Here is a 72089-nt window from a genome sequence, read left to right on the forward strand (position 1 = left end):
AGCGGAAGCAATGACAAGGCAATGGAGCCAAATAGTAACAATGACTGAAATGTCTAAAGGAGTGTGGGTGTGCGGGGTACCGTTCTTGTACTTTATTTTATAATTTCAAAAATCTTCTCCTGGTAAGAATGAGTTCTTTTTTTGTTCATTGACTTATAAAATCACCAGGCTGATTTGCATCGTAATATTTACAACGAGTGTTAATTACATATTTGATGTTGTATCTAAGTTTAGAAAGCTTATGCAGTTGTCTCTGGGGAGTGGGACATGGGCATTATTTACTATTTCTGCCCTCTGTGCAGGGGGTACCTTTCGAGACTCCCAGAGGGCACCCGAGCCGTGGGTAGCGCCAACCTCAGAGAGTCTCCTTGACTTGTAGCAGGAAGCCTCCACTTTGTTACACCTAGTCCTGGCTTAGCCTCGCTGACCACTCAGAGTGCTTCCAACACTTACAGCAAGGCCAATTCGTCCTACCCAAGACCTAGTCCATAAGCAAGTGTTGGACCGTCCGTGCAACGTACTGAATGCCGTATCAGACATGAAAACCAGCAAGGTCATACGGGAACATTCTTGCAAAGCTGAAAGCTTGGCACCAAAGGACCAACTGTGCTGCTGCTGCTGCTGCAGTCTGCTCTGTGCCCTGTGGCACCTGCACACAGGGCATCCGTCCACGCAGTCCTGCAGTGCGAGTCCCTGCGGGAAGGAAGGGTTCCTTCCACAACAGCAGTACGAGCCCTTGCCAGTCCCTCTGCTCACACACAGAGCTTGGCCACCACAGGCAGGTAGTGGCCACAGCACAGGCACAACCAACAAAGCGAAGATTCATTTCCCAGGTGGGCGGGTGATGGCAGAGGGCAAGATTTCATCATGCTACTCAGTACAATCCAAGAGTTAAAGTTTACACTGTTTCTAGAATTTTCTGTGGAATGTTTTCAGACCTCAGTTAACCATGGGCAACTGAGACTTCAAAAAGTAAAACCAGGGCCTGGCGTGGTAGCCTAGTGACTACCCTTATGGGTCCTTATGGGCACTGGCTCATGTCCTGGCAGCCGTACTTCTCTTCCATTTCTCTGCCTGTGTCCTGGGAAAGCAGTCGAGGACCACCCAAAGCCTTGGGAATCCTGCACCTGTGTGGGAGGCCCGGAAGAAGCTCCTGGCTTCCGGCTTCGCATCAGTTCAGCTCCAACCATTGTAGCAGCTTGGGAAGTGAACCAGCAGACGGAAGATATCTTTCAGCTTCTCCCTCTCTCTGTTTCTGACTTTCCAACAAAAATAAATGTATCTTTTAAAACAACAACAAAAAAGTAAGACCATGGGTCAGGAGGAATCTCCTGTGACCAGCTATTGTTACCCTCTTATTCAGGAAATAAACTCAACAACAAACTCAATACTGCATATTAACGTTCACAGGTGGTTTATCTAAAATTCACTTCCTGCTAATGCATACCCTGGGAGCCAGCTCCCGCACTTCCTCCCTGACGCCCACGTGGGAGCCCCAGGTGGAGCGCCAGTTTGGTCAGACTGACCTAGCCCTGGCTGCTACAACAAATTAAACTGTCAAGATTTTTAAATGTTTCTAAAAGATTTATTTTAACTGAATGACAGATCTTCCCCATTGACTAGTTCACTCCCCAAATGGCTGTAATGGCCAGAGCTGAGCCAGTTCAAAGCTGGGAGCCAGGAGCAGCTGCAGGGTCTCCCACATCGCCTTGGCAGGCCAGCTGCAGGGAGCTGGATCAGAAGTGAGATAGATGGGTCTAGAACCAGCCTCTGTCAGGAATGCCAGCGTCACGAATGGAAGATTGTAGTCAACTATGTCACGGCGCCAGTCCCAAAACTTGGTTGAAAGTTTTTGTGCTATTTTGTTCCTTGATGAAAGGCCAGAGTAATGCTGATTTTTAAATCTCTTGCTGTCTTAGAACATTACAAGGCTGTGAAAGAGTATAAATCAGAAGCATAGCTGGGAAGAGGCTCCATCATTTGTTCAGGGGCAGAGTTGAGATCCCACCCATCAACCCTCCCGAATCCACGCTGTTGACCCGCCGCCTCTGCGGGCGCTGCATGCCAAGCCTTCGCCAAGAGTCAGACAGTGTCTTCAGCCGCAGAGCTGGTTAGACTCCGAAAGCAAATTTTAAGCCAAATATCCATTGTCTGGATATCATATTAACTTTCAACTCGAACAATCAGACAACTACTCAATTTTCCACACTGTTTGTTCACACTACTTATGAAATTTCTCCAGCTCTGCCCCATGGGCCTGCCCCTCTAATCTCCTCCCACATCCAATGAATAGCTAGTTATTATCCTAGTTACAGAAGAAGCCGGGCTGCACAGAAACAAGCCACTGGAGCTACATCCCGCAAAATGAGAGCTGGAATTACATCCTTCAGTTCCATCCCAGCCTGAAGGTTTGCTTCCCACAGGGCTCACGCACGCCCAACACTCGAAACGATATGCTATATGTTGCATATCGTTGTTGCTATGGCTGACAATCTAAGCTGACTGATAGTCCAAAAGTTGACTGGTAGTCCAACTACTAAGAGCCACAAGTTCAAAACACCTTTCGAGACCGTACTACTACAGTCACACCTCAACCCCCGACCGCGAGGTGTGGTGTGTCTTGGTAAGCTTTAGGTGTGTTACTCCTTGCTCTTCAAGGCTTTCAGAACTGGAGATTTTCACTGCACACTCTTGGTCCTTAACAGAAAAAAAGAGGCCAAAGTAATTTCATTCCTACAGCATACATTATGTGACTTTCATGTGTCATTACACCCCCAGTCACAATTTCCTGAGACAGCAGGGGTGTGATCAAGGGTTGAAATAGGACCAAGACTTGGATCCTAGTTGGAGAACAGATTTATCTGTGTTGGATTCAAAAGCTATTTTGAGAATGAGGCAGTGTGTGTGCACCTGCTATACATATGTAATCCATAAGAGCAGCTCTTACTGCGCTTCAAGCTTCAAGTCTATATCAGGGTCTTTCCCCTCCTGTCAATACAATACCCTAGACCTCTACATTCAAACTCCCTGTCATCTAATCTTACCCCACAAAACTCCACCTCTCCCCAACACAGAGGAAGCACTTGGTAGCTAATACATGCATATCTCAACCACAGTTCCCAACTTGGTAATACAGATCACACAAGTAGCATACTAGCATATAAACCAAGCAGAGAGAATTGTAGGTGAAGCTTCTCCACTCCAGAAAATCATTGACAGGTGTAATTGCAGTATTGCATTGCACATCTTGAATTTTCTTAAATAGAAATCCCAGATTTTCAAAACATGGGAAAGCCGTGTCACACCAACACAGACAGACATGGACCCGCAGTCCACAGCACATGCAGAGATACAGGGAGCAACAATGGGCAGGGCCTGAAGGTGACTTCACCTCTCCTTGGACGCGCTTCACTGTGAGAACACACAGATGAGCTATTAACATAGTGACACATGGCAAGTCTACACTTCAGGCAGCTGAGGCCCATGTCTTCTGGTCAGGACTCACACACAAGACTCCTAGGGTGATCAGCATCAGAACCAGGAAAGAGAACAGCTCCAGCGTCCCAGCATGCAAGCACTGGCAGACGGCGTTAACACGCGGTGGCCGACAGCACTGCTGGGGTGAGCAGCAGCTGCAGCCGCAGCGGCAGGGGCTCTGCTGGACCTGATGTCAGAATCTCAACTCCAGCATCGGCAGCAATAAAAAACATCATTGCAATGGCCCCAGACAGAAGCACAGAAGAAAATGGTGCTAGTTTAAGGGACACACGACACCTCGGAGGAATTACTTTGTCTAAGTCAGTAAAGGAAAAAAAAAATTACACCTAGACAAATAATATAGAATAACGTACAAGTTTGGGGTGGCATTCTAGAGATAAATACAAATATACTATAGATTGTAATAAACACACAACACATGGACAAGAATGGCTAATATCAACTTGTCGCGTTTGACCAAAAGTGGCTTGTTTTGATGGCTTGTTCCTTAGAAGAGCTAAAGTAAACGTGGCAAAGTTTGGGAGGATTGTCTTAAGCAGAAAAAGCAAGTCCAGGAAAGGTGAGGGCTCTCCCTGCTGTGTGGCCGCCGTCACGCAGCTCACTCCCACGCTCCTGGGGGCTGGAGATGCTGGGCACATTTGCGAGCACCTGCAACGCACATCTTGGAACTAGAAGCGCAGGCAGGCGTGTGGGTCCAGCAGGTAAGGTCAGGGCTAGCACACCCTCCTGTCTCCCACAGTGCCTAGGGTCAAGAGTTTGCTCTGCTCCGAGTTCAAACTTCCTGCTAATGCAGATCTTCAGTTGGGTTTCTTTCACCCCGCAGTGGAGATTTGGACTGAACCCCTGACTTCAACTCTCCCGTCCCCCAGGGAGCCGCTGGAAGAGGAGCCAGCACATGGGAAGCCCGCTTACCTATCTCACTCTCTCCAAGGAAACACATACAGTAACAGGTGGAAAGTATTAACCTTAAATACTTTTAAAATGACTTGTGGAAATGTTCACTTCTGCACAGATGTTACAAGGCGTGTTCAATACTGAAGTCTGACCTGACATCATTGTAATGAACACATCACATTGTTGGCATTTCACAGGTGACTTTCAGTACACTCCAATGTGTTCCTCCTCCTAAACTGCCATTCACTTACCACCTACAACAGGAGCACTTTACCCAACTACAAATGTTCTTCTGGTCATTCCTCTTTGCAGAATTATCTTAGTAGAAAATCATACCTTAAAATAATATCCCCAGTTGAAGAATTCCAGGATGATCCCACAGTACAAGGGCACCTCCCTTCCAGACATGACTCACTAACTCAATGCATTGAACAGAATCATTAAACTGCTAAAAGAAAGTTAATTTTATTCCAATTTTATCATACAACTCCAATGGCAAGGTACACAGAAGTATTCAAATAACATTGCAAACAATTTTATTCTCAAGCATTTTTAAAGGTATGGTTTCTCAAGTGAAGTTATCTCCCTAAATTTAATTCCAAGTTGCTTCATACACTTTTAGATATTTAACTACATATTACATAGATACACACACTGGATGACAACAGCACACAAGGCAAAATCTGTCCTCCCGATACTAGACTGATGCCTCCCCCATGGCCTTCTAACCCTCACCTCCACTGCCTTCCTAATCCTCACCTCCACTGCCCTCTAACCCTCACCTCCACTGCCTTCTAACCCTCACCCCCACTGCCTTCCAACCCTCACCTCACTGCCTTCTAACCCTCACCTCCACTGCCTTCTAACCCTCACCTCCACTGCCTCCCTAACCCTCACCTCCATTGCCTTCCAACCCTCACCTCCACCGCCTTCTAACCCTCACCTCCACTGCCTTCTAACCCTCACCTCCACTGCCTTCTAACCCTCACCTCCACTGCCTCCCTAACCCTCACCTCCATTGCCTTCCAACCCTCACCTCCACCGCCTTCTAACCCTCACCTCACTGCCTTCTAACCCTCACCTCACTGCCTTCTAACCCTCACCTCCACTGCCTTCCAACCCTCACCTCCACTGCCTTCTAACCTTCACCTCCACTGCCTTCCTAACCCTCACCTCCACTGCCTTCCAACCCTCACCTCCACTGCCTTACTAACCCTCACCTCACTGCCTTCCAACCCTCACCTCCACTGCCTCCCTAACCCTCACCTCCATTGCCTTCCAACCCTCACCTCCATTGCCTTCCAACCCTCACCGCCACTGCCTCCCTAACCCTCACCTCTACCGCCTTCTAACCCTCACCTCCACTGCCTTCTAACCCTCACCTCCACTGCCTTCTAACCCTCACCTCCACTGCCTCCCTAACCCTCACCTCCATTGCCTTCCAACCCTCACCTCCACTGCCTTACTAACCCTCACCTCACTGCCTTCTAACCCTCACCTCACTGCCTTCTAACCCTCACCTCCACTGCCTTCCAACCCTCACCTCCACTGCCTTCTAACCCTCACCTCCACTGCCTTCCTAACCCTCACCTCCACTGCCTTCCAACCCTCACCTCCACTGCCTTACTAACCTTCACCTCCACTGCCTTCCAACCCTCACCTGCACTGCCTTCCAACCCTCACCTCCACTGCCTTCTAACCCTCACCTCCACTGCCTTCCTAACCCTTACCTCACTGCCTTCCAGCCCTCACCTGCACTGCCTTCCTAACCCTCACCTCCACTGCCTTCTAACCCTCACCTCCACTGCCTTCCAACCCTCACCTCCACTGCCTTCCAACCCTCACCTCCACTGCCTTCCAACCCTCACCTCCATTGCCCTCTAACCCTCACCTCCACTGCCTTACTAACCTTCACCTCCACTGCCTTCTATTCCTCACCTCCACTGCCTTCCAACCCTCACCTCCAGGTCACAGGAATGTACTAACAGCAGCAACTTCGGTGCTCAGGCTGTACAACACACTGCCATTACTTTCCCTCTTAATCCATATATATTTTTTAAACTTACGTCACTAAAGAATATCTCCTTCCTCTAACCCCACATCACCCCAAAAACATTTTCTGCATAACCCCTTATTCTCTGTAGAACTATAAACAGAATTCAGACTACAATTTTAAAAAGCAAGTATCTGCTTTCAAGAACCATTTAAGCCCAGGGGAGCATGCTGAGAATACAAAAGGCCACACTCTCTGTCAATCCTACAGCACTTCTTACAACACAAGTATGTTTGTTCACAAATGTCCACTTGACTTACAGCGTGAGGTCAGTTACGGGTTTCCCTTCACTTCTTTGTAAAAATAAAAATTTGAAAATCTAATCCCCCCAATTCAGTACTTGACCTGAGAGATAGTCAGCAGCACCACTCAACTGCCTTCCATGCCATTGGAGTAAGCTTAGCCTCCAACCTGCCCCGTCCCACACTGCAGGCAAGCACACATCTAGGTCACATGTGCCCTCTGGGGACCACGTGTGTTAACACAAAACTAAGACCTGGCATTGATCAGCACATTGGAAATTTGTACTTGGAAGTGACCTACATTGACAGTCTAAGAAACGTATGACAGACCAGTTTCCTTGCTGGGTCATCACTCTGCATATCTGGAAAATGCTAACTGAAAGCAAAGTCCACAAACTTTCTCAATTCCTTATTTCTGTACTTACAGCTCCTGTTTATTTACAAGTAAAAAATCTGCCCTTGTTATTTTTGCAGCATCAACCTTACAGCTTCTGCATGAAGCACTAGCGACAGGCAACTCCTGCGATTTACAAGTAAACGAAGACTCTGAAGTTTCTCTGTACTGCCAAAGTCTTCATTCTGTCCTGTATGCGTCCTGGGCATTTACAAGGGTAACAAGCAGCTTGTGGCTGTTGGATGAGAATGACCGGAACCTTGTGTCTTAAAAATGCCATGTCGTTGCTCCACCCCAGTGCAACTAGGTTAGTAGTTCTGGGAGACCTGCTTAGGTGCCAGTTACCGCGTGCAAGCCCGGGGTGAGTTAATGAACGTACTGCAGCAGTTGATAACCACTGCAAAAAACTCGATTATGCAGTAGCATGCCCTGGACCTCCTTTCCACATGGAAAAACATGGGAATAACTAGAAAACAAAAACCTTTCCAAAGAAACGCACGAATGAGGACATGCCTAACAGAAAGAGGAAATATCTGGAAGCTAGGCCATTCAAGTGATAGAAAATGTCCGCAACCTTAATGCTGTAAAAATGAAGCACTCTGTGGTCACTTAAACACTTGGTTTTTAAGTCAAAAACATAGAATACAAAGTTGTAGTTTCCAATTACACTTAAGCATTAATATTATAGGAAAATAAACCAAATGTATGTGTGTAGTGGAGAACTTTGTATTTTGTAAGCTGCCTAAAATACACTATTTCTACCACCAGAAATCAAAGACAAAAACTTTTTTTCCCTTACCCTACTAAGTCCCACATTTCCAGTGCTACAAATATTTCAATGACAATGTCAAAGCCACTACAACTAGTAAGACTGGGAGACGTAGGGGGCTGAGGATGCACATCGCAGCTGGCTCCTGTACAGGAATCGCCCGTCAGCTGTCCTCAGCCCTGCACCAGCGAGAGCGCGGTCAGAACTGCGGCTGACCATCAACAACCAACGGTGAGCACCGTGGAAGCCGTCACACACCGCGGGACCAAGGGGCCTCATCGCTGCAAGGAAAACGACACTTCACCACGTTTCCAAACAGTTTATTTATTCACATAACCCCTCCTTGCAACCTACAAAATAAAGATCATTTATTTACCTTCCAACTTTTGTTTAATTCATAAACTAAGCACTGGTCTTTCCCTAACTCTGGTAAAGGTCTATTTGTTCAAATCTACACAGACACACCAAAATTGTTGAATGGGGATGTGCAAAAACACTCCAGGAAAATTATTCCCTAGATCGAGCCTACAGTGGCAGATCACCTGTGGGGAAACATAACCTTTGTCAAATGTTTAACCTGTTGAGATTTGTTTTCAAAGTGGTACCTACCCAAAGATTATAGTTGCAGAACATTGCTAGACCAGATAAGCTCAATTTTAAAGAAATTCTGACCTACGATACCTAGAGGAATTTCTACATGTGATACAAATTTTCCAAAGTCCTTTTCATAAATGGTCACACAGCACACAATCGGGGCACATTTTTCAAACATACGATTCAGTGCTATTTAAAAAGCTAGCGTCCCCTGTGGAAGTAAGGTCAGTCACTTAAAAGGGCATTTCAGTACTAGCAAGTGTATTCCCTGCTTACATATAGCAGCAAGCAGGCAGAAAAAAGCAACAATCTCTACACACAGAAGGAATGAAGACAATTTAATCCATGTATTACTATTACAGCTGGACTCCTTCCAAGTGTTAATTACTAGCAGTAAGATAATGATTGCATTTCATACAATTAAATGACTCTTACAGAATCTGAACATGCTGACATGTAAAAGCCCATATGTACTTTCAAGAAGTACCCAGACTACAACCTACCTCAAAACCAGTGCTGCATAATGCATTTTATAAAGTGCCTACCTAAAAACAAGTGTTCTGTAAGGCTTATTCCTTACCAACACGGGTAGCACTGCTAGCCTAAACAATAAAGTCAGACGCACACGACACCTGTTACACTACCTAGTGACGGGGAATTTCATGAACTTACTAGCACCTTGTATTCGTTACACTTCAGTCATCTGTCAGAGAAAGATGAGAAGGACAAAGTCATTGGTCACAAATTCCCAACTTGCTTATTAATTACCAAAATGACTTACATCAAATCGGGGACAAAAAATGCAGCTGCTTTTAACTATTTTTATGAGCTATCAAGTCATACAAATTGTCAGGCTGGTTAAAAGGTAGTTGAGCAACAAGGAGAGTCAGCCTTAGGAAATGCTGGCAGAGCAGTCCCCGCTGCAGAGAACCCAGCACCCCAACACTCCTGGCATCACTTGGCTGTATTTCTTACAAACAGAGCAGGATTTCCCAAAATACCAAAAGTAGTTTAAAACATGATCAATTCCTTTCCTTAATACAACGAGAACTTCTAACTACAAATACTAGAATATCGAAAAGGGTTTTAATGAAAAATAAGAATGATAAATTTCAAATTTCCATACACAGTGGACACCCTGATTCCCCCCTCCCAATGACACAACAGACACAAACAAGCTATCGAGCAAGAATCTGTTAACAGTTTTATTTTTTTTTTATGTTAAATACCATGGGACAGGATTGTAAGGATGAAAAACTCAGTCAACAATTGCCTCACAAGGGATAAGAAAAATTCTGCCATGATATTAGCAAAGGTAAAGGAGAAAATTTACACTGTAAGAGGCACCATTTCCCCACAGAACACCTTGGCATTTCCTGGATGAGTGGGATTACAATCTGAATAAATCATATTTCAAGAGGTGACAGCAACAGATAAATTTTAAAGGGATTATTAAAATAACATTTACAAGACTCTGAACAATTCGTGAACTCTTATTAAAACCACAAAGAAAGAACAATTCTTTATTTATGAATTTCATAAAGGACTGAGTGTGCAACTGACATCTGCTAGTGATGATCTGATAATATACAATTTGTCCAGTAGCCGAACAGTTTGTTTTTATTGTGTTTTCTAACCGTAAGAGATCATTGAAGGCAAAGCCTATATGACGCTGTACACACAAAAAAAATGGTCACTGCGGGCCGTACTACCAGTGAAATGGTAGGTAAACAAATCTTTTCTGGTCAAGAGGAAAAAAAAAAAAAAAGAAATAGCTCTCTGCATGCTTCACTCTACAAGATGAACTTCCCCAGAAAGAATCCGATGAAGATGGCCGCGATGACGACGAGCAGCGAAGGGAGAGGACTGGTGACGTTCTCTCTGAAGGACGCGGCTGAGGGCGAGCCTGGCTTCTCCGAATGTGCTACCTTTCTGAGCCTTAGGCCTTCATCCTGGGGAGGAGAAAACACAAGCAATATGAAAACCAAACATGCCCAATAACTGAGACTACCGGGGCTAAAAAGCTCAAGACGCAAAGCTGGCTGCCCAAGGCTGGGCACAGAACAAGGATTAATTGCCAACTACCTGCAAATTTTTATTTTCTCTGACCATTCCCACAACGCGCTTAACACCAGAGGTCCCTAACTTCTCAAAAGCAGATGGGCAGCAGGAAAGTGGCAGCTCCCAGTTGGCCTTCCCAGCAGAGGGAAACCGCTGAACCTCTAGGGTGTGCTGTCACCAATGCAGCAGCTTAGATAGGTTAAACACATTCTCCATGTAAACATTTATCAGGACATAACCCCTGCTAAGTTTAAAAGCAACTGTAAACATGAACTGAAACAGTAAACCAGGGAAGGTATTTGGCCTACCAACAGGACACCTGCATACTACAAAGGAGTGTCAGGGTTCAAGACTCAGCCCCTCATCTGTTTCCGGCTGCTTCTGCTGAGCGGAAGCAGGGTGGTGGGCCTGCCTGCTACGTGGGAGCCCCAACTACAGCTCCCAGCTCCAGTCTTGGCCGGCTCAGTCCCGGACAGTTCACACACTCTGGGAATGACCCAGCATGTTGACTTTATCCCTCTGCCTCTTCAACGGCAACAGAAATGTCTAATACTCAGTGCTTATGAGTTGTATCGCTGGACTTTGTGGAGCTGGGCTTTCCGTGGTCTTTCGTTAATCAGTTCCACTTGGGGAGCAGTGATTCCCAGCTTACAGCCCAACACCACCTCAGGCCTGGTCAGCCCTGCTTTCTTCAACCTCACTGCTTGATTCAGGTGGATCTTCTAGATTAAGAACCATGAGGCTCAGAGAAATTAAAAGTAGGAAGTGATCAGCTGGGTCCGTAAAGGAAATGCTAACAGGACCTAATTCCAGACGACAACCTCACGTGAGTGCTGGCTACAGTGGGGGCTGTGAGTCCTGGGCAGGTCAGCAGGACGAGGACACAAGGAGGAGGGGATGCCCACACTGCTGCGGGGCAGCCAGACGTGCCAGCATGCCAAGGGACAGATGGCCTCGAGAGGCCAGGGCCAGCCAGTCCCAGGAGGGTGAAGGAGGAAGAAGCAAGCATACACCTCAAAGGGCCTCGCACTCACGTGTCCTTCCCCTTGGTCTCCGCCAGCCCGACCCACAGCACTTACTCTCAGGTGTCGGTTTTCCTCTGAGAGCTTCATCATTTCTCCCTGAAGTCTTTTACACTCTTCCATGAGCTTCCTTGTTTCGGTGTCATTGAGGGAAACACTGTGAGGTTTTGGCATGGGTCCATCCTGTTTCGATGCATTCAGTGGAGCAGCTTTGCTAGGTTCCATGTCATTCTGCATCAAAAGACATCGGCAATCTTGAACTAATCAAATCCCCGTTAAACAGTCACACTTTCAACAAACAAAAATGTCCACTTTTTTTTTTTTTGCAAAGTTTTGACAATTTTCAATTTCATTAGTAAGAGTTTTTAAGTGCCAAATGTATGACTCAATCATTAAATATTAGCATTTCAATAGTCAAAATAAGCAGCCCACGCCCTCCTCTACTCCCACATCCCTTAGCACCCTCCACCATAGCACTTCTATCATAATAACGTATTTTTGAAGTTCTTTCCTACAACACTTGAAAGGCTGGGAGGGTAACAGCCATTTCTCTGCATGTACCATTAAGCCTAGCACTTTGGCCAATGGCAGTTACTCAATCAAAGCATGCTGAATGACTGATGCCCACCAAAATCCAAGCAATGAAGGTAATTTTCAGTGCTCTGATTCTGCAATTCAAATAAGGTTCCGGGATGTGGGGAGTCTTACCGTAACCATTCCAATGACATTAGCAACTATCCAAGAAAAAACATTTCAAAGAAAACCTCACTGCTACTAACAAGAAAAAAATAAATGAATGGCATACACACTGAATGAACACAAATATATATATATAGGGGGAAAAAAGTGTGATATATCTGTGATCTGAAACTTGCAATTATTAGTAACAGTTTGCTTCAATGCATTGATTAAATATGGAATACACTTAAGTAGCACTTCAGGCTATTTTTAAAACTATGAGGCCCCCCAACTGAATTCTTAAAGGACTTCAAGCTAGAGGCAGAAGCCTGGAAATGAGTCACAAAGGGCAGCTCTTACACAGTCCTAACGCGCATGGCGCAGGGTGCCCCAATAACCTTCATGCTACCATCACGCAGACACCACCATGCACCCTCCAAGAGGGAGGGCCTGACACATCTTTTTCATTTCAGTTAAATTTCCAACTGTGAAACATTTCTTGAAGGCATAAAGCTTATTTGTCATTTAAAGACAGACACTGATAAAATGTTTACTCATTTGTAAAATTACAGGCTGCACAGCTACCATACCATCTCCGCTGCAAAACTTGTAACATATGTAAGGAAACTGTCCAAGAGGCCGATCTGTATTTTGTAGGAACACAGGATTTGCTCAGCACAAGAGAATGATTCAGGTCCAAATGAGGTTCCTGAATACAGCACCAGCTACGTGGCCTGCGAGCAGCCTCTCCCCCGTCGGGCTTCTCAGCTAAGTGTTCCCACAGGAAGCCTATTTCCCATTGCTTCTTTTCGCTCTGGCCAGCATCTGTTCTTCATGTTCATCTCTCTCAGGCCTGTCTAATCCAACCTACACCATCAAAACTCTTTTCCAAACACATTTTACTTTCTGCCAAGACTCTTTCTCCTATTCTTTCCCCCAAATAAGTAACATTCACTTCAAAATTAGCTTTCACCTATGCTTCTGTCCCATGCAAGTACCAGCACAGACGGTAACACAGCTGGCTCCTGCAGGGGCCAGAGCGACAGCCCATCATTTGCTAACAGAACAATCTGTGGGTTCTGGCTAAGATTCTCTCACCACAAAAGCTAAGAAATTGAATGTATATATGTGCATTCAATGGCGAAAAGAAAAAAATTAAAAGAATCATCAAGCTTTTCATAAGTGGATTCTCATTTTAAAATAAACTTTAAACTCTACAAAGATTTTAGCACTATGAAGAAAAGAAAATCATCCCTCATCACATCACATATTGTCCTTCAATATTTTTTTCAAATGAATTCTTATCAAATCAACATTTTTACTTTTCTTTTAAACACACACAAGCTTCATCTTCAGTGACACTGCGTAAGTCATCTACATTACACAGCTTGCCAAAACAGTTAAAGCCTTTTACTTTTGTTAAAAGTGTGTCAGAGGGGCTGGCGCTGTGGTATAGCGGATTAAGCTGTTATCTGAAAAAGAAAAGCACATGAACAAAGCCCTGGCTGCTTCCCAGTGCAGCCCCCACGAAGGTGCCTGGGAAAGCAGGGAAGTCCTTGGGTCCTTGCCATTGGGGGGGGAACGCTGCCTGGAGTCCCTGGCTCCTGAATTCAGCCTGACCCCTTCCCCGCTGCTGCCATCATCTGGGGAATAAACCAGCAGACCAAAGGTCTCTCTCTGCCTTTCAAGTAATTTTTAGCTCTTTGTTAAAATGGTTGCTTTCCATTCTATGCTGTTTTAAATAATACAATGAACAACTCCCTATAATGATAGAATTCTTTTTTTTTTTTTTGGCTAAAATCTATTTTAGTGACATTATACAGCTTTTATAATAAGAAGGTGATGTCATAAACAATTTGTGCAGTATAAACATTAACACTGGAATGCAAAGGATATAGTGAAGCTTAAACATCCTTCAAGTGACTCATTAAGCGGCTTACACAGAGTCACATGCTATATGAAACAGTCAACACACATAGTAGATGCAAAGAAATCTAACTTATTTGTGCATATTTCAAGTATAAGCATTAACAACATAACTGAGCTGCAGGCTAATCCCGCCGTGATCACCAGAAGAGCCCAATGAAACACTAGGCGGGCGGACCCTAAGCACATGTTCAGGAGCTCCATGAGTGAGTTTCGGCTCCAGGACAACAGCTTGCTCCTTGCAAGCTGCTTCACACTGGTCCAGAAAGAGGAGACGGGCTGTTCTGAGAACCATGAAATAAGCGAACTACAGGAATTCAGCATGCTGTGACACTTGGTAAAGTGATGAATAGTGACAGTAATATCATATTTAACACTACAACTCAGACTAAGCCCAAAGGTCAAAGCTGGACATAATTTAAGATGAGGGAACACATCAATCTGGGGTACATTTCCACTGTTTTACATGAGTTTGTGACCTGGAATAGTTCCTCTCCATCTATGAGCTGTACTTTCGTGTTTCTCTTCAATAAGCATCAGAACTTCAATCTAATCCTACAAGTAATTCCACTGGAGGTAATTAAAAAAACAGGGAGCCAGGAACTGAAAATAGCAGGGGAAAGCTGAGACTCCACACGGAGAGGGGGCGTGCCCACAAAGGGGGTAGCAACGATAACAGATGGATGAATTGTCAAAGGCAGAAATAAGGTCTTCACCTGTGACTCATTTTATGAAACCTTTTTCTACTGTAAAAAATTTACCGTTTCTCTGGGACAACTTTCGGAACAATTCCCAAAAGTAAGTAACTCCAAATGATAAAATTTTAAAGCAAAAATGAGCAACCGGCATCAGGCCTAGTTACTGTTGAGACGCTCCCGTCTCCTGAGCACTAGACTCTGGGTCCAAGGCCGCCGCTGCCCTCCCCTCCAGCTCCTTCCAGCGCATCCTGACAGGCAGCAGCCGATGGCTCCGGCACACGAGCCCTGCCATGACCGAGCTCCCCGGGGCTGGCTTCATCCTGACCCAGGCCCAGCAGCACCAGTGTCAGTCAGGAGTGAACCAGAGGATGAGAGCTTCAGATTGTCATTTTGCTCACTGATCTTCGTGTTACACACCACAACAATGCAGCCCCACCAGACAGGGGTGACGACTGAGGCAGCTGTGGCTCTAACACCCTGTAAGGATTCCAGACTGACTCTGGATCCCAGCTCCAGCCACTACCAAGTCCTCATCACCATGGACATTTGAACAGGAAATGAGTTCACTCACTCTTCATCTTAAATAAGCCTTTGTATTCATAGACTCTCAAAACCAAAGCACAAACTCAACAGATTCAACAGGTTCAATCTGTTGGGGTTCCTAAAGCTTCCAGTAATAAAGAAATGGTGAAGGGATTATAACACACACATTATACCACCAAGACTCATTGTCATTAAGCAACACAAAAAGCAAATCAAAAATAAATCATGGAGGGCCCAGCGGCGTGGTCTAGTGGTTAAAGTCCTCGCCTTGAACACATCAGGATCCCTTCCATATGGGCGCTGGTTCTAATCCCGGCAGCCCTGCTTCCCTTCCAGCTCCCTGCTTGTGGCCTGGGAAAGCAGTCGAGGACGGCCCAAGGCTTTGGGACCCTGCACCCGTGTGGGAAATCCGGAGGAGTCTCCTGGCTTCGGATCAGCATAGCATCGGCCGTTGCGCTCACTTGGGGAGTGAATCATCAGACAGAAGATCTTCCTTTCTGTCTCTCCTCCTCTCTATATATCCGCCTTTCCAATAAAAAAATAATAAAAATAAAAACCTTTAAAAAAAATAAATAAATCTTAAAAATAAATAAATCATGGACCAAATAAGGTTTTTAGGACTTTACTATAAATCCCCCCAAACGTGAGCTTTGTGAATAACCAATTAGGACAGTTAAGGAGGAGGTTACCTTATTTGTGTCTGATGGCAAAATACAAAGGAATAATTTCGTGTCCCCTTTTTTATATAACCTGCTCCTACTTACTGCTACAACAGTGCTATCTTCCTCACAGAAGCCCACTTTTCAGAGTCCGCTCCCATACCTCAGTCACAGGACCAACTATATATACCAACTTCAGAATGTTCATGGCCACATTTGTCCTGTTCATCACTGTGATTTTATCAAAAAACATTTTTGTTTGGAGTAAATTTGCTTGTGTGCATTTTTAGTGCTTTGCGCTTCTACTGCAATTTTAAACATAGTTAAAAATTTCAATTCTCCCTCCTTCATATACACAACACCATCATCTGCTAGTTATCTACATTAACTAAAACCAGTACTAGTTATCTACATTAACTTAAACCAGGAACACTGGCAGACTCCCTAAAACAAACCTTCTGCTTCTCCTGTTTGAACACATGTCCCCTGGGCTCACTCCTCGCGTGATAACTGGCAGGTGCTGCCCCTGTGTCGCTGCTGCTCCTTGGCGTGGCAGGCGGAGCAGTCCCTGGCGGAGGCACACCCTGAGAGGCCATGGGAAACACATGCTCAGAGTCGCACCAGACTTTGACTTTTCCTGTATGCTATTGGGAATGACTGACACACAAAGCATTAGCCTCTACAACATTCAAAGTGTACTCTATATACACGTGTTAGCATAAAAACAAAGTTAGCAACTACGTTACAGCAAGAACTAAGGAAGAACTGTGAACTAGCTTTTATATTACTTCTCAATCAAAATTAAATTTGATCTATTTGCATTAGGCCCACTTAATTAATGTATATACGTATTACATTTATGCTAGCTTAACAGTCTTCAAATGAAATGAACACATTCTAGATCTAACTCTGTGACTTTTTTTTTCATTATTTAATATTTGGTTTTTTACTAATTAATAATTGGAAAACAAGCACTTTCAACTCCAGTAATAATTTTTTTCCTTTGAGACTCAAATACATAATGATTCATGAACTTTCTTTTGTATTCAAAAACTCAACCAACACTCACACACAGGCATCCTATGTCAATCGATGCAGAACTCCGAGTTCCCTCGCCAACTCCTCCAAGGCCTCTGGAGCACAGGACAGCCTTCTAAACGACCAACACCTGCAGCTAGTCCACCTGTTCTTCGTCTCAACAGGAGATAACATATCTAACCATAAAATGTAATGTCTTTTTTCACAAGTCAGGAAATGCCTGTGTTTACAATCTTTCAATCTTCAATGAAACAAGGAAGTCCCTCCACCCCTCCCCCTTTTTCTCCTTTAGAAGAGACCTGGTAATTCAGGAACCCATTTTGATCGAGGCAGTGCTGCTGCATCTACCCCGCCAGCAATGCCGGAGATCACCAGCCAGCTCAGGAGCAGCACCAGAAACAACCGGAGCCCAGCTGAAGTCACTGAAACACGTGCAGCCACACACCTGCTGCTCCACGACGTCACACAGTCAACGCATCTCAGTGTACTTAAGGATGTACTCGCGTATTCCTGACTCCCAGGGATAATTATTAACAGTGCTGCTTTTATCCTAAAATCAAAGAGTTCATAAGACCTAAACCTGGGAGCAAATTCCCAAAAAGATGCCCACACTCTAATAATGATTCAAATGAATTAGAACTGTTTTCTCTACAAAAATAAAAACATTCTCTATTTCCTGGGTTGGTTCTTTTTATTATCCTGGAAGAGACTCGCAAAAATTCAACATTTTCCTAACTAAATATTCAGTATCAAGATCTGACATGCCTGGAGAAAAAAAAAAAAAACCCAACAAATAACGTCTTTTCTCATTTCAGAATGTATAAAATATCCAAGCATATCTAAGGACAATCAAATCAGTACACACCAACACACTGTTTAAATTAAGCTTCAATATGCTTCTCCTGTGGGGCGGCAGGAAGGCAGGGATGGAGAGCTGTAAACTAAGCAACATCAAGATCATAAAGATTTGCTATCCATATATAGGAAAACATCTCTGTGACAGCTACTATGGAATCCATCCGCTAGAGAACATCCCTACATTCTGACAGACTCTTTAAAGTAAATGTAACCAAAACTTGACAATCCTGAAACACAGTGGCTATGTTAATTAGTTCTATTGTGGAAATCATCTCACAAGATCTACATACATGGAAACAAAAACACAGTAAGCTAAATGTGTAATGTCTACTGTTCTGTCTAAACACTTTAAAAAGGCTGGACTCAAATATATACACCAACCAGAATTATATTAAAAAGTAAGATGTTTAATAACAATTTAAAAGCTAAAATGAATGGTTGCTAAAGCTAACATGTATAAGACTAAACATGAAGGAATACAGTATGAAAAGATAGCAAAGAGCTTTGTTACATAAAAATCTAAACTGGAGCATATTTTGTATTCTAGTTTTAAAAAACTACTACCCATAGTTTTCAGAGCATTTCCATTCCTCTTGTGGATGTGGGAATGCATTTTTGGTCACCCTTTATCAAATTGTGTAAGTCAGGATTCACCTTCATGTACTCTTTTATCAACTTATCTGAAATAAACTAACTATGTTTAGTTATAGTAATGCTTTAATTTCCAAAACAAATTTTGAACTAAAAAAAGTACAAATACAGGATGAAGGTGATAAATAATTACATATTGGTGCTAGAAAGCAGCCACAATAATTTTTAGACAATTAAATGATTTCATCTCTAGACAAAACAGAAGTGGAAATGGCAAGATACCAACAGGGACAGGAATGAGAAGTATGAAAGAGGCATTTTGTATATGCTTTTTAAATAAGAAGTTTCACCGTTAATAACTGTTATAATAAATAATAAACAACAAACACTTTCTTGTAACTTCTGCACTATCATGAAAATTTCAGATTTGGTAATCTGAGGCTTCCTATTTTCCACGAAGGATGGAATTTCAAAGATACTGAAATAATCAGTAACAACCAGGTGAAGCTAAAGCAGTGCCTGGTTACACTGAACTAAAAGGAACATTTCTCACAAATCAACATGTCTTCAAGGACATCTGTAGGCTCATAGAAGCACAAGAACAAGTTTAAGCATCATGTTTTCAAACGTGTATTTTATCTGTATCAGGTCTAAATATTCTATCAATGAATTATGTTACATTAAATACAAAGGGGATACTGAGTTAAACATACTTATTTACTGTAGGACCTCTTCTCAGAGCCTTTAATATGAAATACATGATTCCCTTGGGGAAAATGGTATTTGCAGAATATTCCAACTTCACTTTTGAAAAGCTCTTCTACACAGTTGTGCTTAGTACTTTAGTGGTCTACAATGTTCATGGCATGTAATTTTTATATATTTGAATTGCATAAAATTGAAATAGTGACAACTGAAATCTTAGTCTTTTCTATATATAAAACTTAACTGTAAAATCCAAACACATAAGAGTATCTATTAACAGTAAGACAAGTTAACCATGCAATTATAACCAATACTTATGGCTCTTAAGCTGGTTCACAGACGTTCCAGCCCCTGTTCCTAAAGACCATTATTGGCTTTCAAACGTTCCAAATTATCCATGAAGTTCAACAATATATCCCAGCCATAAATTAACACAAAGTATAAAAAGGATTATGTCATGTGCTGTCCACATGATTTTATCATTACAATTTCACATTTAAAGAAGCACTTGCAAATAAATACAAATGCCCTTCCCTCCACTTCTAATCTTCGCCAAAACAAATCTGATTCAACAGAAATTCTGAAAAAAATTGGAAATCAATTTTATTACAGTGTGCCCAGACTCTGGTTTTGAGCTACCACCTCCCTGAGAGATAGCTCAGAGCTTCAAGAAATGGCCACAACTATAGGTCCAGGTGTCGACATCATTAGAGTTCTCAAAGGCTACCAGGTCAAGTGGACTTAAAGCCAACAGGAAAGATCAGCCAATGTGAACACCTCCATTACGTACAGCACTAATTAGCAGACCTACTCAGATTTTCTCAGTCAATTTCATTGATGTTTGAGGCTGGATTCTCTGTTGTGAAAGCTGCTTCAGAGGAAACTGAAGCATCTTTGGCGTCCAGCCTCCAGATACCGGCTAGCTGTGACAACACGTACGTCTACATAGTCTCTGGTAGGCAAGATGATTGCTTCTGGACAAGAACCACCCTTACAACGAACCAAACTGACTGTTCACTGCCTCCTTGACAGGACACCACCTACAGCCATGTCCGACCACCTCCATCCCAGGAAAACCAATGTAATGGAACTGCCATAGCCTACTTTCAGAAAATACCAACAGACAAAAAGTTAAATAACACCACAAACATGCAATCAGCAAAATCTAGTCTGTGAGAAAGCAAACCTAATTACTGTAGGACCTAATCTACAGAGTGAGATTAAAGAAACATCACCCAACAACTGACCATGGATTTCATTTTCATCTCAAATCAAACTAACTGCAAAAAAAAATTTTTTTTTTTTAAGATTTACTTCTTGTTACTGGAAAGGCAGATTTACAGAGAGAAGGAGAGACATAAAGATGTTCTATCTGCTGGTTCACTCACCCACCTACCAAGTGGCCACAATGGCTGGAGCTGAGCTTTTAAGATGTGAAGCCGGGAGTCAGGTCCCTGGGTCTCCCACACGGGCACAGGGTTCCAAGGCCCCAGACCACCCTCAACTGCTCTTCCAGAACACAAGCCAGATGGGAAGTAGAGCAGCAGGATATGAATTGGTGTCCATATGGGGAAACGGTGCCAATATGGGGAACCAGTGCCCACACAGGACCCCAGCCACTAGCCACACAGCTCTAGCCCCATAAAACTTTTTAAATGACATTTGCTAGGCAAGTCTGAATGCTGTCTGGACAACATGAGAATAACAATGTGTCAGATTTTTAAGGATATAGCAACAGCATCATTATTAAGAGCTGTTTTATCCTGTTTTTAAAAGTCCTGTGAGAAGAGCAAAGGTTAGCGTCTAGTTTAAGATGCTTACATTCCACACTGGAGTGCCTGCACTCAATTCTCAGCTCTAGCTCGTGACTCCTTCCAACGAGGACAAACAGCAGAGCCAGCTCCAGGGGTAGCGTTCTTGCCACCCAGGTGGGAGGCCTGTGTACTGAGCGCCTGGCTCCTGGCTTCAAGCTCAGCCCCAGCCATTTCAGGGATCCGGGCAGTGAATCACTAGATGGGTGTGCCCTCTCAGTTATTCTGTCTCTCAAATAAACTGACAAGCTAAAAGATGTGCACTGATAAGAGAGCATTCCAAAATCAGTGAAAAATGGAAGAGATAAGGTTATTGTCATGTGCAGATTTTTGAAACCCAGGCATATTGTGTCCACAGCAGTCCTTTTCCAGCCACTGTTAAAGTGCTCTATAATCAGATGAAATTATGTAATTTTAGTGAGATTGGCCTTAAAATAATATGAGATGGGAAATAGTGATGTAAAAATAAAACCACAAACTGGGAAACATCAGGGCTGGTCATCGGTCCACAGTACTCCTCCTACCTGCCTTTGCAAAGTGTTTCCAAAACACCTAGTTTTCAAGATAAAAAATAATCTTCAGATGATTTTCTTTAACTTTATAGCTCTCATTCCCAAGGAGTTCAGTTAGTGGAAATGCATACTGTTCATCATTAAGGCTCAGAACAAGATACTCCCTCGAGAACTCGGAAGTCCCTCAACATCTTCGGCTTACTGACAATATCAGCTCTGAAAGGGTTCCAGGCCCAAACTACTTCTGCTCATACAGCACGGTGGGGGATTCAAAAACTCTTGAAACTCTGATAGTTTTCCAAGCACTGCAGCAGATCCCTAACTGCTCTCCTGGTTAAGTATTGTGGGTGACACCTGCATGGCAGTGCGCACGCCTTCCTCCACGAGGCAGTAAACACCAGGCTCCGTTCACAGCCCTATCATTTTCATCAACAACTTCAGCTTTCAAATACAATGAGAGCTACTCTTACAATTTATCACATTCATCTATATTTATCAGATCACGGGCTAAAGAAATATTCTAAGGGAGAAAACACCCTAACAATATGCTAAGGTTGCCTTCTTTCCAGTAAAAAGTGCTATTCAAGCTACTGGTTTCCCTGCAGTCTAAGCAAAAGACAAACTCCAAACGGGCAGCATAATCATGCCACATTTTCTTGCTTGGGGCAAATGCCTCACAATTTCTTTGAAAGAGAATCTTAATAAATAATTTGACCAAGAACACGCAACACCATCAGAACATTTCCATTCCGTTTACCCAGAACAAACACAAATGACCTCCAGATCAAACCAAACTGTGCCCAGGAATTCATCTGCCCATGTCACTCTGTATATTAAAGCACTCCCTGCCAAAAGTCCACAGTATTATTGAAATCTTACCCACGGACCAAAGAACAAGATTCACATTCACAATCCAAAGAGGAAAAGGAGAAGTGCACACTGCATACACCCACAGCCTTCCGGGCTGGCTCGTCTCACACACAGCCGTAGTGCTCCGTTTTCCACTCACTCACACTAATCACTAAGCAACAACAACTATTCACTAAAGAATAAAACGAGATATATTTTGACCTAGAATAATCGCCAAAATACTCTGGAATAGCTACACTTGGAAAACAAATTGCTTATCCATCTAAATTAAAACTTTTATCCTCAAGACTGTTGCCAAGAGAGCAGTTTGTGACTGCTCTTTAAATATATTTATAAATACACACTTCAGTATCATTCAAAAAAAACAAAACTTTAAAGTTATTTAATGGCAAAAATTTGGCAGAAATAAATGGTTCTTCCCCATCATATAGCTTGGACCTAAAAGTGACTATTTTTCTTCTTGGACAAACACAATGCTATAAAACAGAGCAAAACAAAGACCAAACAAAAGTAAAAACACACACTCTCACACACACAGTTTTTAAAACTTAAAATCAGCCTGAATTTCATTAAGTAGAACAGTGATACCACATACACAAAGCCAAAAGTAAAAGTAAAGTTAATCAAATCAATAGCTCGGCAACTTTTGATTTTCTTACACTTTTCTACTTACCAATTTATCATTTTCATTGGGCATTTCAAATACACATCTCAATTTAGAATCCATTAATTCATCAGGTTTTGCCTCTTTCCACTAAAAATAAACAAATCCAGATATTAAACACAGGAGTTAGTTTCCCTCAAGAGCAGAGCTGCTGGAAAGTTCGCACGCGTGCACGTATGTGTGTGTGTGTGTGTGTGTGTGTGTGTGTGTGTAACTCATGGGACACACTTCTACCCTCCGCAGTGAGCAGTGTCACTGCTGTGTGTGTGTGTGTGTGTGTGTGTGTGTGCACGTGCACACGCGTGTGTATAACTCATGGGATACGCTGCCTTCTGCAGTGAGCACGGTGTCAATGCTGTGTGTGTGTGTGTGTGTGTGTGTGTGTGTGTGTGTGTAGCTCACAGGACACGCTGCTACCCTCCACAGTGAGCACGGTGTCACTGCTGTGTGTGTGTGTGTAACTCACGGGACACGCTGCTACCCTCCGCAGCGAGCACGGTGTCACTGCTGCTCCTGAAGTTCACAGAACCTTAACAGAGAGCAGTGTAGCCTCACTGATACCACTAAGGGTTACACAACTTTGTTCTTAGCAATAGCCATGTTATACTTCTAATAGACACTATTTAAAAATCATTCTTAGAATTCTGGATTATCTGTAATAATTTTTTATTAAACTATTTTTAAAATCATTTTTTCTAATGAGAATTAATCAAAACCAAATGTTTTAAATAACACTCCCCCAAATACATTCTGCTCAAGTTCTCCCATACTTACCACAGCTTCCATATCTGAAGTGTTCGGTGGAGCAAAAATGGTCTGTACCATAAACTTGTGTTTACTTTTTTCGTTCGGATCATAGTCAAAGGGCTGTAGCATTACTAAATAAGGAGAAAAAACACATGACATTGCCTTCCATAGCTGTTAGTTTATTTTTACTATGACTTCATTCATTACTATACAAATTAAAAAAAAAAAAAAAACAGGAAGGGCTCAAGAATAAATGTCAACTTATTCACACTGAAGATCCATATTCAACTCCATTTTATTTTACAATAACCCACATCCTCATTTGCTTTCGTCACTTTAGAAAAAGATTTATTTATTTGAAAGACAAAGTTACACAGACAGGCAGAAAGACAGAAAGAGAGCTTGCACCCACTGGTTCACTCCCCAAGGGGCCACAACAGCCAGAAACAGGCTCATTTGCAACCAGGAGCCAGGAGCTTCTTCCAGGTCTCAAAAGTGCCTTTCAAATAAATAAATACATCTTTAAGGGACTATATTAATGTGCTAACACAGAGGAAGATTGGCGGGAGGAACAAATAAATACAGAAATATTGGAACTAGAAAAGATCTTACAAGATTTATAAGATCATTCGTTTCTATCGGTTAAGCTTTTGTCAGAGCCACTACTGTGGCCTAGCAGGTAAAGCCATCTCTTGTGACACCCCACGTGGGTGTGTGGGTCCCCGCCACAGAGGCAGAGACCCAGAGCAAACTCCTGGTGCCAGCCTGATTCCACCTGGGCCACTGCAGACACGAGGAGTGAACAAACGGACATGATCTCTCTCTCTCTCTCTCTCTCTCTCCCTCCCTCCCTCCCTCCCTCCCTCCCTCCCTTCTTCCCTCTCTCTTAACCATCAAACAACTCTTTTTAAAAAATGTTTCCAAGGATCAAATGATAGGAAAAAACGTCATGTAGTCTAGATAAAACAAATAAACCGAAATAAACCCATCTTCTTCCCATCTACCCTAAAGCTTAACGATGCAGAAACCAACATGCAGACTGCAATCCTGCCTGCATCTCCGGCCGTCTTCACCAGCGGTTCACGACAACCCGGCCTGCCAGGAGGCCACTCCTCACAGGCCAGCTGAGACACCTGACCCAGAGGTCCTCACACTTTCTGAGGAAGGACTCTACCCTTTACTGCCTTTGTAGCCAGGTTCCACTTCAAATTACTCTCAATGTAGCTGCTGTTGGCTTAAGCAAAATGGTAGCTAACTGTTATAATTGCTTGTAAATATTTCTAGGATTATCCAGGCACTTTTAAAGATTTATTTTTATTATTGGGAAGTTAGATTTACAGAGAAGCAGAGACAGAAAGGTCTTCTATTCACCAGCTCACTCCCCAAGCGACCACACGACCAGAGCTGAGCCAATCCGAGGCCAGGAGCCTCTTCCGGGCCTCGCGTACAAACTGCAAGGTCCCAAGGCTTTGGGCTGTCCTCGACTGCTTTCCCAGCCACAAGCAGGGAGCTGGATGGGAAATGGATCAGCCAGGATACGAAGTGGCATCCATATGAGATCCTGGCACATGCAAGGCAAGAACTTTAGCCAGTAGGCTACTGCACCAGGAGACCTACAGACGCTTTTTCAATGTATACAATTTGAGGTCATATCCCTAGAGACTGTAACCTGGAAAAGATGAATTCATGTGTATTCCCTGCTTTATTCCAACCCTGTGAGCTGGAGTATTCCCTTGTAAATAAAATACATGGAGCCACACACATTCTCACACTTGGTTCCTATTTCTCTGTCCATATCAGATGATACAAGACTGTTGGAAACAAAACAAACAACAACAACAAAAAGTTTACGGGGCCCTGCAGCATGGCCTAGTGCCTAAATCCTCGCCTTCAATGTGCCAGAAGCCCATATGGGCACCAGTTCATGTTCTGAATACTCCACTTCCCATCCAGCTCCCTGCCTGTGGCCTGGGAAAGCAATGGCGGACGGCCCAAAGCCTTGGGATCCCACACTCGCGTGGGAGACCCAGAGGAAGCTCCTGGCTCCTGGCTTAAGATGTGCTCAGTTCTGGCTGCTGTAGCCACTTGGGGAGGAGGATCTTTCTCTGTTTCTCCTTCTCTCTCTGGATCTGACTTTTCAATGAAAATGAATAAATCTTTAAAAAACAAAGAAAAGTTCATGTAAGGCATTGACTGGCACAAGCATAAACTCTGAGTAAGTAATCCACAAAAGGCAGGAATCAAGCCTATTTTTTTACTACAAGTAAACAGTCAAGGATGTGCTAAAGTTTTCAGACACAAACTTTCCAGCTGTATCAATGAAAGGTTGACAACTTGCTAGTATAGCCAAAAAAGAGGCACCAGTTATTTAAGCAACACAAACGAAAACTGTTATACAAGGAACAAAACTGGCCTAAATTTTCAAAGGCAAAAAAAAATGAGAGCATGTGGCAATGAGCTGTAGAAACTGTTTTCAGTAAACAGTTACAAATCAACCACACCTCCTCCCCCACTACAAAGTGAGAAATTTTTCACAATTTACATAATAGGAATAGAATATCTTTCAAGGCATTCCATAATTATCCACCAATTATTCCCTCCAGACAAAGCTTTATTAATTAAAAGTCAAATTAAACAATCCTAACATATCAAAACTTCCAACCTTCCCAGCATGCCTGGATACCTGAGACAGTGACCGTGGAGCCTGGGTCGATGACGCCACTGTTGGGCCTCACGCAGTACCGCCGTGGCGCCGTGGTCTTCACCTTAAAGCACACTTTCCTATCCGACGGGTTGCGCAGCTTGAGGTTGGTAGTGACTACATCTGTGAAGGGGCCTGGGAAATGCGAAAAGCAGAAAAACACTTTATTGGATTCACAGCAACAAAACAATTCATCATTGAAATGTACATGACTGGGCCTGGCGCGATGGCGCAGTGGTTAAGGTCCTCGCCTTGCACGCCCAGGATCCCATATGGGCACCAGTTCTAATCCCGGCAGCCCCGCTTCCCATCCAGCTCCCTGCCTGTGGCCCAGGAAAGCAGTCGAGGACGGCCCAAAGCCTTGGGACCCTGCACCCGCGTGGGAGACCCGGAAGAGGCTCCTGGCTTCAGATCGGCATAGCATCGGCACTCACTTGGGGAGTGAATCATCGGACGGAAGATCTTCCTCTCTGTCTCTCCTCTCTGTATATCCGCCTTTCCAATAAAAATAAAATAAATCTTAAAGAAATGTACATGACTGCTGTCTTATTTATGTACTGACATTTATTTGTATGAATAAATATTAATCAACAGTGCCTTTCTCCAGGTGGCTGACTTTCGAACACATTTATTCATTCCTTTAAGAATGTCTGCAGTAAGCATTTCTATTTTTAAAAAAGGTTTCTGAAAAACGTCAATCTATATTTAATCAAAGTCTAAAATTGCACTCTTGAGCAAGAAAATGAAAAGGGTCCTGTCACTTTTTCTCTGGTGGAAGAAAAACCTATAGAAAACTATGCAGATTAACTAAAACAACAAAAATGAAAACAAGATGAAGATATGGAATTGGGATGAGAGGAAACAGAAATGAGAGAAAACTGGAGTAAAACAAACAGAAGCAGGAAACCAGTTACAAGAAAAAGGAGGCACTTCTTTTAAAACAATGTTGTGGGAGTAGACGTTTGGCCCCAGAGCATCCCTCGTTGCAGAGCCCGCAACTTTCTCCTCCCCATCCCAGCTTCCTGTGAATGCACACCTCAGCAGGCACGCGGGACTCACACCCCAATCCCACTCACCGCTGGTGTCTATGAACTGAACAAACGCACACATGGGAGAATTCTCCCAAATATTTAAATGGCCACTGAAGTCAACATGCTCTTACAAAAATGTATTTGGTAAGCAAAGCAATTTTTTTAACTGCTTAGTTATACAGTCAAGTCAATCACTTAATTGGTATATTTTATATATTTTTAAAAAATTTATTTTTATTGGAAAGGCAGATTTACAGCGGAGAGACAGAGAAAGATCTTCCATCTGCTGGCTAACTCCCCAAGTGGTCCCAACAGCTGGAGCTGGGCTGATCTCAAGCCAGGAGCCAGGAACTTCTTCCAGGTCTCCCACATGGATGCAGGGTCCCAAGGTTTTGGGCCACCTTCCACTGTTTTTCCAGACCATACACAGGGAGCTGGATGGGAAGTGGGGTAGCCAGAACAAGAACTGGACGCTGGTGCTCCCCAGGGGGAGGACTAGCCAACGAGCCACCACACTAGGCACGCATTTTGTACCTTTTCCTGCCTCTTCCAGACCAACTGCAGATAATCAACTACTCCACCACAAAACACCAAGATGAAAGAGTACACACCATCTGTCCATGTTTCTACATGAATCCATACAACAGCTGGCTGCAGGTACATTTTAACATAAAGATTATAAATTACTACAGGTAACTGAGAATGTAGATGTTGATATTTATAGGACTGTCTCAACTACAACTTTCATACCAGAAACAATCACAGATTTTAAGTAAAATTCAGTCTGAGCCCACTTTCCTGGTTCAATCAGAAAATCAGCAAGTAGCAATGACCGTAGTGTTAAGAATAAGCAGATTTAGGGCCTGGCGCGGTGGCCTAGCAGCTAAAGTCCTCACCTTGAATGCGCCCTGGGTTCCCATATGGGCACCAGTTCTAATCCCAGCAGCTCCACTTTCCATCCAGCTCCCTGCCTGTGGCCCGGGAAAGCAGTCGAGGATGGCCCAAAGCCTTGGGACCCTGCACCCGCGGGGGAGACCCAGAAGAGGCTCCTGGTTCCTGGCTTCGGATTAGCTCAGCTCCGGCCATTGCAGTCACTTGGGGAGTGAATCATCGGACGGAAGATTTTCCTCTCTGTCTATGCTCCTCTCTGTATATCTGACTTTCCAATAAAAATTTTAAAAATGAATCTTTAAAAAAAAATAAGCAGATTCAAGAAGAAAGACCTTAGAAGAAAACATCTGGTCCTCTTCTATGAGTCACATCAATTTTTTTAAATGAATCTGATGGATTCATTCTAAACCTACTCCTGAAACACAAACATTCACAAAATTCTGCAATGAATTTTGTGGGAAGAACAGGTGATATATATGAAGATTGAATTAGAAGAAGAAACTACACCATGGTCACCCACTCACTTTCTCAAAGCTGGTGGGTACAAGACCTCAAGGAATCCCTTGTACAGATCCTGAGTAAAAAGAAATTACATAACCTTCCAAAAGTACGAAAGCATACACTGAGATGGCAACGCGCCCTTACAGGGCATTTTTTGTTTGCCAAATGACTGGCCCTGGGGTGGGGCGGTAGACTGCGGGATGCAGGCACACTGCAGATTTATACAGTATTATGTCCCTAGTCAACTCAATTTTCAAATACGCATCTGTCTTTTCCAGGAATACATCTATGGTATAAAACATGAAACTTTTCTTTCCTCCACAACTTTAACAGGTTAAGTTCACCAATACAGAAAACTATTCTACCAACAGCCAAGTCACCCACGACGCATGAACTCACCAATACATTTTACATTTATCTGTTAGCCAGCATTTACGTGGAAATTTGTAGATGTCACATTGACTTGATTCTAACTATATGTATCAACATTTTCATGTTGCCCTTTTATTAAAATGTTTAAAATTATGTAACTCACATGTGGCTGGCTACCCATGGGGCGCGGCCCCAGCCCCACACTCCTGGGGGATCTAGGTGGTACAAGCTTGTGGAAGGCCTTGGGAGATGTTGCAGGGGGCAGAGGAGGAGGGAGTGGGGAGACCTGGGGCCTCCGGGCTAGGCAGGACAAGCCTGGGATGTGCCCAGGTGCAGGGTCCACAGCTTGATCAGGGCAGAGGGTAAGCAGGTGCGTGGCAGGGAAAACCACCGAGGGAACACACTGCAGCGAGGAATGACTTCGCAGGACTTCCGTCAATAAGGCCACTGTGCTTGCAGCCAAGTGTTGACAGCAAATACCTGGGCAAATGGAGACTCGGGGTGCACTGTGTCAGCACTCTGACCCTGAAAGGATTTCCTCATCCCTGGATCAGGGAGCCTGACAGCATGAAATCGCTCAAGCGGAACCCTCAGAGCCCCCACATCGGGACTTGGGGCTGGCATCGGGGCCGTTCCCCATCCCTGGGTACTTAGACAGTGGAGAGGCTGGGTGCAGCTTCCCCCCTAATTTCCCCCTTTCTGCCAGATACAACAGGAGGAAGGGGGGAAGATCTGGAAACAATGGTCTCACTCACTTTCCCCTAGTCCTTGACCCTCCCCATCCTGGTCAACTATGTAAACATCACCAACATAAATCTTTTTAAAAAGTCTGTAATTCAGGTAATTATTTCTCTTAAATTCAAATTTATTCATTATATACAGATAAAGTAATCAGTGTGGTCATGCCTAAATAATGCTGAAATTAATTTATTCACAAAATCACTTCTATTTTATTTCTCTATGTAATGGCTAGGGTAAAAATTTCTATGTGTTGGCAATAAATGTATATGAGAATTTCATTCTGGGATAGTAAAGGCGTGTTACAAAGTACAGCATAATGAGGTAGACAGTTTAACACAGTTAAGAACTGCTTCAATAACTCAATAGTCAAAACTTAAACTGTGTCAGTCCCCCAGCTCCAGAGGATCCAGGGCGATGGGGGGCTCACCAGCCTTCGGAAGGGCAGAGAAGAGGAGCCTGTCCATTCCAGCTCCAACTCAAACCCAAACCTGGAGCCAGTTCTCGATGCGGTCAGTGAAGTGATAACATGGTTGATTAAATAAACATCTCCCAACTCTCTTTGCGTTCCTGGGTGGGGACTCCGAGCAAAGCCTCCAGGCAGGCGGAGCCCCTGGCAGTGCATGCCCCCCAAGTCAGGTCCTCCCTGGACCACCGGACCTGGTGTCCCACACCCAGCCTCCTCACTCCCTTGTTGGGAAGAACTGCACTGTGCATGCACTGCAGTTTAGTCTTAACCACATTCAACCTTCCAGTCCACAAACCCAGCATTCCATTCAGTATGCGTTTCAATGCTGTTGTTTTCGTGTAAAAAAAAAAAAAAAAAGATTTCTGCAATGCTTAGATGGTTAACCCATTAAGGGAAAAAAAGTGGTTACTATAAAGGATCACAGTTAAAAGCTAGTACCTGGAGAAAGGCGCTAAGAAGGCTTTCTGGAAACCTGGCCTGGTTCTACCCCCAACCAGTGCGCACCGCGTCAGCAGTACTTTGTGGTGATTCTTTGAACTGTTCACATTCTTCTTAATGCAAACAACTTTCATGCAAAATAACACAATTGATGCTTTTTAAAAGCTGGTCCTTGATTTAATATTAAAAGGCTAAAAAAAAGTGAAAGCCAAGTTTGATAAGTAAATGAACACTCAAAGTAATCCATCCAGGAAACAGCTAGTGACATTTGCAGACTTTCTAAAACTCAATCCCACAAAACGAGGGCAGCCTTGGCAGCTGCCTCATGCAGACACCCTGCGGTCCAACATGTAACAAGCATCTAAACTGCACACAAAACAATTTGAATATTTACTAAGAGATGAGCACGCAAATGAATTCAACGTCAGAAGATAATGCATTCTAATCTATATAAATTAACAAAAACGGATCCAAACTGAGCGTGAAAAAACTAACATTCATATTACGAGAGCAGAAACACACAGCACCTTCTGACTGTGAAAAATAGGGAAGCATTCCAGGCTACTTTGATTTTCTGTTGGCCTAATTAAACATTATTTTGAAGATTAATTCAGTACAAAAGTATTAACTCCAAGTAAAGAGGATATCTGTTTTTTCCTTAGCTTACTTGGTAAACAGACACAAAATAAAATGCCCACTACTGAAACAACTCCATGTACCACACACATGAAGAAATTCAACAAGCTTAAAGAAAACATCCCCTAATAAAAAAACATACTAGTTCCTCATCTCAAGCTGTTTTATATATATTTTTAAAAGATTGATTTATTTGTATTGGAAAGTCAGATTTACAGGGAAGGAGAGAAAGATCTTCCATCTGTTGGTTCACTCCCCAAGTAGCCTGATCAGTCAGAGCTGAGCCGATCTGAAGCCAGGAGCCAGGAGCCAGGAGCCAGGAGCCAGGAGCCAGGAGCTGCTTTTGGGTCTCGTGTACGAACTACAAGGTTCCAAGACTTTGGGCTATCTTCAACTGGTTTCCCAGGCCACAAGCAGAGAGCTGGATAGGAAGTGGAGCAGCTGGGATACGAACCAGTGGCCATATGGGATCCCAGTGAGTGCAAGGCGAGGACTTTAGCTGCTAGGCTACCGCGCCAGGCCCTTCTTATTTTCTATATAAGTATCACTATTTATAGTATCACACATAAAGCATGAAAATTACCCAAAATACAAGTAATGCAGGCTGTACTTCTGGGAAAAAAAAAAAAAAAAAAACCTCCAGATACAAAAACCCTTTAGCAGTCACAATACTACCTGCACTGACTGAGTATCCTGGGCTAACTCCAGCTCAGTCATTAAATCAACCAAGCCAAGTTCAATACACACGTGGCCTCTTAGCAAAAAAGGCAGGATAGTGGGTTTGGAAAACGTGCAACTTGAAACGTCAAAAATGTGTATTAGGCAGTGCACTGAGATGGCTTCAGCTGGGACCAGCCTCTTAGGCTTAAACATAGTTCCCCAACATGAAATGTGTTTCATATTCAACTTGTCTACTAAAATTTTAAGCATTCAGAACTGTGCTTTACTTTTAAATAGCAGAACTTGTACAATATTCAAATTGTACAATGTTGAAGGGAGACCTATTAAGCCAAGAGCTTTAAAAAGGAATCACACTGTTTTTTAAAAGTTGCCATTCGTCCATATTTTCATACAAATTATTGATCGTTTTCTTGGAATGCCAGAGACCCTGAATCAACTGGGGGTGGGAGAGAGAGGGACTGGGTGTGTGTGTGTTGGCTTTTCCTCAATTTTACTACTAAAGAACTTCACACAGAAGTTGAGACAGTCAACGACCAATTAATTATATACCCTCATCACTCTGAGCCTCCAAGGAACATTTTACCATGTTTAAAACCCTTTGACCACTCATTCACTTAATTTTTTATGTTTTTCAAAAGTAAGCTGAAGACATCTATATTCACCTCTAAATGTGTCAGGATTTTTATTATTATTTTGATGATGATGATGTTGTTGTTGTTTGTGTTCAGTATATCTTTACCAAATGGCAAATTAAATTCTAGCAGTAGTGTATAATACAGAAGATCGGAAACAGCAAAGCCCTCTCGGGTACAATTCAGGAATGCCACCAACGCTGTGACAGGCAGGCAGGCCCATGGAGACGGTCCCTCAGTCTCCGCCATCTGCGTGTCTGGGGCAAGCACGGGCACTAGCAGCCTTCAGACAAGCTCTCCAAGGAGCAGCCTTAAGACAATCTCTCCCTCCTGGGGACAGATGTGCTGTGCTTAGCAGCCTACACAACAAAGCACAAAGGTCAGCTAAAGTATGAAAGATTCATGTGCTCTAATCTCAGCTTTTCCCAGCTGTGATGCAAATCCACTAATGTGGGTGGCCCCCACCTGTGAGCCCAGGTTACCCTTTGCAGCAGCAGAGAACAGGTAAAACCAGCACACCCAAAGGCTCGGCACGATGTGCAGGCTCATGACCAAGTCCCTGCTGCTTCTAACTCAACACCCCGGGTGTTCAAACAACAGCTGTAAACTGCAGCAGGCCAAAGCCTGAATCCCTTTACAGTTTCTGACAAGGTCTTCCAAAGTCCTTGGCTCTGAGGCAGGTTGGAGAGTTTGGTGATGGGCTTCGGGGTAACTAACGGCAGTAAGCACAATGAAACCGTAAGGACTCTGAGGAGACAGCCGGCTGACCACACAGTTCACCCACCCACACCATTGCCTTATTCGTATGTGTGTCTGATCTACACCTCCCAACTAGAAGCTCCTTGAGAAGAAACTTGGAATGCACTCAGTAACAGAAGGTGAGGCTCACCGGTCGGTTCCCGCAACCTTTTCAATCAATGAACACAGGAAGTACTAGAAACATGCATGTTTCCTTGCTAAGTCTTCACACATCGTTGGTTCAAATCATCACATTCTTTAACTTTCCTCCTACCTATTCAGAAGCTAAAACCCTAACGAGAACTACTGTATACGCTACTCAAATATGTAAACAGCTACTTCAGTGTTTCCACACCTTTTGGTACACTAAGCTGTAGCACCAGTTAAACAGTTTCCCAATTACATAAGGATTATATTGCTAAATATGTATGCAATCAACCTGAAACATCCTGAATGGTATATGGAATGCCTACTGAGATTTCCACGGTGATGGCAGAAATGGCAGCAGTAACATACAAAAGAACTTAAAACACCTAGAATTTACTGGGCAATCATCATTTTTCAGTAACTGCACAAGGTATGTCACTTAACCCTCAAAATAAACACATAAAAATTACCTCCCATTTCAGAGATGTTTCAAGTAAGATTTGTAGACATGAATACCTCCCAGCCCCAGGTCACACTCACACAGCCATAGAGTCACACAAGCAGGAAACCAAGCCAGGCCGGACTCCAGGCTCGGAACCACGTGTTACACAGCTGGACTTGATATAATCACAAGGAGACTTCTTAGCATTAAGGCACAGAGTCAATTCGTAATATGTGAACAAGATTTATCAGTGGGTATCAACCATTCCTTGGCACACAGGTCAACAGTATTTCTTGAACCTGAAATGCCAATACTTGAAAAATACTTCAAATATTTTATAATCAAGAAAGCATCTCATTACTAATTTTTAAAAAGAAGGTAGCTTAATTTATTTTCCTATATGTTTTTTCAAACACCCTGAAATGTCAGACTTGAAATAAGCTTACACAAAGACCAGGCCTCTGTTTTGTTTGCTGCTATTACCTCAGGAACTAGAATGGTTGGCACAGCAGGTACTGGATAAATATTACCGTACAAATATTAGGAAACATTTCCCCAATCCACTCAATACAGCAGTGTGTTGTCACATAAAAAAAAAAAAAAAAGAGTTTTCCCACACTAAGCCCAAAGTTACAGTTACAATAAATCCCCAGGACAGCCAGGGACCCTAGCTTCCTGCCGCCTTCACCCAGCACAGCGCTGTGCTGAGCGCCTGGCCAGAGCCTTATCTACCAGCTTCACACACCAAAGCACCTCTGTCACAAGCAACAAGACAGTGAGGCACAACACAGCAGACACAGTTCCCAACTCCTGCTGGATTCCTGAACTCCTGTGGGCCCCAGCACAGTGTCCCTGGGCCCAGCATCAGGCCTCACCATTGTGGGTACACAAGCAGTGACTCAACAGGTGGGGACAAGCTGGCCTGCTCTGGGCCCTTCAGACCAAACTGAAGACAGCTCTCTCTTCATCCCTTCAATGCCTTTCAGGAAAAGCAGAGGGGCTTGCTTTTGCGACTCCTGTTGACTCTGACTTTTCTGGAAACATAAAATGCAGTTGCTGAACTAACAGCCTCAGACCTAAAATCATTAACTAAGAGACCTTGGCCAACTCCCTTAACTTCAAGCCCAATCTAACACCTCCTTCATGAAAATTGGGAAGAAAATGATCTCGGCTCCTCTCTAAATTGTTGTAACTTTATCATCAACTTAATACCTAACTGAGAGAATGCGCTCTGTCCTGATAAAGATGGAGGAGTCCATGAGCTCTGGCAGCAGACTGGTCTTTCCAAATTTCTTTCCCATCCGCCCAATCCCCACTTTTCATAAGGCTTCTATGAGTTCAGTTCTACATTATTCTGTAGCGTATTGGCCTTTAGTGTAGCCTCTGAAGCCAGCTGGGAGAAAGAAACTATAGTGTCACTATTTTGACACTGAATATTGACAATAAGTGTTATTTCTGAAATAAAGAATCAGTCCCTGCTGAGGGCAAGGGGGCATTTTCTACTTCTACAAGGCAACTGGATGCATCGACTGCTCAATCCGACCTAGCAATTCAGCTTCTGTAACTTTTTTTTAAAGACAGATTTATGTATCTGGAAAGCAGAGTGACAGAGAAGACAGAGATGAATCATCTGCAGATCCAAACAACAGCAGGCCTACAGCCTCCCACGCGTGGCAGGGACCACACAGCTAACCATCACATGCTGCTTCAAAAGCACATGAGTCTGAAGCTGGATCAGAAGTAGAGCAGCCGGCACTGTGATACAGCTTCATTTAGCAGCCATCCCTGATGACACAGTCTTGAAAAACAAAAGGGGGGTGGGGGAGAAGAGAGCCATCCGTGGTCACCTAGCCCCTTGCAGCACCACAGTTGAGCAGGGTCCCCCACTCAACAGAGCTGGGGCAGGCGGCAGCCAGAGGAGCACCAGAACCACAAGAATAGGCCGTGCGCAGGCCAGGTACCACACCTGGGCAGCTGTGGATGTCCTGCACCGAGCACCCTGGACCAGCAGGAGCCCCACTCTCACAGAACGTCCCGTGGATATGTGGTCTGACCTGGAGCACCAACCCCACTGCTGGCTCCAGAAAGGATGAAGAGCATTCCCAGATCCACAAGGACAACTGGCTGCCCTAATCCAAGAGGCAACCCTCAAGCACCGCTCGGAAAGGTGGAATGGAAAGCAAGTGATACAACACTTGAGGCCAGCCTGCCCAGGAAGCATCAAGGCCACTCTGAGGCAGAAGTGGACAGCACACAGAGACCCACGGAGAGCCAGCTGAACAGAACATCAGCTCTAACGTAACCCCCAGGACAGCGTCCCGCCCCCAGGCCCCTGGACCATCTGTTCCTGCCACGAATGCAGTCTGACCATAAGGAGTGAAGTGCCCCTTCTACATCCCACCCCAGGAGACTCATCCCTCCCCTTTCCCTCCATGACCCTCTCCACTCCTAGAGGTCCACATGTACCTGGACCCCTCACCTCTAGAGGGGTAATTAAAAATTTATTGATTAAAATCAAATTTTTCAAAGAGGGAAAACAAAGTCTACACAGAGTGAAGCATTCCGATTTATAGCATTTTGATGTAAATTACAATTTTATACTCGGCAATCTTGTCAAAACTTACACATTTTTTTTTAAGATTTATTTATTTTATTGGAAAGTCAGATTTACAGAGAAGAGAGGTAGAGAGAAAGATCTTCTGCCCACTGGTTCATTCCCCTTCTGACCACAAGAGCCACAGCTGAGCAGATCCGAAGCCAGGAGCCCAGAGCCTCTTCTGGGTCTCCCACACACGTGCAGGGTTGCAAGGCCTTGGGCTGTCTCCACTGCTTTCCCAGGTTACAAGCAGGGAGCTGGATGGGAAGTGGAGCAGCCAGGACATGAACTGGCGCCCATATGAGATCCTGGTGGATTCAAGGCAAGAATTTAGTCACTAGGCTACTGCGCAAAGCCATTTATACATTTTAGATTTTGAAAAAAGAACAATGCATTCAAATTTGATCAATAAACGTGACCTCTACTTAATTTAACATATTTATCAAAATAAAGAGGTAGTCCATATTTAATACTTAACTTTCAGAATCTGGATACCTAGGCCACAAAGAAATGGAATGGATGGTTTCAAAGAATTTGAAACTTTTTTCCACTCATATAGTTAAGAATAAAACATAACAAGAAAATGAGCATAGATATCTTAAAACATTACAAGACATAAATGCTGTGTTAGCAAACCTATCGTGAGATATCAGCTCAGTGTGGTATTAACAATAATTTTTATTTGCTTTACACATTACACTTAGCTGAATTTCAATATTGTGCAGATTTTACAGTCATTAGGGACTTTTACACCTATATACATATAAATCTAATTTAGTAATAAAACAGGGCCTGGCGCTGTGGCCTAGCAGCTAAAGTCCTCGCCTTGAATGCCCGGGATCCCATATGGGCACCGGTTCTAATCCCAGCAGCTCCACTTCCCATCCAGCTCCCTGCTTGTGGCCTGGGAAAGCAGTCGAGGACAGCCCAAAGCTTTGGGACTCTGCACCTGTGTGGGAGACCTGGAGGAAGTTCCTGGCTCCTGGCTCTAGATCGGCACAGCACCGGCCGTTGCGCTCACTTGGGGAGTGAATCATCGGACAGAAGATCTTCCTCTCTGTATATCTGACTTTCTAATAAATAAATAAATATTTTTTAAAAAGTAATAAAACTATTCATTTGTAAATAGCCTTCCGTCCCAACAGGGAGCACCCTGTGAGGCCTTCCGTGCATGGATAGTGTGACAGTCACTTCATGTTCATCTCATCTATACACCGTGCGTAGTTTTATGTATATATTCAAATGTATACATGTGTACACATGTATGAAACACAAGAAGCTACAAAATAAACAGCTATCAACAGGGAGGTCCAAAAGAAATTTATCAAATTATTTTACAAACTGATAATATTAAGGCCCTCTCAGATTAACAACTGGTTTTAATTAACATCTTTTTCAGGATAATTCCTATACTGTAATTATAAGGTTGACAGATAACTCAACTTCTCATTGCTTTAAATCTACACTCTGAAAACAGTTATCAACTATTCATGGTGACTACAGCTGTACAGAAAACCCCAAATGCTAATCAGAAACAGTAAGACAAGCCACACTGTAACAATAAAGACTATGCCATCAAAAAGTCTATGGATGTTTTTAATAAAAATTTATATTTTTAGAAAATGAAATTTGTGTTAACAAAGCCATAGAGTTAAGCATGTTTTCAAAAATTATGAGTCAAATCATAATCTGAGGTCAAATCTTAAGCAACAGATTTTTCTCATTATCAAGAAAACAATCGTTATAAGAGAAGTCGTACTGCACAGGAAATGCAGCACGAGTGGCCTTATTAGAGGAAGCTGCATCCAAGGGTGAAGTTTAATTCCTACGCTGAAAAATCCCTGTCCCTACATTTTTTTCTGACTTTTCCCTCTCAACTGGCTGCTTCTGCTTGCACTGGCCTATACTAACCACCATCTCATCTCCAAGCCGACACAACTTTAACGGCAAGGCATCAGAAGCTGGCCCATCACCAGCACACACTGGCCGTCTTTAGGGCTGGGATATGGAACACAGTCTCTTCTACGAGGCCATCAATACCGCACACAGAAGAACTGCACTTCTAAAGTTCATGGAAAACGCACTTAAGCGGTAAGTTTATCCTAGTTCAAGAATGTGAAGTCCACACACATGGGCACCACTTCCCTTCAGTGTCTGGACAGCCAGTGACACCAGATCCCCCGTGTTAAGTGGAGCAGGATGCAAGCAGTCTAGCCACGCCCTACTGTACACGTGAAACCATCTCCAAGCGACTTCCACTGCCTCCTGCGCTAACACACACGCACACCGTGTTACCCTGTTCTGTTCAGGGGACACATCTGTACCCAGAGAAAAAGAGCATCTACTACATCTTTGTAGTAAACTAGAGTTTATTCTTAATTTTTAAAAAATCTTAAGACTGGACTTCATAATTACGGAAAGCATGTTCAGTTTTATCATTCTGTGACACAGTCACTCTCTAACAACGCAGGCCAGGGGCCGCTGAACCAATCAAAACTACCCGGGGCTTCCACCCTACTGAAGGACAAAGGCGAATCAACTGCTGCTTTTCCGAAGGGATACCTGACACCTACAAGAACCCTGTAAAAAGCACACCTATGTGCAATTAAGATTTACTTTGTTACGTATTATAAGAGACTCTTCCAACACTAAGTTCCCTCATTTATTCAGAAGTCTTTCTGTGGGATGGCGTAACAGCGCAGCACGTGAGGCGGCCTCCTGCCATGCCAGCACCCCACACGGCACTGGCTCGTGTCCCACTGCTCCACTGCCGACCACATCCCTGCTAACAGCCTGGGAAAACAAACATGGCCCAAATCTCTGGGTCCCTGCCACCTACAAAGGGGACCTGGGCGCATCCCCCAGCTGGGGCAGGTCTAGCTCTGGCCAGCCCTACTCTCTCTTCCCCTTTGCCAACTCTTTCAAAATTAACCCATCAGTCTTTGAAAAAGCAGCTTCGTAATGGGAACAAAATGAAAATGTGCCTGCCACAGTAAGTTGCGCGGGTGTTATTCAAGTTTTACTGAGGCAAGAGAAAGTTTTGGAAGCAATATGAGGATCACGTAAATTATTCTGAAACAATCTCAGGGTGCTGTCAGCCCCAGGTTGGACAGTTGTCCTCACGTAAGGCTGTGGTCCGCCCAATCTTCCGAGGTGGCTCGCATGGTCATTATACACAGGACATCCCCTCCTTCACGACTTCAGGGTTTTTTGGGGTGTGGGGGCAGTTAAGTTTTGACAAAAGCGAGTCCCTCTCGATTGTGACAACTCCGACAAATGCTTATAAGCATTAGACGGTTCCTATTACCTTCACACAGCCATGCCTTTCATTACCACAGAGATTCAGACTGTGATTAATAGCAAAGAGTAAAGAGTAACGCAAAAGGGACATATAAAAACCTCCCAAAGGAATCATGTTTGATAACTGAATGTTTCTCTCATGATAAAAAGCACTACATATTCATAATATAATCTTGAATAACACAGAACAGTAAGAAATGTAGAAACAGATACTAACCCTAAGGTGAGTCAGACTGTGCTAACACTGTTTTCTTTGCACCCTTTTCCTCCGTGTGTGGCCGTACTGGGCTCACGTTCAAGGTAAGGCTGTCAGCGCCAGTCAACAGAGCGGAACGAGACATCACCTGCACCCGGTGTGACACAACACCATCAAGCAGCCCACAAAACACAGAAGCCTAAATCCAATCGAGCCCCTGTCACTGAGCCAGACAGCACCATGACAGAGATCCTAAATACAACTAGACAGTTACCAGGGGACTAACGGGCAGACGACATGTACAGTGGGCCAGGCTAACCAGAGGGAGGGGACAGTTCAGCAGCCCTTTACATGGCTGGCATCTCTGCACTGAACCCTTTGCAATGGGAAAGTGGGTGATTTCTTGAGTTGTCAGACTTCAGATATTTTTGAGATCTTCGGCAATTCAGGGCAAAAGCAAAATGCCATTTTTCCCTGAAGTGGACAATCGCAGCAGCATCCCTCATCTTTCATGAGAGGCACATTCCAAGATCACACGTGGATGCCAGAAACCAAGGACACATTAGCAAACCCAAGGCTGTGACACTGAGCCCCACCCCATGCACTGCGGCTTCTCTGAGACTCCTGTGCTTTGTTAGCCATCCATGGACCACAAGCATTCAATGGAAAATTCCAGAAAGAATTCCTAAGTTGTAAGTTTTGTGCTGTCCCTGGCAGCGTGATGCCATCTTGAATTGTCTGGCTCTGTCTGGGTGGACATCCAAAACGAAAAAACATGAATTACAGGAGAAATCATAGTCGTTCACTCAGTGACCATTTGGGGCCATCGCTCCATGATGTGACTGTGTCTCGACGGATAAGACACACTCTCACAGGGGGGAAATCCTGTCTGCCAAACGCCACGCAAAGCATCAAGGACTGGCTTTACAAGGTAGGCAAGAGCTTCAACAGCGGCAGGAAAAGGCAGTGAGTGACCAACTTGAACTGGAAATCAAGTGATTCACTACCTGGAGCCTGCCTGACAGCCATGAGGAGGACAGGACTGCCAGCAGAGCATGCGCTGTGTCTTCCACCAGCTCCACAGGGTTCTCTGGGCACAGCTTCACACAGTCCAAGACGAGGAGGCCGTGATCTCAGACCTTCTCCAGCAGGTGACATGGACACCTGAGGAGTTCTCCAGACAAGGGAGCGAGAATGCAGATCTGTGTTCTCCAACGAGCAGTTTCGGCGACAACTTGCAAGACAAACTCAAGAACGCTGACGCTGGGAAAAGGAACCCTGCTGGCGAAGCGAGGCAAACAAGACCCACTTCACACAAGGGACCCATCCGAAACTGAGGCTGCTCTGGGGCTAACACCATCAGATACCCCGCGTCCATTCTGGCACTTCCTCACTAATGTAAGGACCTAACTACCTACAGTGGTTAACGAGATGCCAATCTCCTCCTCCCACATTCCCCTCCCCCTCATACACAGCCACCGTGATTCTTATCCACGGAGCCCGCGTGTCTTAGGTCTTGGTTGATCAAGTTTCGTCAACCTGGATCTCGGCCACGCCCGCAGCACTGGCCACGATGCTCAGAGCACACAGCTAATGCTGACTGTCACCAAGTCTCACGACACAGTTAGAGCTCACCTCCTGCCAGGTGCGCGCACTGCAACTACCTATTGCATGCTTATGCTTTTACTCCAGAACTGCACACCAACTATGAGGTCGGTTCCTTCCCACTATCGTCCTCGCCCTCCCACACCTGAAACTCCTCAGTGGCTTAGGAGAAGGACAAAGCGCCCCAGCTGCTGAATGACCCCAGCCTGGCACTCGGCCTGGGCTGCAGCCACTGCTGCCTGTAAATGCCTCCCATTCCTCCTGCCACGGGACCTTTGGACACACACTTTTACTCTCCTTCACCTACGTAATTTCCACTTATTCTCAGAATCTTAGCACGCCTGTGACAGCCACCCTTGATCAGATCAAAGTCCCTTATTTTATCTTCTCAGCTTTTCATAACTGCATTTAATTATTTGATTAGTGGCTGCTTCTAGATTAGAGCATTACAACCATGTCATAAAAACCAAGGATTGTTTTACATTCAGCAAACCTGACACATAGCAAATACACCCAATATTATGAAGCCACATTCACAAATGAATGAATTTCAGAAATGGTGACTTTGCAAACAAAAAATACATTAAACAGGACATACACGAGAAATTGTCTCAGAGGCAGAAAGAGATGTAATTAGATGTGCAAAGCATTTCTGATTGTCATGCTACCCAATAAAAATAAAATCAAAAATGCTGAAACAAGTACATGTAAAGCAAACTCACTGGCACCACACCGAGAGGGTAACGATGTTGAAGGGGGCTGATGCTCAGCCCCCCAGCCCCAGCCCCAGCCCCCAGGCCCCAGCCCCCCTGGCCCGGCATGCACTCGGGGCCGGCAGGAAAGCCTCGATTTGGCTGTGGGCAGGTACATGCAGAGACAAAACCTCAAAGCAGCTCTCTGCTCACGGGCCCTGCTCAAGCGCTCTGGTCCCTGTCACCCACGGGGGAGGAGAGGATGAAGTCCCAGGCGCCTGGCCGGCCGGGGAGCATGGGGACTGGGCTAGCCAACAGCACATGATCACCCAAGCAATATGTCTTCTAAGCAAATAATAAGCATCGAAATTTAGATACAAATGTAGATTGTAAAAAACCTTTGCAAAAGTACTTTTAACATTCACTTAAACTAAAAGTTATGAGTGACTTAGGGCAAGTCGGTTAAAGGACATTTTAGCATCATTCATTATGTAACTAAGGGTAACAAAGTGCTGAGTTTAAACACCTCTCCTCAATGTTGGCCATGCATTTGAGCGTAGAGGAGTTCCTGCCATGTCAAGCAGCATAATCACTGAAAGATTAACACTGAAACGAGGACAACACCAGGTACCAACCTCAACCACTGTTTCACTACACTACTCCTTCCCTCTCCAACCCTCCTCTGGGAAGAAGTACAACACACACACACACACACACACACACACACTCTCTCTCTCTCTCTCTCTCTCTCTCTCTCGCCAGGAGCAACAAGCAGGGTTCCCTCAGCCACTCACTCTGCCCAGCCCTCCCCAGAGGGGAGCAGGGCCTGTCTCACAGGCCTTTCCCAGGTCTGCCACTACTCTCCCTGGTATTATCTACACTCAGAACGCAATAGTTGGATGAGACAAATCCTTAAGCTTCATAAATCAAAGACGTATTTATTTTTATTGGAAAGTGAGATATACAGAGAGGAAAGACAGGAAGACCTTCCATCCGCTGATTCACTCCCCAAGTGGATGCAACGGCCAGAGCTGAGCCAATCTGAAGCCAGGAGCTCTTTCGGGTCTCCTACGTGGGTACAGGGTCCTAAGGCTTTGGGCTGTCCTCGACTGCTTTCCCAGGCCACAAGCAGGGAGCCTCGATTGCTTTTCCAGGCCACAAGCAGGGAGCTGGATGGGAAGCGGGGCCTCTGGGATTAGAACCGGTGCCCATACGGGAGGATCCAGCGCAGGCTTGCCTCTGCACCATTAACCTTACCACTGTGCAACATAACAACTTCTCCAGGAGAACTGTTCCACAGCCAGTATGTTTTTGCCTAAAATTTCTTTCCAAGGCTTCGAAGTCCTAGATACTAAGGGCAACTCACGCATGCTTATGCAGAAGTGCTGTCTGTCATGGAGGTTCCCGCCAAGTTCCCTTCACAAGAGGACGGTGGCTCCCCCAGACAGGCAACCCTACGGCACTCCTCCAGGGCTCCCCGCCCCCCAACACCGTGCGCCACACCAACTGTACAATAAAACGCACTCCCTGCACCTCACAAGTTCTAAGAGCTGCTTTACCACGAACTCCTTCCTCTAACAGCTCACTTGCGTTTCCAGTCAAGTTTGCAAACTGACTTAGCAATCATTACTCTCAACTCCGGAACATATGATTTTTTTAAGTCCCTGAAGTTATTTTGAAATTCTCCGGCGGGATTTTCTTTGGGACGCGGACTCAACCCCACGCCACAATAAAAGGATTTAAGTGTTCTCTCCGGAGCTGCCGCTGCAGACCGCACAAAAATCGCTCTCATCACAGGTCCTGCAACTGAAGTACAAGACACCCACTTTCCAAAGGGGGGGGGGGGAATCGATTCCTACTCAACTAAATAGCAAAGAACCAGCCTGCTGTTGACATCTTCACACGTCCAGGAATGCTTTAAAAATCAATCAATAAAAACCCCGGAACCTGTTTGCCCTGCACATAGAAAAAGCAAACGGGCCAAACGGCCCCTGGACTCTTCCAGGGTCACCAAGTCACGGCGATCATTTATCACAAGCCACCGTGCTGGGAAATCAGCGGAGTCCCAGGGCCAGTGTCACCTTATCAGCCTTCTCGGGTTGTGCGTTTGGGTTTTTTTTTTTTTTGGAAGTGTGTGTGGGGTGTGTGTTGGGGGGGGGGGAGGAGAGGAGCACCGCAAACGTGAAAGCAGAAAAGTGAGCCGCACAACTTGCAGCGGAGGGGCCCCCCCAGCCACGAGGGCGCTGCGGGGAGCGCGCGCGGGCACGGGCGGCTGACGCAGACCTTCCCGGGAGGCCCCCCTCACCCCGGCACGCGCCTGGGACTCTGCCAAAAGCAGCACCCTCCCGAGCCCTAAAGCCCGGGCGAAGGCGGCGGCAGCAGCGAGGACTGAGGACCGAGGACCGAAGGCAGGCCCCACCCAGGCCCTCCCCTAGCAGGCTCCCAGGGCCGCCGCGCCCGCCCGCGCGCGCTCCCCGTGCGCTCCACTGCCCCTGACAGCGCGCGCGCGCGCGGCGGCGCCACCTCCGCACCGCCCCGCAGCAGCCCCGGCCGGCCGCTCGGCCCGCGCCCCTCTCGCCCCTCCGGGATCCCGGGGACCGAGGACCCACAGCACCCCGGGGAGGCGCCCCCCGCGGGACCGCAAGATGGCGACCGAGCCGGCTCCCTCCCCCTCTCCACCCCACCCAGCGCCGCGCCCCAGCCGGCGCGCGCCCCGGACGCGCGGGGCCCGCAGGGAGGAGGCCGCGGGCAGGGGCCCCGGGAGCCGCCGCCGGGCTGGGGGAGGGGGCCGCGCCCGCCCACAAGCCCCTCGCAGCCCCCGACGCGGCCTCGGCCCGGCCTACCTTTGAATTTGAGGTCTGTGGGCGGGTCGAGGACCAGGATCTGCTCGTGCTTCGCCATGGTCCCGGAGGCGGACGCCATCGGAGAGACAGCGCAGAGCGGGGGCGCGCCCGCGGCGGCGGCGGCGGCGGTTTGCTGGCTGGCTGGCAGCGGGGGGTGGCGAGGGAGAGGCGGGAGGAGGACGACAGGTCTCCGCGGGACCCAGGCGCACGGCTCCCCGAGCCCCGACGCCTGTCGCTCGGCTGCGGCTCCAAGTGGGCCGCCCGCTGGGTCAGCAGCGCCCGGTCTCACAACTGACTCAACCCCACGCCAGCCGCCGCGGCCACGCGCACTGCGATCCTCGGCGCCCCACGTGACGCCGCCTGCGTGCCTACGTGCGCGTCCCCGGCGGCCCACCGAGGCCGGAGCAGCTGCGCCTGCGCACTCCGCCAGCTGTCAAGGAAACGGGCGTGAACGCGGGGGCGGGGCAAAGCTCCGTGACACCGACGGGACGGGAGACACCGTTCTGCGTCACCCCGAGCTCTAAGCGCCAAGCTGAGAGAACCTGCCTGCGCCAGTGCAGCAACCGTTTTCCAAAAGGGATGGCCTCATGCAAGGGAGTAGCCGGGAAGCGCCGGTTCACTACAACTCCCGACATGCTCCTCGCGGGGGCGGGACCTCCGGCGAAGGTCTGGTCCCTTGCCGCCCCGCGCGGTGCTTGCTGGGAATTGTAGTCGTAGCTGTTTGCGGGCGGGAAGGAGAGAACGAGGTCCGTTGAGAGAAGAGGGGTGGGGCCCTCAGCGCCTGGTATGCGCTAAAAAGAAAAAAAAAAAAAACTTGAAGGGCCGAGTCCAGACACCCTATGAGAAATATGGGCGCTATGATTTTTTTTTTTCAGTTTGTTGTGTAATTCTATCCGTTGCTCTGTTGCTATAGCTCAATTTCTCTGTCGTGTTCCAATCCAGACTCTCCTTCCTGAATTCGCTCCAGCGATGCAGAGGAGGAAACACACTTCGAGAAAGTAGACGTGCCGTGGGGGAGATATGACAAAGCACTTTTTTTGTTTTGTTTTTTAAAAAGCGAAAAATGAGAGAATCTATACGGTGCTGGGTTCACTGTTGTTCTCACGTCCGATTTTAATGCTACATCGAGACCAAAGCGGTCGTCCCGTTCACGTGTGGAATTTCATCGGCAGCCTGGAGTAGTCCACCGAGCCGACTCACCTTCGGCCGATCGCCACGGTTATCCGGACATCACACGACACAAACGAATGTGCTGGAAAGAAATCATCGCGTTGTGCGGTGCTGTCTGAACTTCAATCCCTAGGGTGTCAGGAGACAAAGGGCATTGATGCTGGTGCCATGAAGGAACAGCCCAGCTTGTCCAGAAAACAAATGAGACAAATGGCACAGCCGAGAGGACAGAGGCAAAAAGTTCAAGCTTTGCTGTGCCACCCAGGTGCACGAGCCATCCAGAAATAGCTCTCTCCGGGTCAGCGACTAACCCAGTGCTCCCAGGAAATTGTGCCACACAGAACCTGGAGGGGTGGGAGCGCTTAAATAATTGGAAACAGGCTAAATTTGTTTTACCTTTTTTTTTTTAATTCACGAACCATTTTTCACACGCTGATAATCCTCAGTTGAAGGAGAATGCCACAATTGTATGTTTATTGGAAAGAGGCTTAAGGATAAAAAAAAAATTGAAATTGGCAGTAAGTCCACAGAATGGTCTCCCACATTTCATTTAGTTGTGAATTGCCAGTCCTACAAGCCTCCACAAACTCCAGTGTCTTATCTGCTTCTTTCCCAAGGGCAAAGTAGCCTTGGTTTAATTTGGTTCCTCCAGTTAGGTAGATGCCTCTCTTACCCAAAACCATTTGGGAATCCCCAGTGCACGAACAGCCAATTAGCAAGACAGCCGAAAGAGGAAGTTCCCCATCACCGCGTTATGGAAGGATGGTTGCCCAATCTTGGCTTTAATGGGAAATCTGCCCTGGGTGCCTTCCCTTCCCCAGTCTGTACCATTCAGAAAGTTCTGCGGGTATAAGACATCCATCATTAGAACCCAACAATTTTCCTCCTCGCAATATTGCTCCAAAAATCATATAGTACAGTCTTAAAATGTGTAAGAGTATGGGAAACGCTTGGGGATGAACCACCCCCAACCCCAGCCCATGATTTCTTTCAGGGCAAGACATTCATCATGAGTCATGAGCCCCCATCTCTTAGGGGGTTGTCTAAGGGACTGGTGCGTTGCTATTTTATTAGTGCCTTTCTTCTAGGAGTACAAAGGGGTTTACAGACACCATCATGGGTGACTTAGAGCAACATCATAACAGTTGGCCAGCATTTTGTTGTTAAATGCTTTGAGGGCTCTCATGTCCATGATAGGATAAAACCATGAGGGAGGGAAAGTTGGCCAGTTTTCCAGGCTTTTCCCAAAGCCACAGTACAATCTCAATCCACAATAATGACAACAATAATTCAACATCTAAATGGCTCATGTATGGTTTAAGTTAGGAATGATGAAATCTGGGGCCGACATTTCACATTTCACTCTACTCTTGTAGAATGACTAATGCAGAGCAGAAAGACTAAAGTTTTCTGAAACATACACTTTAGAGGCTAGTGTTGCAGTACAGTAGGTTAAACATCAGTCGAGGCATCAGGATCCCATAACATAGTCCTAGTGTGAATCCCAACTGCTCAGCTTTCAATCCAACTTCCTGCTAATGTGCTTGAGAAAGCAGCAGAAGATGGCCCAGGTGCCTGGGTCCCCGCCAGTCATAGAAGAAATCTGGATGAAACTCCTGGCTCCTGGCTTCAGCCTGGTCCAGCCCTGGTCCATTCTAACAACAAAACTTGCATGAGTTTAAGGGGTAAGAGGACTTTGAATATTACTCTAATCTGTTGAATTACTATTAGAATTCACCCTTGGACAGGTTACCTCTTCTGAGGTAAGGTTAACAAAGCATTTCCAGCACACATGAATCCAACTATACCCATCTTGGTCTCATATTAAACAAGTAAAACTTTACTATAGACATGCTCTATAATTATGAGCTCCTTTATGAGCAACTCCATGAGTAACTCAATGCAGTAAACATTTGAGTATGATGACAATAAATATTGAGACAGTAAAATATAGTTAGTAAAAGTATAGGCTTTCAATCTGTACTGCTGGATTCAAGTCCTGTTTTTCCACTACGTGATTTTATCAACTTGCTTTCCTTCTCCATGCCTATTTTACATCTATATAAATGGGGATAATAACACCTGTGTGCTAGGTTTTTTATGAGGATTAGATGAGTTACACAGGAAGAGCTTAGACTAGCAGCTGGCTACTGCACTTCTATCTTATCAATGTCAATGTGAAATGACTGTTGTGTGTCAGGACTGTGGCAGGGGACTGGGGGTAACCTGGTGCACCTGGTCCTTGTCTTGCTAAGCTTGCGTTCAGCAAGAAGGGACAAAGGTAAAATAACTAATTATCCACTTACTGTATTTGAATTGGCATAAACATTAGCAATAAGAAGTCTAGGGGTCCGTGAGAGTGACTAGTGGAGACTGGATAAGGGGTCTGGAGATGATGTCCTCTAGGAAGGGGAAGGGTCTAGGGATGCCTTGATACTCCAAGCAAAGGGAAGTGCATACGTAAAGGCTGGATTGAACGTGTGTGTGGCACCTTCTAAATGGCTGAAACCAGGGCAGTAAGGCTACTGTGAATAAAGTGGTCAGTAGCAGAAGATGCAGCTAAAAAGCCAGCCTTTAAAGATTGCTTTAAACCCTACAGAGGGATGTGGGTCTTCACAGTGAGAAGATAACAGATCGGCAAGCAGTGCATGAACATGATCTTTTGGGTGCGGTGTAAGATTGGATTACACAGAGCAGAAGGGGATATATGAAGAAAATTGGTATTCTTGCAATATTTCAGAAGATGGGAAAGTATACATAGGATGGTAGGTTTTGAGTTTAGGTACAGTGGAGATAGAAAAAATACAGATGGGTCTCAGGCATAAGAGGGTAGCAACGGATGCCTTTCTTTTTCCTGGCTTGTACAGTTGGAGCGGTGATGGTGCCATTGATAACAAGGAAAGACAACACTCTGAGGGAGGACCAGACTGATGCTGGATTGCGGGGGATCAAGAAGCTGATTTGATGCAGGGTGGCACTGAGACGTGCATGGGGATGGCTGGTCCAGCCAAAGCCCGAAAGAAGGAGCACTGGGCTAAAAACTGAGTCTCAGCATCCTATGTGTGCATGGTGGTAGAAGTCCTGGCGATGAATGAGATTCCCTGTGCAAACAGAGAAACAGAGCCTTCTACCAGGTCTTAGGAAATCCCAATTTCTAAATAGCTTGTTACCTAGAGCGACTTAGTGTGGCTATGGAATGGGTGGCCACGGGAACGGGAACGGGTATGAGCCTGGCAAATGAATGGCTCAGTTATCACCTCTCCATCTCGTGCAGGAATGCCTTTGTGTACTGCAAGAGCACTTCTGTACAGCTGGGATTCTGTGTGTGAAATGATTTCCATCAATGAAATACCCTCACAAGATACTTGGAATTAGAAGTGAGACAGGGGTCATTGTTGCGTCCATACTTCCGACTTTCTATCCTCGCAAGGGCAGAGACTTACTGTTTTCTCAGCAGCATCTACGTGTTCACTGACCAGCTTCTTGGACTCAGCAAAAGAGCTGCAACACCAGGAGCAGTGGGCCCGGCGTCCCCATCCCTGAATCAAAATGGAGGGACTGTCTTTAGGTTGCCAGTTCCAGGACAGCCTCAGATGACAGTCTGAGAACTGACGGTCCTTCCTGGGACCCCAGTGTAGAGTCAGCCACCTCATTCCCTTCATAACATCACTTCCTGCATAGGTGAGAATGGTGCGCAGGGGGAGGTGTCAAGGACACCAAAAGTGGATCAAGAAGGAGGTCAACAGTGTAAAAATCTGCTGACTTGTCCCACAAGGCCAGAACTGGAAAGCATCCACCTGCAGAGTGACAGGGAGGCTGAGGGCGAAAGGGAGTGAAGCAAAGGCATGGCACGTAGGAGCTCTTTCTAGAACAGATACGATAGGGCTTATTAGTTAAAGCACGGACAATCAAGAAACATCACCGGGATGCTACACAGGTGTGCTTATGGCAGCATGTTTGTCAGACTTCTGGGAAAAAACATAGATTCCAAGAGAAGACAGATTGAAATATCATCATACAAATCCAAGGGGGGGGGGAATTTACAAAAATTTACTAAAAAAAAATTTACACTGAGACCTTTTTTCTGTATGGCCATTTAAAACAGCTGAAGTCATTCTACTAGTAATCTTTATTTCTGAAAAATAGCTTCAAGAATGTTTCTCCTAGTAATTGTTTATACTGTAAGGCAGGTACATATTGGGACTGATGCTACGGCACAGAGAGTTAAACTGCCATCCACAACACACACATACCATATGGCACAAGTTCAAGTGCTACTTGCTCCACTTCCTACCCAGCTCCCGGATAATGCACCAAAGGAGCAACGGAAGATGGCCCAAGTTCTTGGACTTCAGCATCTACGTGTGAAAGTTGAATGGAATTCCAGGCTTCTGGACATGTGGGGAGTGGACCGACTAGTAAAAGAGCCTCTTTCTCTCTCACCTCTCTGCCCTTAACACAATGTTAACTGTGAGAAGTACCACAATATTGAGGCAACAGGATAAAAATCCTTCCTTCTTCATCTCTCCATTTACAGTCCACTTAGAGTAACCAATGTCCACTCCCCAGCTGCACATTATTCTCCTACTGTATTCATACCCGTTTAAAACAAAATGCTTACCTGTCATAAGGTTTACAAGTATTCCAATATAACGGTACGAAATTGCGTTATCAATTAACATGTTATAGCCAACTGATGAGGTCAGTTAATATAGCTCTAACCCAGTGTCTCTTTCCTTGTGATTTATTTATTTGGAAGACAGACTTCCAGAGAAAGAGGGAAAGACCCAGGAAAGATCTTCCACCTGCTGATTCACTCCCCAAAATCACATTGGCCTGGGCGGGGCCAGGACCTTCATTTCGGATTCCCACATGGTTGCAAGGCCCAAGCGGTTGGACATCCTCCGTTGTTTTCCCAGTCAGACTAGCAGAGGGTTGGCTCAGAAGTGAAAAGGCCGGGGTTTATATGGCATTTGAGAAAATCATGTTTCTCCTTTGAAATATGACTTGTTACACATTTTGACCCAAGATCAAATGCTGTCTCTTTGATAAGGTACTTCTTAAGCAGAAGATGATTTCCTAGAGTTTTGTAAAAATCATGAAGATCTTTTTTAAATTTAATGATTTCAAGCATGGTTGATTTATTTGAGAACTAAGTTCTATGGTCCAACTTGGACCTACTTTCAGAACTAAAGGAATTTAATTAAGCCAAATCCTAAAAGAGTGGGAGATGCACAGTATTATGGACGTATTCATTTCAGAAAAGCCGAGAAAGAACACGCCTGCCCGTTTCCAGGTCACAGCAGAGACATACCTAGCGAAGAACTGCTGCGGCAGCGTTGACTTTGTTCCTGCAGAGCTTTTCATTGCTGTGGTTAATAACAAGATCAATCAGTGTCCAAGGCAGAACTACAACATTCCAAAGGAGGAGCAACCCAACTGCTCAACAGGACCAACACTTCACCAAATCAGGTGAATATTGTTCATATAAATATATGCATATTAAATTCATGAGACGATTAAATGATTTCAAATCATTATAGGGTCTTTTTAAAAATATACTAATGAATAAGCACTCAAAGTCAATGAATCTTTTTTTAATTTATTTATTTTTATTACAAAGTCAGATATACAGAGAGGAAGAGAGACAGAGAGGAAGATCTTCTGTCCAATGATTCATTCCCCAAGTCACCGCAACAGCAGGTCCATCTGAGGCCAGGAGCCAGGAATTTCCTCCAGGTCTCCCACGAGGGTGCAGGATCCCAAAGAATTGAGCCATCCTCGACTGCCTTCCCAGGCCACAAGCAGGGAGCTGGGATGGCAAGTGGAGCTGCCGGGATTAGAACCGGCACCCATATGGGATCCTGGTACGTTTAAGGCAAGGACTTTAGCCGCAGCGCTGGGCCCAAAGTCGTAAATCTTAAGTCTGACATTTAACCAGTGCCAACCAGGAACCTAAAACCTCCAGGATGAACACGGATGAGTTTTGACACCACAACTGGAGCATCTACAGGGAGAGGTATAGAGGTGTGGGTGCAAGGGTAGAGGGCCGCCGAGTGACCAGTGCGAGTCAACCCAGAGATCAATCACTTGTCAAGAGGATTGTGTCATGAATTGATCCAACTGATAACACCCTGTAGTGGAGGAAGGGCTCAATATTGCTAGTACTCTTAGTCCTGTATTTAGTACATTGGTTATTCATTCAAAAGAAGTTGAAGCCAAGTATATAGAACAGAATTTGATTTTAATGTAACTATATGGTCATGGCCACTTCTTGAAGAATTCATTGAGCTGCTCTCTCAAAGTAGGATCTTTGGAAAGGCTCAGAGAGCGAGTGAATCAACGGAAGTGTACAAGATTAACAAAAATGCTTCAACCATTGAAAAACGCACGTTGGGGTTTCTTACAGCTTATCTTTCTTTCCCCTCACTTCCCTTGGAACGACTGATTTGCCGGTGTCAGCACATGCTGGCAGGGAGAAAACTCAGGCTTAAAGACACCAACTCTAGGATGATAGCACTGAGCTCCTTACTGACTACGGATGCCCCTGGCAGAGACTCTTCCATATGTTCATTAGGAGTTGTGATCCGTGACTGACCTCCTGCACCTGCAGCTTAGGACGTTGGAGGTCTACCTGCAGGGTCGATTCCCAGAAGTGAGATTTCTATATTAAAAGGAAAGTGTACATTTAAGTTCAAGAACTGATACACAAGCCCTTCTTTGTGGCTTTGCTTCTCCCCCAGAAGCCATGGGGCTTCTAGGGCTACCCCTTCACAGTAACTTTTTTTTTATTCTCTTCTCAGTAGGTTGAACTCCCCAAACACTGTTGTACTACTTTCAGAGTTACATAAGCCTGTGCTTGTTGGTCACAGGTGTAAGTAAGCTTTGGCTGCTTACTTGGTAACTCATTTTATTGCCTGTTCCTGCAGTTTTTCTCATCTGTCTTTGCTCACCATACTCCACTCTGGCTCAGGTGACCTTGATGAGAGAGGAAGCAACGACAATCATTTGTCTTTACCTGGAGGAAGCATCTTGGTACACCACTGATGACCAGGCCCTAACCTCTTTCCCGAAGTACTAGGTCCCTGACTCTACCATCCTACCGAGACCTCAAGGATGCTAGCCACCTCTAGTTTGTCCTGCCCAATCAGCATGATGTCATCAATGTGATGGGTCACTATGACCTGCTGTAGGACATTCAGATTCCCTCTGACTACATTACGACCGGGGGTAGACAAGTTCACGACGCCCTGGAACAAAACAGTAAATGAATGTTGTTGTGTTTTGCACAAATACAAAGTGTTCCTCAACAGCAGGTCAAAGAACATATTTGCCACACAGTGTGCGCCTTGTTAAAAGGCTTCAGCAACCACTCCTGTGCTGAACAGCTGTAGAGGAGCTACAGCTTGGCTAACTGGTGCTATTCCAAACCCTACCCTTTAAAGGGTCCAAACTGGCTCATCAAACGGAGATGCAAGGGGCAAGGCCCAGCACCCTGGATCGGTTGCGTTCTAATGGAAACGCTGAGATCTGGGATGTAATAGTGATTTTTCTGTTTTGGCTAAGGAGATGGGGACAGTTTTTAGGTGGTGCTGGCCAGCCTTTCAAACTGTGTCCAGAGATCAAGGACACCAAGACTGTGTTATTCCAGCTGCCAGTTACAAACTCAGGGTGCCTGTGTGATTCCAGCGGGCCAGTCGGAAGCATGCAAAGTAGATGTTTTAATCCAGACCCTGTGGGGGCAAAAGGGGACGACGTGTGGATGATTGTTTTAGATCTCCAGGTATTCACGTGGAGGAAGGTTCTGCTATAGTTTGCGTGTGGTTTCAGCGTATCCATCTCCCACCCCCGAAAGTTCGTGTTTGAAAGCTTGTCACAGAGCGGTGATGCTGGGAGGGGTGATGTAGACCTTTAATGGTTAGGACCTGATGGAAGGTCCATAGGGCACTGAGGGTGCTGCCCTCAGAAAGAATTAAGATCATTCTCACAGGACCCTGAGTTAATCCTCTGACGAGTCAGCTGTTTGGGGGATAAACCTGACCCCTAGCTTGCTTTCTTTTTCTTTCTTTCTTTTTTAATATTAGAAAGTCAGATATTCAGAGAGGAAGATCTTTTGTCCATTGATTCACTCCCCAAACAGCTGGGATGGCCAGAGTTGAGTTGATCTGAAGCCAGGAGCCCAGAGCCTCTTCCGGGTCTCCCACGCGGGTGCAGGGTCCCAAGGCATTGGGCTGTCCTCAACTGTTTTCCCAGGCTACAAGCAGGGAGCTGGATGGGAAGTGGAGCTGCTGGGATTAGGACAGGCACCCATATGGGACCCCACCACATGTAAGGTACTTTCGCTACAGCTAGGCTACCACGCTGAGCCCTTGTTTTCTGATTTTCTCAGCAATCATGCCTTGGTCCCACACATGCTTTTACCATTTGTAGCCTCCTTGCATGTAACCACCGTCTTATTCTCTTGGTCACTCTGAGGTCATGGGAAACTCTATTTACACCTTAAGGAAAGTCATTGAGAAAACATTCCTAGCCAGACGCTGGGATTCCTGAAAAAGGTGCTAAGTCTTGCTTAGCCCTCCAATCCCTTACTTCCGGTAGGGGGATGGGGATCCACTGTCCTGTGAGTGCCCAATCCTTTACTTCCTTGCATAAATCGCCCAGTAGATTGCAGTCTGTGTGATCCTGCCTTCCTCCTAGTGTTGGTGCATTTGACGCTGGTGGCCACTTCTCATGCACAAGGTATCTTTGAAGCACCACGTGACACTTGCCATGCAGTGATGCAGCCCAAAGGGCCAGAGACAGCATGATGCTGCTTGGACTTCAAGCTGCCCAAATGGGAGCTATGCCTACCTCCTCTTCTCGTATTAAGTACCTAGCCTTTCTAATTTTATTATGGTAATAGAAAATGAATTTATGTAGTCCTTATGTCCAAAAATCTTTGAAAAGAGGGTGTTTGTGTAACAATCAGTTAAACCCTGGCTGCTTGGCTTCTGATCCAGTTCCCAGCTGATGTATCTGAGAAGGCGGCAGATGACAACAGACCCTATGTGGGAGACCTAGATAAAGTTCCTCATCCTTGACTTGGACCTGGCCCAGGCTTGGCTGTTGTGCTCAATTGGAGAGTGAGCCAACAGATGAAGGTTTCCTTAGCTGCCTACTTTTCTTCCTCCATCTCTCTCTCTCTCATTTGGCCTTTAAATACATGTATTTGCTAAATCCCTGAAGTCTAGGTATTCCCTTTTCCTTGGCGTATAACGGCCCAAACAGTGGCTATGGGCTTCTTTGGGCAGTTCTTAGGGAATCACCTGTGTCTATTTTCCATTGTGTTTTTGCTTCCTTCCTTGGGAGGAGGACCTAGCCATCTCTTCAATCAATAGATTCTGAATGGCTCAAATAGCTAATCCTCCCTTTGCAAGTACCAGGATCCCATATGGGCACCAGTTCATACTCCAGCTGCTCCACTTTCCATCCCAGGCCCTGCTGGTGGCCTGGGAAAGCAGCAGAGGGTGGTCCAAATACTTAGGACCTTGCACAACTGTTGGGCAGACTAGGAAAAGGTTCTTGGCTTCTGGCTCCTGGCTTCAGATCGGCTCAGCTCCAGCCATTGCAGTCATTTGGGGAGTGAACCAGCAAATGGAAGATCTTTCTCTGTCTCTTTTGCTCTCTGTAAATCTGCCTTTCCAATAAAAATAAGTAACTCTTAAGAAAAAAGGACTTATGTCTGGAAACCCAGTGAAAGAACATGAGTTTTTTTCTTGGGGCAACTGCACACAGCCCCTCATTTCTGCACATCTTCTGCTACTCATCTGGAGTGAAATTGCAAGTTATTTCTCAATTTAGTCCTCAGAAATGCCTTTGGGTCAAATACCACTTGCAATATGTCCGCTTTCTTAAGAGTAAGATATGAATGTTTGATGAAAATGGTTTATAGATTATGAAGAAGAAAAAACTTGTGCTCCCTGATCTTACAATGCACAAAAATTGTTTCAGAATGCCTGAAAAAATTGTCATAGCAGCCAGTGTTTGGCACAACAAAGACATCCATGCATAACGCCCATCGAGGTACCTGGATCCAGTCTCCGGCTGCCTACGAACACAGACCCTCGAGGCAGAAACAATAGCCCAGCTCATCGGGTTCCTGCCAATCGTGGGGAGAACTTGGCTTATGTTCTCAGATCCAGACACCTCAGCAGGAACCTTGCTTTCTTTGCTTTCTTTGAAGTTAGGCAGAAAACAAGCTTCATTGACCTAACGCAGATGTCATTGTTGAGATGCTTGTTCCACGTGCAGGCACACATTACCCTGAAGTGTATCATGACGCAGATCAGTCATTGCTATTTTGGGTTGGAACACTTTATTTTCTCAACAGCATTTTGCCCCTTGATGTACTCGCTTCCTCGTGTCCAAAGTGGATGACTTGAAACAACACATATTTATTTTCTCTAAGATTACAAAGTCCAAACCCAGGTGGTGTTGGCAAGGCCACACTCCTCCTGGAAGCCCTGGGAAGAATCATCGTGTTACCGCTCCTGTCTCTTGGGGTAGCTCTGCCTTACCTCCAAACAGCCTCTTTGTCGGTGTTGAATCTTGTCTCTTTCTTTTTCTTTTTTTTTTCGAATGCTTGGGGTGGTACTTAGGGATCACACGGATAATTGAAAATGATCTCACAAGAATCTGAACTTGATCACATTCCCAAAGTTTCTTTTCCCAAATACAGAAACATTTACATTTTTCTGGAATTGTATCTTTGTATCCACCATTCGTCCACTACAGTTGATACTAATAACTTCCCCAGCACCTTAGCAATTTAGTTGAAATGATCTCTGACTGAAAAAGAACTTGAGGCACAGAAATGTAGGCATATAAAGAACTGTTTATGCAATACAACTACGGCTAGCTGAAAACGTAAAACATTCGATCAAAAAGGAGTTTTACGTAAAATGTAAAGGATTCCTCTGATTTTTATAAAAATGACTATTTGCAAAAAAATGATATTCTACCTAAATCATGTGTAAGCTTTTGAGTGGTTTCTACACAACTCTAGGCATATTTAAAAAAATATGGTTGAAACTTACCAAAAGTTCGAATACAAAGTATGCCAAAGGCAGACTTGTTTCCAAACACTCAGTTTTCTCCCACTGACTAGTATACTGGGCTTTGTTAACCGAAGGACAGCAAACCCCACCATGGGATTAAATATCTTGAGTTTCAGATGGACCCCTTCCTTGGCCATCCATATTATGTAATTTATCATGACATTGATAAGCATCATCTAGTTGCAACTATCAAGTTTCCCACAAAAGTCCCACAAGCAATACCACCTTGGGACTGCTAATGAATCTTAATAACCTATCTAGAAAGAAAACAGCAATGCTGTTGCTAGAGTGAGGCTCAGATGCTGGTATTTAGGAAGGGATAGGCCTTGAAGAAGCAAGGTCCTTGAAGCCAGGAGGAGCAAAGCCAGCACATCCCTTCATCCCATTTCCCCGTGGTGGCCGCCAGTGGTCTCCTTACCTACTGTCTATAGCTCCTCCCTATCATTTGGTAGCTGCACATTTTGTTCCAGGCCTACCAACCTGACTCTGAAAACCTAATGTTCACTCCACAGTTTTGGCAACTTCTGTGGTCTCTCCTGATTCCTTGGTTGTCTCTTTTAGGCTTCACCTAACTCTGTTGGTTTGTCCTGCTGCCTGGAATGAGAAGCCATTCTACACTCAGACCTTTGAGCTGTCCTCCTCAAAGGGGGGACACCCTGTCTATCAGCTCAAGCTCCATTGCTTCTGGGGAAGGAGCTTTGGGCTGTCTCACTGGAATTGTTGAGAAGGCATTTAATCTCCCCCTGTTATGAATTGGATATTAGTTTTGGCGTCTCCCTAAGGTCCATGTATTGGTCCCCAAACTCTTATGTTAATGGTCAGGAGAATAGATTAAGCATAGTAAGAACAAGACTTTATCTAATTATGTCACCTAGTCTCTTGGTTGTTAGGGCAGACCTGATTCAAATAAATACATAAATAAAATTCTTAAATAAATCCAGACAGAGAAGTCTGTACCTCCAAGTGGTAGCCCGGTCATAGAAACCTCCTGAACTCTTGCTAGACACTAGATCTGACTCCCATACTCTGGCAGATGCTGTAACATGACCTGGCCCACCTCCAGTCCTGGTTCAAAATACACTGGTAGGATACTTCCTGTCCCTATCCCCAGCTCTCATGCTTATGGCAGGTGTAGCTGCCTAGTCAGGTAGAGCCTTGCAGACCCCTACCAGGCCAGCACCAAGACCTGGCTCTCATGTGTGATGGTAACTGTATCAGTGACCTAGCCTGCCCTCTGCCCTGACTTCCATTTGTACCAACAGGTGTAGAAGCCTGGACTGGTCCACCCACAGATCCAGTTCTTGTGCTCTTGGCCTGGACAAGGCAAACCTCCAGAATCTGTAATATGTTGGCCCACTGGTTTGGCGTTCATACAAGCCAACAGGTGCTGCATCCTGGCCCAGCCTACACCCATTCCCTGACCCACATGTGTACTGGCCCCAGGAGATCCTCCGAGCATCCTCACCTGACTCACTCCAGCTCTAGATATTCTGTGTGTTGGCAAGTGTAATGGCCCAAACCAGGGAGACTTTCTGCGCCCCTCTTCTGCTCCATCACTGCTCTCTTACTGACATGTGTGTAATGGCCTGTTCTGGGGGAGGCCCTAGCTATCATTTTATACGTCTCTAGTATTCCTCAGTGGCCTCCTTCCAGTATGTTCCTAGTTTGAGGCACAGCCACAGCAGGAGGGCACAGTGGGCTTGGCAAGCCCCCTCACTCCTCCCCTCCCCCACAATCACATATATCACATAAATGCACACACATCAGATGAAAGTAGCAACCCCAAATGAAACGGCATTATGATTTGAATTTATAAATACTAAAAACAAATAAACAACTGAAGCCGGGTTGTGGTACAGAGACTTAAGTCACTTAGTACAATGCTGGTATCCCACATGGGTTTGGTTCACAACCAAGCAACTTCATGTCCAGTCCAGCTCCCTGTTCTTGTGCCCAAGAAAGCCATGGCTCATTTGCTGGAGCCGTGAACGTGGCTCAAATGCTTGAGCTCTCCCACCCATACAGAAGACCCAGTGGGATTCCTGGCTCCGGGCTTTCCTGGGCCCAGCAACTGGGGACATTTGCGAAGTGAACCAGCAACTAGATCTCTCTCAGGCTCCCTCCATCTGTCTCTTTCTCTGTATCTCTGCCTTTAACATAAATAAAATACATCTTAAAGATAAAAAAGCAGGAGGTTGGTATTATAGTGTAACAGGTAAACAGGCTGCCTGCAACATCAAGATCCCCTAACAGAAAGTCCTCAGACGCCAAAACAATTAAGGGATTAAATTGAACATGGGAAGAAGTCATTCAAATCTGCTGTTGCTGAATTCAGGTTCTGCCTGAATTCCAGTTGTCTGATCCCTTCCGATACCCTGACAGCCCAGCCCAGTCTTTGTTAACCAGCGTGATTTAAGAGTCACTTTGTTGAATGCTGTGCTGGGAGGCGGCCGGCCTCATCAGCCATTCCGCAGCTAAGAATCATTAGCTAACTGGTGACTTCCTCTGTGCCTTCCGAAAGCCAGTGAGAGATATTGATCGGTGAATCATTAGACTTGCATTTAGCTTTGCCTTCCAAGCACCAAGCGTCTGTGGCTTTCACAGGGCAGGAAAACAGAGAGGCAGCTTTTTATTCTCTTTTTCTCAAGACCTGTGTGTAAAGGGACTGCAGGAGACCAAAGATGTCTTACAGAAAGTGGAAACAGCAGTAAAATTGTCAGAAACTACAAACAAGAACCACACCACTCTACCTGGGTCAGCCCCATTCATATCTCATTCAAATTACTACGTTAACTAAGCCTGACCACGCAGAGTCCCTTAGTTCCCCCAAATTACAGTGTGGTGCAGGAACTGATGTATGCCGCAACCAACCAGAATCCCTCCTGAGACATTCTTGGGGGTTATTAAGGGACAGGCTCACGTTTGATCTGTAACCATGGGCTGCAGAAGCCATCAATAAGAAAGAGGAGTAGCCGAGACAGGAGATGGAAAACAATTGCGTCCTAATGAGGTTGTTTAGAGTCCTTCTACTCACTGGAAGCAGTTGATACCTCAGATTTGCCAGTTTGGAAATCCAGTCCTGTCTCCATCTTTGATGGAACAGGGTTCAGCAAGGTTTCTGTCGCTTGCAGGCAAAAACCCTTAGCACTGATGAACACACAGCGGCTCCTCTCCAAGCAAAGAACTGTCAGCAATTTACTCTCTATTCTTAGACTGTAATCTGAAGCCTGGAAGGGCCCAACTGTACACCCAGGGCAGGGAACCTCTGGCTAACACTCCGAGGCTCTGAGAACATCCCTGGCTTTGAGCCATTGAGTTCGCTTCCCTTGCTTCGGTTCTCCCACATGTGGTACTTTCTAGCACTTGTTTGCAATTCCTGGCAGTGTATAAACAGCTGAGATGTCCCGAGTATTCCAGTCATCGTTGTTCTTTCCATTATGTAAGTCAGCAGAAAAACACCAAAATTAGAATGAGAGAAAAGGGCCCGGCACAGTGGGCTAGCGGCTGAAGTCCTCACCATGCACATGCCAGGATCCCATGTGGTCACTGGTTCTAATCCCGGTGACCCTGCTTCCTGTTTAGCTCCCTGCTTGTGGCCTGGGAAAGCAGTCGAGGACGGCCCAAAGCCTTGGGACCCTGCACCTGCGTGGGAGACGCAGAGGAAGTTCCTGGCTCCTGGCTTCAGATCGGCTCAGCTCCAGCCGTTGTGGCTGCTTAGGGAGTGAATCATCGGACAGAGGATCTTCCTCTGTCTCTCCTCTTCTCTGTATATCTGACTTTCCCATAAAAATAACTCTTAAAAAAAAGAATGAAAGAAAAATATTCATATTTTGTGATTTTGCTCCATTACTTTATACCTTTGTTCAATGAAATAAAAATATAAATTATTTGATTTTAAGATTTTAAAACATTTTATTTAATTATTTGAAAAAGACAGGGAAAGGGAGGGGGAATAAGAAAAGGAGAGAGAGTTATCTCTTACTTCTCAGCTCACTCCCTAAACACCTGCTCAGCCAAGTCTGGATCAGAAGCCTAGAACCCAAGTACCTGCGCCATTATCGCTGCTTCCACAGTCTACTATGCCAGGAAGCTGGGACTGGGAGCAGGCAGGAGACTACCAGGCATTCGAACACTGCAGGTGGACATTCCAAGCAGATGGACTCCTGCTTTCAATATTTTCATCTCTTTTTTCTTTTTATTCACACGAAAGAGCAAAACAACTCCTTTCCGTGTTCTGGCCTCCTCCCCTACACATTGATAAACCGGATGAAAGTTTTCTTTCTCATGATGCTGGCCGCTCAGGTTATAAGATGGAGAGGCACGGATCAGCATTCCCGACCCTATACTTCTCATTCTCAAGGACAAAGAACCCACTAGAATGCAAGGCTGTAGAAAAATCTCCGTTTTTTATGTATTTGTTTTCAGATTTTATTTGATTGAGGCCCAAGAACAGATCACCCATCTATCTACTTCCCGAATACTAAAAACGGCTAGGGCTGGTCTGTATCTGGGGCAGGAGGGTGATTAAGTTTTCCTACATGGGTGGCTGGAGCCCAATTAGTTGAGCATCAGCTGTTTCCTCATTGGGTGTTTGTCAGTAGGAAGCTGTAGAACCCAGAAGATACACTGGACAACCAGATCAATAAGACTCAGCAGAGCACCTGATCCGACTTCCTGATAAGCATGCTGGGACAAGTTGAAAGAACCTTGAAATAATTATCATCATCACCATCATCATCATCATAATAAAGTGAGTTTCTGACTTGGCTTGGAAGGAAGCTGTTTGCAGATTCTGGGGGAGTTAGGAAGAAGAGGAGGAAGCTCCCTAAGTAGGAGTTTGGACAATTAACTCAGCCATAGAAAAGTTACAGAAGTGTGTGTGTGTGTGTGTGTGTGTGTGTGTGTGTGTGTGTGTGTGTGAATCAGACTTGTCAAGTGCACAGGACTAGAAATCTGACTTTTCAACAAACACCACAGAAGATTTTGATGACCTCAAGCTGGATTTCCATAAGTTCAAGATCTCCTTTTGTTTGCTTACCACCCTCCTGCGTGCGGGAAAGAAGAGAACTCAACAGACACTGCTTCTCCAAGCAGAGTGCTCAGACAGGAGCAACGAGATGAGTGAAGTGTGTGTCCCCTGAGGTGCTACTGCTTAACTGACCTGGGCGACCCAAGACATCTTCCAGGGAGGAAGACTCCCTTGCTGAGATGCTGCCCTCTGACACCCTGGGCTCTCTGGTTATCACAGCATCCTCAAGGGTACATTTGTGGAACTGTGGCACTGTCCAGCAGTGTTTCTGGTCCTTGCCAGGCCCCCAGGTGGTTTCCAAAGATGTGTTCCGCACTATGCTACTCTGACACCCACCCTCAGAGTGAGTCACTGGGGACCCTGTGCCTTCATTAAAAGGGACTTTTCTGTAAACGCATCCCTGGAGGAGTGCGACCTCAGCTGTGAGCCTTGTCCAACAGGCAGGACCTCAGAAGGTGACTATTCGCCTAGTGCCTTTACAGAGATGATTAAGCAAAGAGGCTGTTAATTGGACCCCAAGCCAGCCTGTGTGGGGTCCTTACATGAAGTTGAGACACAACAAGAGACACCAGGATTGCCCGGGACACAAAGGCCATAGAGACACATTTGGGAACAGAGCAGCAAAAAGTGGCCAGCTATAAAAGCCAAGGAGAGCAGCCTTGGGAGAAACTAAGCCAGCAGAGCCCTTTTGCGCCCAGCTCGGGAAAGGCAGGCAACAAGTGTGTGGACAGACGTGTGGTGTGTAAGCCAGCTGGGGTCCTTTGTCAGGGGAGCTCAGGCAGATGAGTGCATGGCGACAGTTGCACGATGGCATCCCATAGGGCTGGTAGCAGTCTGAACTTTGACCAGGAGTGCATGCCAGGCTTCCCCTACACCCCCTAATACATCTTGGTTACACTTCTCTGTGTATTTCCCAGTAGCAAAAAGAAAACCATGCTTGCTTCTACTCTGTTCTTACTCTACCGTGAGCTGTGTCTTTCACTTTATTTTCTCTGTGAGTATTCTGTTTTTCTTCCATTTCAGAGAACTTTTTCTGTTGCAGGGTGCGAGCAAGATCACACCAGACATAAGGCTTATTAAGCAGTCTTTATTAACCAAGCTTGGTGATAATAGAGTACAATAGCAAATCACAAGTCCATACAGCAATCCAACCAATCATAACCCCAAAAGGAACAAATGGTCATTACCCTCAAGTCCATTCATTAAGCAGAAGACCTTTGTCCCAGCTTCCCCAGCAATGTAAGTTATCCTAAGAGACATGCAACAAATAACCTGGACACACTTACAAAGCTGCAGACATTCACCTTTCCCTGGCTTCTCTGCCCACATTCCATCACTGCTAGGCCTCACCTCTCCTGCAACTCCTGATAGTATACAAACCAGAAACAACATTATTATAACCATTGCTCCATCTAAGCAGTACACAGGGACCATGCTCAGGGGATCTCCTATCCTGGGTCAGCCAAGAGTTGAGATGCTAGCATAATGGAAGCACCTGGCCAGAAAGAGAATGAGCCCCTGTTTCCTGGGCCCTTTAAAGGGGCTTGTGAGGGGAGTGGTTACAAGACAATGCAATACCATCCCCTCTCAGTTGATAGGTGAGTCATAGGTGGACAGGAGCGAATACCTAAGTGTTGTGAGTTAAGGAGTCAATTGGTGCTCATTGGGATGGGCAGGAACAGGAACTGGGCTTATAGCTGAAAATGCTTAGACTAATTGAACTTGTCTGCATCCAATATCCTGGCTAAATTAGGACGTGGGGGAAGTGGTTGAGGATTGAATTATCATTCCATTGCTCTTAGGTCCCACCTTCAGAACAGAGGGTAGGGGACCCAACCAAGTTTCATTTGCCCACTATCACTGGCTACACCCCATAACATTTCCAGTAGTTACATTAAATCCTGTCATACATTGGCAAAAAGTATTCACTGCTGTTAACTTTGCTTATAATTTGACATGGGAAAGTATAACATTTTTCTGTGTTCAAGTTTATTTCATTCATTGCATTGTGTTTGAAAAATTATTTCTCCACCAACGATCAGACACATTTACATTTTCATCCACTTTTTGTGATTCCACTTTTAATTTTTTATTCTTTAATCCAATTTGGTTCCATTTTTTATTTTTTATTCTTTAATCCAACTTACATTTACTTTGGAGTCTGGTATGCAAATAGGATGTAAAGTGACTATTTTTCTCATATATCAGATTTCACTATATAACTTTTTGAAAACAATTCACTCACATTCCATCCTGTTGAAATATTTCCCTTTTTACCCATAACTATTTCATGTATCACTACTCCTCTCTTACGTATTATCACTTTACCAAGGTCTGAGTCTTGATAACTGCTACGATTTGCAACCTTTTTTTCCCTCTTCATCTTATAATTACTTATAATTATAATTCATCTTGTAATTGCTGATTTAACCACTTGGTAAGACTGATTTCACTGCTTTTAAGACATTCTCTATTAACATAATAGGAAAATATATTAAATAACCTGTTTTCAAATCTATCATGATTCATGAATTTTTAAAAACTTTTGTCCAGTTCCCCCTTGAAATAATGGCTGGAATTACATTATCTACTAATTATTGGGATGGATCAACATCTTTCAGTCTTTCCTCTGAGGAAAATGCACTGCCCTCCTTAGTTCAGATGCACCTGTCATCGCCCAGTGTGAGATGTAGTCCGACTCACCTCCGCTGTCCTTCTTAAACACCATTTATTTGAGAGATGCAAAGTACAAGGTTGACAGAGAGAGCGCCCCGTCTGGACTCCATCCCCAAGGACCCACAGTGACTAGGAGGGGAGAAGGGATGGCAAAGCCAGAACCCAGGAACTCAGTACAGGGGTGCAGGAAACAAAGACCTGAGCCTGCTTGTCCCCGGGGGGTCTGCCTCAGCAGGAAGCTGGAGCTGGAAGCCAGAGCAGGAACTGAACCAGGTCACCATCCACACTGTGGGCATCACACTGTCACCCTGTCACCATGACCGTGAGGTCACATGCCCATGCCATCCTTCCTTCTTGTTAGGACCATCACTAGACATTTTATTGCCCCTATTAGGATTGAGGCGCGCTTTTTTTGCCATAATAATTCCCAACTTTTTGTCACTAAATTACATGGATCTATTGATTTGCAGATTTTCCGAAGCATACTGATACTTTGTTGAGTGTGCTTTTTAATGTAAACAGGCTTTCCACTGATTAAGGCTCTGGTTAGGTCACCGTTACTGTCACCCAATATGAATATCTGGAATCTTCCTTTTAAGTTAAGCTTTAGAGGCAACACCATTGTTTGTTTTTCTTTTTTTAAGTGCATGCCTCTTTTTTTTTTTCTTTAAACAGACATGCCTCTTTCTTATTCAGCAAAATGGAATGTCCACATTCAAGCTTATTGCCAGAGAGTGTAACTTTAAGCTGGCTGCTATTCAACAATTACCCAAATTGTCAAGAGAAGTGGTACTCAGAGTGAATAATTTGAAGGACATAAATAAATTTCTAGGCAATTTAGACTTTATCCCTGGATCAAAGCAGAGTCACATGCTGCCTGCTGTGAATTCTCCCCTGGACTTAACATTCAGAACAGCACTAAACCACGTGAAACATTTACTCGCACAACTACGTTTTTGAGATCATAGTCCATGACATCAGTTAGAAGCTTAGCCATGAGGGCACTTCAAAACATTCATGAAAAATGAAATTAAATCTAGGTTTATTTTGGTGCAAACTATTTTTAAATCTACGCAGGGTTTTCACACTATGACTTTTTCATGAACTTTCTGAAGATACCTCATAGGCAGGAATTTCAAAAGTTTTTGCACCAAAATAAACTCACTTTTAAATTCCATTTTCCATGAGTATTTTTTTTAAGATTTATTTATTTTATTGGAAAGGCAGCTATACAGAAAGGAGAGACAGAGAGAAAGATCTTCCGTCCGATGATTCACTCCCTAAGTGACCACAACGGCTGGAGCTGAGCCAGGAGCTCTTCCGGGTCTCCCATGCAGGTGCAGGGTCCCAAGGCTTTGGGTCATGCTCAACTGCTTTCCCAGGCCACAAGCAGGGAGCTGGACGGGAAGCAGGGCCACCGGGACTAGAACCAGCGCCCATATGGGATTCCGGTGCTTGCAAGGCGAGGACTTTAACCATTAGGCTATCGCACCAGGATGCCATGAATGTTTTACATACTATAAGAACATTGTCTTTAATACATTAGTACCCACAAAAAAGCAATCAATATTAGTCACTGATGCCAGATTTCAAGGTTCTCGGTCCTTCAAATTATAGACTGTAAAAAAATGTGTGGGGCTCAGTAATTTGCCTCTGGCATGACAAGGGTTTAATTAAAGTCTGACTATGGAAGAAGTATTGGATGCGGCAGCTATATTTCTGCATCCTATTTCAGAGTGCCTTATTCAAACCCCATCTGTCTGCTGCTGATCCAGCTTCCTGCTAATGCGCACCGCAGAAGGCAGCAGGTGACAGACAACTCGAGCTCTGTCATTGCTGTAAGAGCTCCAGATGGAGTTTTGGGCTCCTGGCTTTGGCCTGGCCAGACCTTGGCTGTAGCAGGCATTTGGGGGAGTGAACCAACAGAGGTAGGTCTCTGCTTTTCAAATAAAAAGGAAAATAAATTGAATAAAAATTTAAATCTAGGCTTGTACGTCTAAGTGTGATATCGGATTTCCTTTTGACACCCTAAGTCAAAAGCCTCTTAGGGTTTCCCAATTGTTGCTTGAAATTTACCCACCTACTGTTTAGCAATGATCTAAATTTTATCTTCAAGGTTCCTGTTTTCTTCAAAAGGCTGAGAACTCTTCACACAGGTACAGAAGGAGCACAGAGCCACAAACCGCAAGGTAATGCAACCTGGGCATGCAGAGAAGAAATAAACAAAAACAAACAACAAACACAACACAACAAACCTCAGCCTGTGAACCAAAGAGAAGGGAGTCCTGTCTGAAATGAGGGGTCCACCGACTCTGGATATTTGGTGTCACTTGACCAGACCCATCTGACTCGACATCTCCATAAAGAGCCTGATTGTAGGCACACCCAGCTGAGCTCGTCTCATCAGGGCTTCCATTGATCAGCTTTGCCCGCTGAGTTCATACGCCTGTCCCCAGACCCTCCAGCAGGGAAACAGGCTTGAGTTATAATCCCTGACTCATTTGCTGATTGGCCAGACAACTAAAACCTTTGCTTTTGCCAAAGACTGATGACACAGACCGCACTTTGTGCACACCAGGTAGAAACCTACCTTGTTGAAGTTGTCAGTACCTGTTAACCAGCCTTACTCAATATAAAAAAACAGGAACACATCCAAGCACAAAAAAAACAGTCTCAGCTCAGAGGTAAAGATCAGCTGGGATGCATACCCCAGCAGCAAAAGAAAAGTCCATTGACACAAAACTAGGCAAGCGACATACTTGTAAGCTTGGATTGTGCATCTTCTCACTGGAAAAAACACTGGCCAGCTTTCACTTCTCCACACGATCGTGTCCAGAAAGTGTCATGTGAAAGACCGCTCTGAATCCATGATGAAAAACGTTGCCAACATCCTCACCTGTTGTTCACTATCTCAAAGCTCAGGGATCAAATGAGGAATCTCACTCAGGATTTCAGTTTCAGTCACTCCTGTTGCAAATCCTGAAGGTTGCACATTTTGAGTCAAACACCTAGGTGTTATTAAATGTGCCTTCTCTCCCAGGTAGCTTAGTAAGTTAAGCCTCTACCTGCAGTTGCTCTGCTTCAAATCCTAGCTGCTTCACTTCTTTTCCTTTTTTTTTTTTTTAATTGTTTACATAGTTGATGGGAATGCAAGTCCATGAGGGTCAGGTATGGAGGAAGGTGGGTGACAAAAGTTTCAGTTTTTATTTCCTTTTTTCTACTGTGCCTGCAGAAGAGGAGGGAAGGGGATGGTCATTTGATGACATCTTAGAGACACTGAGTGCTCCCAGAGTGTTACTTGTGTGGCTTTGATAGTTACAGAACTTGTTGGTTTCATTGCTCCAGGGATGAGAAAATCCTGCCAAGGTCTATTGGTTGACAAAATCCACCTTAGTGCATTCACAGACCCAGGAACATGTTACGAAGCTTAGCCTGGAGAGTTGTCCAACCTGTTCTGCTCTCTATTCTCTGATGAGGCAGTTGACATCCCCTGCTGGCCTAGATGAGCTGGCTGTCATGTCCCCTGTGTACATCTGGGCATGCTGACCACTGCACAGGCATCAACAACTTAGGAAGCGCTGTCCTGACACGTGCACTCCAAGGCTGAACCAAACATCTTGTAATTCTGCTTGGCCAGGATCTGAGTTCAGTGGTCTAGTTGAGGAGTCCCTCAAAAAACCTCAACTGGGGTGACTTTAGACTTGAGCATTGTGTGCGCCAGCCAGTGCAAACTCAGGTTCAGCCGTTTACACACATATTGGTGGATGCAGTTGCCTGATCAGTTCCACTCCAGCCCTATATCTCATGCAAACCAACAGGTACTGTGGCCCAGCCAAGCCAAGCCCTCCATAAACCCAAACCAATCCTGATGCATACCAGTGAATCCCATGGTCTAGTTGGGGTGATCCAAAATTACCCTCACAAGGCTTACCCCTACTCCCCAATTTTTGCACGTGCCAAACTCTGCTGCAACCTAGCCTGGCTTAACTCAACTCAGGCACACCCATTGGTTCTCCGGCTTAGCTTAGGCCAACCCACCCCCAGGCCCAGCCCACATGTATGCCAACAGGTGCCACTGCCATGACCATCCTGGCCCATCCCCAGCTCTGCCTCTTGTGCTCACCAGTGGGAGGTATAACCCAACAGGAGAGTGTCCATAGTTCCCCTGCCAGGCATGCTCCAACCCCCAGATCTTATGTCTGTAAGGGAATATTGCAGCCAGCCTGACAGGAGTTGTACCCAGTCCTGGCACTTGCCAGCTGAGTTGCAACTTAGCCCAACAGTTCTGGCTCTAGCGCCAGCTCTCGCATTCACCTGTGGAAACACTGGTCCAGCAAAAGAGTTCTACAAATTCCCCTACCATTCTGCTCCTAGCCCCAGATCTTGTATGTACCATCAGGTGCTACTGCCCAGACTGACATGGCGGTTACCAGTCTGGGCATTCACTAGCAGGTACTGCGACCTAGCCCAATTTGTCTGCACCTATTCTGGTTCTGACTGGTGGGTGCCACAGTCTAGCCTGACCTGTCCCTCACCCATTCTGCCTCTTGTGAGCAACAGTGATGTTGGAGTTTAGCCCAGTCTGGCCCGCCCCCAGAGCCAGCCCACTGATGGGTGCTTCAGCCATACCGTGGCTGATCCACCAATAGTCCCAGCTCTTGAACCCACCAATGGGAGCTGTAGTCTAGCAAGGGTGTCACTGAAGTTTCTCCACCAGGCTTGTTCTCCGCCCTGAGTCTCACACGCGCTGACAGGTGCTTTGATCCAACCTGGCATGGGTTACCTGCAGTCTCAGCTTTCACTGAGACTCACCCCCAAACATCCTGTCCTGGATCTAGTGACTGCCAGCGGGTGCTGCTGCCTGGTCCAGTCGACCTGCCCTCAAGACCTGTCATACACACATGCTTACTGGAACTGCAGCTTTGTTTGTCTGGCCTGGCCTGTACTCAGCTGCAGCTCTTATGTTCCCCAGAGAGAGATGCAGCCTTGCAAGGGAGTTTCCCAAGTTTTTCTACCAGGTCTGCTCTGAACCCTGGATGTTATGTATGCCAGCAGGTGCAACAGCCCTGCTTGCCATGGCCTGTCCTCAGTCGTGGCCTTTGCTTGTGTCAGTGGGTATTGCAGCCTGGCCACGTGCAGCCTCATCCCATCCCTGACTCTCACAAGTATTAGATGGGTTCTTATCAGATGAGTTCCATGGTCCAGCCTGGCTTGGCCCATTACTACCCTCAGTGCAAACTGATGGGTGCTACAGTCCTACAGAGGAGAGCCCACCATTCCCCCATAGAATCTGGCCCCAGCTTCAGTTCTTTCATGTTCTGGTGGGTACTGTGGCCAAGCCTGATGTGACCCACCCCCTGCTCTAACAATTGCAGGTAGTTACCCCAGTCTAGCCCAGCCAGGCATGCACCCAGTCCCAGCTTTCGCATGTGCCAGCAGGCAGTGGCCAGTACTATTTAGCCCAGCCCAGGTCTCCCATGTGGGCAGGTACCTTGGTTTCCCCCTCTAAACAACACTGTCTCAGCTCCTCTGCCTAGCTGTAGTGCAGTGGCCTGGTCCGTGAACGCATTCAGAAGGCTTTCCTCCCCTGTCAAGCATGTCCTCAGCCACTCCCACTCCAAATACATTCCCAGACCTTTTCCCTATGCAATCTGCAGCCTCCACTCTGCCAAGGGGCCAGGGTGGTGTGTGCTCTAGCCTGGCATTTCCCACCTTCCCCACATTTTTTAGAAGGAGAATAAGCAACTGACGCTGGCACACTAGCATAGTTAACACAAATTTGGCCTTAACCAGGCCCACAATGACAACCAGCTATTCGCTGCTTTTGTCCCAGCAGTGTGACACTTGCTAGGTACAAAGCAACCTGGGCCTGCAGGCGGGGTTCTCCACTTCTGATCCCATGCCCTGCTAATGTGTCTGGGAAAGCAGCCGGGGACTGCTTAGGCCTTTGGGTCACACACTCAACATGGGAGACCCAGAGAAACCTGTGGACTTCTGGCTCCATCTTGTCCCAGCTCCAGCCATTGCAGTCTTTTGGGAAATGGACCAATGGATGGAAGATATCTCTGTAAATCTGCCTTTAAAAAAATATCTTTAAAAATCTTTCAAAGCTAACATACTACTCATTTTCTGGTTCTGACTGCCTCTAAAGCATTTACTAGTCTTATCATCAACATTTTTGGCAGGTCATTTCAATTTTGGGGGGTGGGGTTGGGAGAAAAAGGTCATGTTACACATGCTCATTAGTATTTTGTCAGTGGTGCAGAGGAGGTCTGTAACTGGGGTATCAGCAAGGAGAGTCGGGGTGAGTCCACCATAGAAGGGACAGGGGAATGCCCATTCTTTAATGGGAGATAAGTGTGGGAATCCAGGTGGGTAAATAAAGATGATGCCACAACAGTGTCAGAACTGGAAGATAATTAACTCGCAATGGTTACCTTGTCTGTTCTCAACTAGCTAGTAAACAAGATTTGGAATGTTCTCAACCTGAAAGAAATCATTCATGTCTCAGTTGATGGGTTACTCAGTTACCCCAATCTGATTGACATACACAGTATATATTCACTGAAATGTCACACTGTACCCCCTAAAGACTTCCAGTGACCAAGCATACCTTTAAAAACCTTTAAAGATATTTTTAAA

At 45.4% G+C, this 72089-nt stretch overlaps 1 protein-coding gene and 1 long non-coding RNA gene across 3 annotated transcripts; one reads left to right on the plus strand and one right to left on the minus strand.

Moving 5' to 3' along the window:
• Nucleotides 1-9623: 9623 nt before the first annotated feature.
• On the minus strand, nt 9624-45782 carry VAPA (VAMP associated protein A). Of its 2 annotated transcripts, XM_040979226.1 has the most exons (7): nt 45477-45782; nt 26511-26663; nt 23855-23958; nt 23090-23170; nt 16487-16615; nt 11585-11758; nt 9624-10396 (listed from the first exon to the last, which is right to left on the minus strand). In XM_040979226.1, the coding sequence occupies exons 1-7, from the start codon at nt 45553-45555 to the stop codon at nt 10238-10240; spliced, it is 879 nt and encodes a 292-aa protein (XP_040835160.1). In that variant the 5' UTR covers nt 45556-45782; the 3' UTR covers nt 9624-10237. The 2 variants fall into 2 exon arrangements, with proteins under 2 accessions (XP_040835160.1, XP_040835162.1); XM_040979228.1 differs by lacking the exon at nt 16487-16615 and having other exon boundaries at nt 45477-45777.
• A 375-nt stretch (nt 45783-46157) lies between these two features.
• On the plus strand, nt 46158-46750 carry LOC121155806. The gene is made up of 2 exons (XR_005883716.1): nt 46158-46222; nt 46444-46750. It is a non-coding gene; the product is annotated as an uncharacterized LOC121155806 (long non-coding RNA).
• Nucleotides 46751-72089: the final 25339 nt, after the last annotated feature.

This window comes from Ochotona curzoniae, unplaced genomic scaffold, assembly GCF_017591425.1.
Source record: "Ochotona curzoniae isolate NIBS_2020 unplaced genomic scaffold, NIBS_Ocur_1.0 contig_3176, whole genome shotgun sequence".
NCBI classification, from domain to species: domain Eukaryota; kingdom Metazoa; phylum Chordata; class Mammalia; order Lagomorpha; family Ochotonidae; genus Ochotona; species Ochotona curzoniae.

What these genes read in the sequence shown, in the direction of transcription:
- VAPA (XM_040979226.1), bottom strand. Translation starts at nt 45,555, where the DNA reads ATGGCGTCCGCCTCCGGGACCATGGCGAAGCACGAGCAGATCCTGGTC. An exon ending in CTCCACGGTCACTGTCTCAG is followed by an intron (nt 23,959 to 26,510) that starts GTATCCAGGCAT and finishes CTCCTTATTTAG; the next exon opens with TAATGCTACAGCCCTTTGAC. An exon ending in CTTCAGATATGGAAGCTGTG is followed by an intron (nt 23,171 to 23,854) that starts GTAAGTATGGGA and finishes GTTTATTTTTAG; the next exon opens with TGGAAAGAGGCAAAACCTGA.